Source organism: Cephus cinctus, unplaced genomic scaffold (genome assembly GCF_000341935.2).
Source record: "Cephus cinctus unplaced genomic scaffold, Ccin1 Ccin1_scaffold0191, whole genome shotgun sequence".
Classification (NCBI taxonomy): Eukaryota; Metazoa; Arthropoda; class Insecta; order Hymenoptera; family Cephidae; genus Cephus; species Cephus cinctus.
In genome coordinates this window covers 650273-711382 of record NW_014332912.1, presented here as the reverse complement: position 1 = coordinate 711382, position 61110 = coordinate 650273, and the positions used below count along the sequence as shown (strand labels likewise).

Below are 61110 nucleotides of genomic sequence, written 5' to 3'. Positions count from 1 at the left end.
GACTTGCCGCTACGATTTAGCGGCATGATTTTGGTACCGCCGAAAACCGGAGCGTTGTACATCTCCCTGCTCATCTCTGTTAGTCGTGCCCACTACACGGGATATATGTTGGAATTAGCATTGAAATTCTGGAAGCTATTCAAATTCCATATATTTCTCTTGAGACACGGAACAATTCCACGAAGACTAACCATCTATACCAACATCGCCTGGATGTCGATAAAAGAAAAATATGTATCACAATGTGAAAACGTTGCAGTCGAATACGATTTAATTAAACGATATTATTTGGATGGAGGTAAGTATTTATTATAAAAAGTTTGTTTTATCTAGATAATGTCTAATTTAAAAATTTTTACCTAATAATAGACTGTTTATTGGTAAGAATGATCCCGAGTCAAGTATATTGATATATTATTGTATTTGGCAGTGTTGTGTATTATTTGAAACAAATTCATATCACAATTATTCTCGCCGATATACTTTTAAATATTTATAAAAATGCAATTTAATAACTAAGGATGTATTAGCATCCAAGTGTAATATAGCCGGATAAAAAAGTAGCTCTTTCGTACGAATCTATACTTGTCCTATTTATTATATTACAATGAAATTTATAGCGTGATATCCCATAAATATTTTAAAATAGATTTATTAAATTTGTATATAGCCCTAATGGGCCACTTTTTTTCGTTGTCATTTTTGTCGGCAGGAAACCTGTTAACGCGTAAGTACAATACACATATAAGCACTCTTAAGTACAAAAGTGAATATTGATTTCCAAAAAAAAAGTCTAAACCTGCCATTCACGAAAAATGACAGTCTTTAAAGTTTAGTCATTAATTGTAATGTTAGCTACATAGTACCTATATAGGATACTTTAATTACGATCTCACAAACGAATAATTATCAAATGATTTAAATCGACAGAATCAAACATATTTGTTCTGAGATATCAAACGCAAGCATAGATAGCGTCAACATTATGGAGTCATTTGAAGAGCCTATAGCTAACACCAGACAATAGACATAGCTTAATACCAAGTACCATAATATTGAACGCTTGATTCGTAAAAAAAATTAATTTCTTTATAGCTTCAGCTAAAAAGGACGAACAGCCATACTCTATGAGCATTAGTGATAGTTGTTTAGAAGGCGAAGAATCTTTCTAACGATATGTCAATGTTCGTATAAAATTACGCAAAAATACATAGTGTATTTATATAAATCTTAATAAAGATTGAGCAAATATATATATATAATTATAAAAGTTCACAATGATTTATATAGAAATTTAATGCCATGGCATTAGACAATTATTGTACACCGTACAATCGATTGGATCCGCTGCGGTTTAATGACTAGATTTTGATTTTAGTCATTCCTCGAATGACGTTGAAATCATTCTGGCATACTGTTCTGTTAAGTACGCTCTTTGATATACTTAATCCGCGTCTTTCATTTTACTAATTTCCATAATTAAAGTAATTATTTATTTTCATGTATTCTCTTCTCACATTACCAGCGTCTCTTCATCCTAATGCTCAATGTAATAAATGCAATGAGACTGAGTACAAAGTAAAGACCTATAAGAATAGAAACGCTAAACCAATAATTGACGTCTTGCATGTCGACGGTATCTAAAAATTTCGTTGGCAGTGAAAAATGGCAGTAGTCAATCGAGCAAGCCATCCTCTTCCTATCGTACCTATTAATAAAAGCATAATCTTAAGTTCTCTGATGTTAGGATTACGGTATTTTTAAAATTGCAATATTTTTTTCAAATTACCAACCCGTAAATTGCTACCAAGACACCTTCAAATCCATATTTGAGGAAAGATGTGTGAAACAACCATTGAAATAGAGGATGTGCGTCGCTGCGATGGACAAAAAATCCACTGAACATCATAAACGGTAAAATAATAAACGGTCCAAAGATGACCCCATTCTAAATAAAAAGAGAAAGAAAATATTACGATTACAATTATTTCATTATACAAAGAAAGAACAATGCTAGCAATTATTTGTATTAAATTACTTGTAGGCTCATGGCAGTTCCTAGAATAAGGCCGATTGTTTGAGCGACTAAGCTAACCACAATACACACAAACATATACAGACAGAGTCTCCTTCCTTCCGGAAGTTGTCCAGTCATGTGATAAACTATCAGTACAAATGTAGAAACCGCAGCAATCTGCACTGGCAAGTCGGCTAATTTATTAGCCAAATAGAATGATCGAAGCTTGTACCAACGATTGAAATGCTCGCGAGTGACAATTGGTAACTCGGTAGGATCTGAAATAAAAGAAAAGGCTGTATAAGATTGAAAAATTAATTAGAATGAAAAAAGAAAAAAGTGATTCACTCACAAGTAATAATAGTGGCGTTAAAAGCGCTGAACATGAGGAACATGACGCTAAAGTACAATAGATTGAAGTTGTCAAAGACGTAAGCGGCGTCCTGACCAATTTGAAAGTAGAGAATTCCAACGACAAAAGCGATGACAATGTGCGTAAGGAGCCTCATAACCATGAGTACCTAATTTGAAATATGAAAATATATATGACCAGTTCGAATAGGAATAAAAAGGAATTATCTGCTACATGAAACAAATGGTCCTGACATACCTTATCTCTGGACAGTTTGATGGCATTGCTCTTCAATAAAACAAACAATTGCTTCCAAAAACCCGTGACATAGTCTCTAGAATTAAATCCTTCCTTCTCCAATCCTGGTGGTTCCCCATGACTCAATGGACGTTTAGATGCCTTAGCCGGATTAGTTAGATCAGCTGCTATTATTTCCTCCATCTTGGTAACTCGACCAACAGCTGACACGCGCCACTCGTTGCTCTTGCCATTTTGAATAGACGCTATGAGCGTGGACAAATGATTTCCATGATCGCCATGGCATATCTCCAATACTAAGATAAAACAATGAAGACAAGGCTTCTTTGTACAACAACCTTTTTTAAATTATCTATGGCAATGGTGACGCATTCCAAGGTAACTGAACCACCATTGGTTGAACATCCAAGGCATTTCTGGTAGACTTACGGAAGTCCGCAGGACTGTGGTATAACGGGCATTGAAGACCAAGGCTAGCTAAGTATGGCACCAGGTTACTCGTGCCACCTGTGTATACGCAATTCCCACCAGCAATCACATAAAGATGATCGATCATGTCGAATAACGTTCCGCTAGGTTGATGAATAGTGCAGATGACAGTACGACCTTCTCGTGCTAGGGCTTTCAGAAGACCCAGACACTGTTTCGCAGATACGCTATCGAGTCCACTGTAAATTTTGTTTGGTAACAATATTATGACACTGAATGGAACAAAAATTTAATTTGAACCGATTAAAATAATTTTACAACATAGCCTTCCTCCTTCACACACCTTGTTGGCTCGTCGAAGAACATCACCGGTGGATTGTTCACGAGTTCCAGAGCAATGGCTAATCTTTTCTTCTGACCCCCGCTCAGAGCGCTCGTGCGAATATCACGGCAAACCTCAAGATCTAACGCTACGAGAATTTCGTCGATCTGCAACAATAAAAATTGGTGTCATTGACATTTAGAAGAAAAAAAAAAGAACATATCACCGTTCGACTACCTTCGACAACAACAAAGCTTACCTTTTCCAGTTTTTCACGGGGCAACAGGTTCAATTTCAAATCAGCTGCAACCTGCATCGTCTCTTGAACCGTAAGAAGAGATTGCAGTTTACTGTCCTGCATAATGTAGGCGGATGACCTTCTGAACGTCGGGAGATCTCGTTCCTTGCTGTTCACCAGGACGTTTCCCGCGACCGAGGAAATCCTAAGGTGAAAAAAAAAATAATTTTCAATTAAAAAAAAATAAAACTACAAAAAGTAGTCGTAATGACAATGCACGGATGACATATTTTTTTATACTATAACGCGTCGTGCAAGGCTCTTACTTTCCTTTGCTCTCAGACAATTCTACAGCGGAGCATTCTAAGAACGATTAAAAGATAATTGACAAAGAGTAATTGAGTCTGATTGCGAAAGTGCACAATGATTCCTACAAATTCAACGTTACCATTTATAGCCGCACTGTCGATTTTTATACCGTTCAACGGTAATATCCATCGATGGTCTGCGGACGCAGTAATTACAAAGATATCGCGAAAAATAATTCGTATCCCTTATTAAATTTTCAAAATCTCCGGGGTAAAGAAAAATATTTTTCCTTAATACATGCCAAGCACACGCGCCACAAAACGCCATAACGCGTATCGTAGTTATATTAAATTAGAAGCCTCGTCGATAAGATAACCAGGCAAAAGTAGCGTGAGGCACGGTCATTGCTCGTGCGGAATATGAATGCGAGTTCTAGGAGGATAACGAGCGCGCGCGAAAGTCATTGTGCGTCTTTGCCTGAAATCAACTGAAGAATATATTTCGTCATTATTGCATCGAACACCGTGAATCGTTATCGGACCGATCGCCTTATCACGGCAGTCGTCAAAAGGACCATTATTGTCTGTAATAATCACGGCTGATATGAATATTGCAACTTTGTATGATCGTGAAAAAAAAATATTCTAATCAGTATACACGTTCAAGCGATGACTAAGATTATTACTGTAATCAGTATGAGTTTCGGTTTTGCGTCATATAATTAGAATGTTATTCCAGTGCAGAAAGTCTCGTACGAAAAGTCCATTTAAGTCCCAGTAAACAAGACTCGTTTTCATCAACGCGATTCAATGCATAAACTCCGTTTGCTTAAAAATACAATACCGATTGGCTGACAGCACAGTTAAGCCGAGTTTATGCAGCGAAGCGCGTCTCGAAGAAAACGGCTGTAAGTCAATGGAAAACGGACGAGTGAGACAGAGAGAGTAAAAAGGACAAAAAAAAAATATAAAAAAGTTGTAACGGACAAGCGGTTACGGAGTCGTGGTAATTAATTGATGTCTATCCTGGAAGTCAAAAAATTAACACAGGCATGGTCGCGCGATTTCGTTCTCCATTTAAAAAGCATTGACCTGGGACAGCCGGCACTCACTCCCGGGTTAAAGACACGGAAAAAACAGATTTCGATTGGCATTTACGTCCTTGCAGCAGACTTTATCATATTCACTTTTTCCATTTTCAACGATACGCTATGACGATCGGCTCTGCATCGAATATTTGTATTATATTATCGCGACTGATAACGCTGTACGTTCAACCGGGCCTAAGGTCAAAATCATCGATTAGATGAGCAGTATCGAATTTAATAGAAGGAAAATTAATCTTGTCTCTTATGGCCGAGTCCTGTATGCATTGTACCTCGGGCGTGCAAGACGTAAAGTTCTTTTTGTTGAGTTTACTTTCGCGAGTGCTGCTACATTGGTATCCCCATTGGTGCAGCTGTACTCAAATGCAAGGTGTTGCGCGACGGAGGTGGTATGCACTTATCCTGTAGCAGTACGGACCTTGAAAGCCTCTGCTCGGTGCTGTTGTACCAGAACTGACTCTGAGTGCAACGGCACCACAACGGCCCTTCGTGTTGCTGCTCGGTGCAGGCGCACTCAGCGCGAACGGTTGAGCGTCACCCTGTTACAGCTTATTTCGACGATCCGACGGACAGCGAAATTATACTTTATTTTCTTTTTATTCGTCTATATTCACTTACGCTGCGAATAACAGTACTAGGTACGTGTTATAGATATTGTACGTGTAGCCAGATACGCATAGTTCGGATATACTAGTAGCACTTTATTATTTAATTAAATGATACTCGCGTTAACTGGCGCTCTTATTGGACAAGTCAAATGTTTTGATGAGACCTGATGAAAATAAACTAAAATACTCACGTGAAACCAGCCAGGATGTCCATTAAAGTAGATTTGCCAGCCCCGGAGAGTCCCATAATGGCGGTCAGTTCGCTGGCTCTGAAATCTCCGGATATGTTGTGCAGTAATTTTCGTTTTCCTGGTATGATAAAAAAAAGAAAATGGTTGACTAAGGAAATACGCCAGTCAGTCTCACGATCGAAGACGAGGGCATTATTTTATGGTTGGAAAAGAAAGATGTAGGAAAAAAAAGATGGAGAAATGTTACTGCTGGTAATTTATTGAGAAAAAAAAATAATAAAAAATACAAAGAGAACAGGGAGTCGTGTATCCATTTGCTTTGACAAAGTTGTATAAACAATATTGAAACGGGATTCGCGCGTGGATAAAGCAACATCGCAACTATCATCTTAATTGGGATATTTATTATTTGCCTATAAGTGTTTTTTTCTTCGCGCTTCGAACAATCTGTACCGATCTCATAGGTTACCGCGGCAGCCAATTTCGCAATGAGGCTAGATACGTTCTATCTATCGATTATGATAATAATCGTAGACACCCATGAAAGCCCAAAGTGACAGATAACGTGACTACCGTCAACTTGGCTCTTTATTTAGGCAAATCTAGTATCATATGTCTATATACTATTATAAAAATCAATTCTACTCTCCTCCGCGAGGTTTACAGTGTACACGAAAATTGGACTGTACACTGAGTGAAAAATTATTAGACTCGTGATATTTCATTGAAAAAATTTTTTTTTTCAATTCTCTATCAACCATTCACGAAATTATTTTTAGATCCTTGCTTTGACGTTCTCTCTCACTAGAAACCCACATATTTCTGACTGAATACCATGTAAACTAAGCACGGACCAACAAGATATCTTTCCAGGAATAATAATCTCTACCATGGCGCAGATAACGTAATTTCGCAATTTGTATATCATCGAAAGACAAAGGTGCAGCTAAAAATCCGAAGGTACATAGCCATTTAATTTTTATGAAACGATTTATGGTTGTCGCGGCAAAAATTAATTCAACGTTGACAGTGGCGATATTATCCACGTGTTAAATTAACCAATTGAGAATTTCTTATAGGTTTACACTTTCGTTTTGAATATCTGCTAATAAAATTTATGCCGGATATCGTGAACCATAAGTCATTCTTTGTTACACGAATAGACTTTTTATCTACTGCCATATGTTACCACTTCCATCAGTGCGTCTCGTATCTTGAATACATACCGAGTGAACAAAAAAGCACATGTGTCAATCTCTGGGGGGCAAACTGAAGTGAGGGGCAATGAGAAACTCGTAAAGAAAATTTCATAGATACAATTGTAGTAATAATTCGGCTGTTGCAGTACACTCTGCGTACCTTCGTCGTAGAGTCTTGTACGGATGCGTGTTATAGAAAAATGTGAAATCGGCGACAATGAGACGTGACTACAGTTACTTCCATAAAAGGGATCATTGGTTGATAAGTAATTTGTATAAATTCACCAACTACAAATGTACAATACGAGACATGAGACTTTTCAGAAACAAAAATTGATAGCGGTTTTGGACAGAACCAATAATGTTTCATATTAAATTACAGAGGTTCAATGAATATTCAATCGAAAATTGAATTAAGGTATTTCGAGCTCGAAGGTGGATTTTTAGTGGGTCCCTTAGCGGGGTCCTTAATATTCGCGAGCACACAAAGCTGTACTGCCGTGAATTTTTTATCAAACTCCGTGATACATAAAATATATTGAATTTGGAATTTTTATATAAATTTCCAATTTTTCAATTTTCCCACAAAAACCAAGTCGCCGATCACGATAACAACGCAGCTGCTAGTTGTATGTACAGCGTTGCCAGAATACCTTAATCAGTCCATTCAGTTGAGAAGCAGAACCAATTTTTGAGGTTATGTATCGTGCAACAAATATTATTTTTTCTTCTTTTAGAAATTACATCTACTCGTAGAATATATATATATATATATACACGAGAGCCATGTGGCAGACTGGGTAATACAAATATTATTTCTTCTAATATGCGACTGTACTCTATTCCTTCAATGTTTACGAGGAAATTGGACATAAATTATTAATCTAGCTGAAAACAATCGACTAATTAATAAAAAATTGAAATAAACTCTTACCAACGCGGAGAATGAAAATAATGCGACTGGCATGGAAATGCTTTCATTTTCTACGCGCGCCATGTTCAATAGCGAGATCGATTTATCGGCACAGTGTGACAGACTTCTAATTTATATATCAGTATAATGTGAACGCTCTGTAAAACACGATTGCGAAAAGTGGAGCGAATCGGTGCAAGTTACAAAATGTGTCTGATAAATCAACGTCAATAATCTGCAAACAATATTTCCCCATATTAAATATAATTAGCAATTAGCTACGTCAATCAGCTGACATACGAGTAGTTCGCTAATCACGTTAAAAAAAAGTACGGTATGAAGTTAGTCAAATCATGTACTAACTCGAACATAAAACCAGTTTCAGGGAAGGTTCGAAGAACCTCATAAGAATTAAATTAGTCACATCTGGAAGGGCAGGATTCACAATTTTTCTTAAGTTAGTCATCCTGACACACACAACGTATACCAGCTGACATACCGTATGATATCCACGTCTCAGTTCTAAAACGTTTTTCCCCCTCGAGTCCAAGGAAAATAATAGACACGAACTTTGCCACGAAGATAGTAAAATATCGATCTCTGTGTAAACGCGTAAACAAGGCGTTATCCGAAAGACAAAATTCCTATCGACAATCTGCATTCGATTACGCGCGCGAGGCAATGACAGTTTAATAAGGTAAACAATGAAAATCAAACACGTCAAGATCCCAGAATACATATAAATTTTTCATAATGCAAGGTAGACAAGTGTAAACTCAATATGGACAAAATGACGCTACTGATAACGTCAGTGATTTTACATGGAAGTACAACGGCTGTATTATCGTATACTTACTGTACGGTGGGGATCCCCAAATAATTTTTATATTATTTTAATACCAAGCAGCCTCTCACAGTGGCTGCAAGGTACGGTAACACTAAGGACTACGTCGAAGCAAGTTTTCTTTCCTATTAGAATGAGCTCGTTATATATGAAACCGGTTTCAAATCATTCCTTTACGCAGGTCATTTATATTTTATTCTCGCTAGGCGCAACATTCCCTCGCACGATACCACCGGATTCCGTCACTTTACACGCAACGCTGCAATTGTACCTATCATCGTAGGAGTGTTTGTTTTTTTTTCTACGCGTGTCTACCATACTCACAGATATATTAATGGATACGCGTGTAAAGCTGCACGTGAGTAAATGTAAATTCTGTAGAAGTTCGTAGGCGCCGCTGTGAAACTTTAATACGGTCAATGTCGTGAGAGGTTATTGGGACTAATGCTACGTTGTTTCGTATAACAAAAAATTCACTTCGGCGCTAGACTGTCATAGAAAGCATAATTCGCGTTGCACTGAACGCGTTGAACAAGAAATATTTACTGGCTGTAGTATCAAGTCAAAGATCTGCGGTATTTTTCCGTGGCTTAGCAGAAACAATGCGCTAGAACTGACTTCCGTAATACTTTCCTTCGGCGGCCTTATTTGTCTGGATACATATTTAACTATATGGGTAGATAAATAAGAAGTCTTGGATGTCGCTTTGTTAAGACTGACCGTTAAATTTAAATTAGACCCCAAATTTTAACGAGGATCACATCGATCAACGTATTATGTATACACGAAAAATTTTTACTCTTATCATATAAAACGACAAAGCAGCTACAGCCGTATTCCTATTATCAGAGAGCGTCGGACTCTTATCAAAATCTTCGTACCACGAGCATAGAAAAAGTTAGCGCAGCTGTACGGCTCACTCGACTATTTGATATTGACATCTAAAATTCTAAATGATGAGACATTCCTACGAATTTGAATTCGACTAATTTGACTTGTCACGTTGGGCCCATAGTTTCGAAGATTCGCCACGAGATGTCAGTATAAAATTTTATTCGTCTATCGCTTGGTTACATAAAATAATTGAAAAAAAATAAGTCCTCGCGTTACAGATAGTCGTATACGTGTATTTGATTAGAATATAGAGTTACCAAATTACAGAGATAATTATATCACGAAAAATCATACGTATCTAAAGTCACTGGCAGATCTCAATTGCCTAGTTTTATCGGATCGGTCAATGTCTCGTAGGGTTTATGGCTGTTGTCAGAATAAGACAAGACCACTTGTATTCATTATTACGTCTGGATGCCACGTGTGTCTTCTCCGTATCTGTCTGTATCCAACACAAAGAGAAGACAGTCTGCGTACGCATCGAGAGTGACGCTTTCACGTTACTAAGGATTAAGTACTTATCTGCTTTCGTTCTCTTTCTTGCGCTAGACTTTGTTTCTCATGCGAGCCTAAGTTATTAAAACAAAATAGTGTCGACACAGCATCGAGCTTGCTCGTTTCATATACACACTTAATAAAATGTTTATTCCTATAATTACAATGGATGTCACTTCGATTGGAAGAATATAAGTTTAAATTTACCTTGTCTGAAGAGTCCAGTCCGCACGTTGTAGGAAATACTATTAAAGACAAGATTGACAGATTTGTAGACATGTCGTGATGTCGGTGCACTGATAAAGTACTTGTTGCTCTTTCCACTTATATTCGGTGTTAAGACTGATTTACGAAATCCCGGCGGATCTGGTAAACTCAAGGATAACTTTTCTGTCATGACGATTTTATGCGATCGAACGAACGAACTTCACGACTCTCTCCTCCCTCTCGCATAAGGATAATTTCCCAAGGCAAATAATTCCTGTTTACGAGTATATAATACGTATATATTGTATCACTTTACTGGACGTTCTTATGCGATCCTTCTTTTCTACTCTCGTATTCTAACACAGAAGGCCACAACGATATAGGTATTACTGCAGGTCGTATGTCAACGCGCGAACCTTAACTTTGCTTTTAAGATTGTTAACGATCCTGCTTTCTTATATGGTATTTGTATATAAATATATACGTATAAATGATCTGTATTTACGATTCACGAGCACGTACGATTTAATAAATGGACCAGAGATTGGCTTATAACCTCGTAAGTAAGCAGCACCGTACCCGAGAACGAATAACACATCCGCTCACGATCGAGGGCGCTGCCATACTGACGGCTATCTATAGGCACTGTAAATAACTTTGCTATGTCTTCTTGAAACTCCGAAGTGCTCCTTGTATACTTTACTTCGTTTGTTTTATTCTATGAAATTCTTTTTATCACAAAAGCACATCGTTTATGAAATTTTGTATCGCATTTGTATCAAATTTGTATATTTGTATATTTTTACTGGCGTCAGGGCCACTTTTCTCAGTATCAACACTGCTCCTCTCCACAGCTGACTTTCTAAGCCTCCTCAAGCTTATGATGGATGGGAAGAAGGTGGGCGGCGATTAGGTAGAGCTCTGCAGTAGCCGAATAGGTTCCAAAATCGTAAGATACCGGTTACGGTACAGTCGCAGTTAAGAAGATACATATAGTATACTGTTTCCTATATATAGTAGTTTTATTCCTTGGGCAAATGAACGGTATTATACAAATTATTAGCTACATATCATCATTGAACCAAGCCGAAGATCAGAAACAAATAAATTTTATAATTTTCATACTCCATATTGTTCAAATATAATTGTAAAAAGTTGAAAAAAAAAACATTTAAACGATCTTCATTTAAAAAATGTGGTATCTTTAATGTCAAATACAGTATATACTCCATCAGTGTCAAATCAATTCTGACGTTACAGAGCTGAGCAATATAGTTATGAATAAAATTATTTTTACATGCAAAAGTGCTGTATAAAAGATAAGTCATTTTTTGTTACTTTTCTGATTGACAGTTTATTCTCGTATTACGTAAAACGTAAGTTATTCGTGATCCGAGTAGGATTTCTGTAAAATCATTATCTACTGCTGTGAAATTACTGTAATAATAATAATTTTTCAATTGATATATATAAAACGTGAAAATATATTGATAACAGATATTTCCATTTGCATAATGATAGTAAACCATAAACAGTGTTAGTGTCATATATGACAATGTACAGAGAGCAGATTGCTTATAGTGCTTTGGTATGTGACATATGGCTGATCATCATGGTCGTACCATTGCACCGTGTCATTGAAAGGAACTACTAGGACACGCGACGCTAACACAATGGCTATAATAATTCTGAAAAGCGCGTGAATAGAATTTAAAACGTTTCGAGCTGTTACTTCCATTGATCCTGTTGACGTTTGATCATACGACGATGTCACGATGCGAAATCCTCAAGAAAACAAAAGATACTGCACTGAAGTATCTGAAATAAATGTAAAGTATCGATAAAAAGTATTGGGACAGTGCAATACTTTTGAACAGCACTGTGTATGCTTTGTTAATTGAAAAATGTATATATATGAGTTTACTGATTGATGAATTCCACTTGTTAATTTTTAATTTTCACTGATAAACCTTTTACAGGGATATAAAATTATCGGTTCGACAGTCGCGCAGTATTGTATGTCCATTGAGACGTCACTAGTCTCAAAATGATAAGGATACGTACTGTTGCCAATGAAATCATTCTCTTTGTGCATAGATTTGCTTGTGGTCTGAAACAAATGTTCGATAAGCAGCGTGTTATGGATTTGTCATACAAGTACAGTGCAGTAGTATTAAAGAGTTCAAGTACAAAAGATGCATATACAATTCAAAAATCTAGATAAAACCAACTCGAGGCACAGATAAGAAAATTGAATTCTCCTAGTAACAATACTTTCAGGTTAGGTACTTTGACATTTCTTTCCCGCGTGAGTACACGAATAACTGAGAAACAAGCAATTCAAAACTTTGTTGGTAGATGTCACTGAAAAACTTACGTGGCGATAAATAAGTTTTTCATTTACTTTGATAACACTGTTTAAGCTTTACTTCCTTTAGCGTTAATACATATACAAGAGCGTTATCATCGGTCGTATAAGAGGATTGTTAATACCTGCACCGCACGTCATCCAGAAGAACTTTGGAACGATGTATCGCATCGAGGAGGTACGTGTGTATTAGTGAAGATGGCCACGGCCTTATGGGACTTTGTGTCCGACGGCTAGTGGGCACGGGAAATATGCTGGAACCAACAAAGAAGTTGTAAAGGGGATTGAAATACTATACGGGTCGTTTAAGGCACAAAATATACGGGGAAGCTGTCCCTCTTTTCAAACATCTCTTCCATGTATTTTTATATTCTCAGACCAACAGTTTGCTGTTTGTAGTGGAAGATTAAAAAAAAAATGGATAAAATTAAGGATCGTAGAAAATCTTATATTTTTCTTAGATATATTTTAGATGTGTAAAATACATGAGCTACTTTGTTCTTTGTGACACAAAGAAATCTTTCTTATCCCCGCACCGAGATAATAGGAATGTAAGTCATCTGACTAGCTCCAGTTTTGTGGGAGTAAACATGCATGTTTTTATGCGCGATATACATATTTTACAGTGCTATTTGGCATTTTAATTAATACGTTTACGGGACGCGGATCCACCATTTAAATATCCGTAAATGAAGTAATAATTAAATGTTAAATTACGCTTTACTACAAACTGTCATACCTATACTTATTGCATTTCATAGAGAAGTTTCCTATTGTATAACGTCGCATCGATATTTCATTTTTTAACTTCAATTTTCACATTTTTCAAATTACTTAGATTAGTCTTCGTCACGCCTTATGCCGGTAGAGAAGATACGTGTTGGTGGTAATTATTACAATAAAGATACAGACATTGTACCCCTTAAAGAGAAGATTGAACCAATGAGAAGTTTTCAAACAATTATAGTTGTCAATTAATGCAACGTATGCTTATAACAGGAAACTAGTGAGACAAATAAAATAAATAATAAATAATTATAAAAAGAAATCGTCATTAACATGGTTATACTTTTGCATTGAGTTTCAAACACAAAACTACCCAGTTATCTGGCTGCATTCATCGTAGAACACAAAAATTTTACAATCGAGACATAATAAAACAGACTTTCACATATCTAAACTACCTGCAAATTTATAAATCATAAGGCACTTGCTCGTACAGTTCCAAGATCATGCAATAGACGATCGCATCGTTTTCACATTACATAATTAGAGTATTTCAAAAAAGATGCGCAACAAATTTTGAACGTAATAACGATGCATACATCTGCATAATAACTTTGTACACAGATTGCGAATCGTAATACAAAAATACAAATATCTCTTTTAAGCTACGACTGTCATTAATATCGCGAGTGCACCCTGTGTCAAGTGACAAAATTCACGTAAGCACGTTAAGCATCAAGATGGAAGCAAATATTACCAGACGAATTCACATGGCTGAGAATTCGGAAAATTCTAGGGCAAGCATCATAAACGATACCAGAATAGAGTATGTATGTAGTGATGCTTTTTTTTTTAAAGCATTCACATAGATTACGATGACGGTAATGACTGTTCTTGCAGAATCCATCCCCATGACCATTGTCAAAATTCTGGAACATTGTATTACTATGACAATTAAATATTATGCGGTTATTGAATAGCAATCATAACAAAAATTTGATTATTCCGAAGTTAAAATTCTGATTGAGCGTTTGACAGTGGACACGGGGCTTGACATATTACTCTCAGGCTTTAACATAATGATCTGCAGATAGATCAATTATAGAATTGAATTGATCATTACCATGAGATGCTTCAAATACATAAATTAAAAAATAATCATAAATCGTTCCACAATGTGAAACTAATAACGTACTACTTAAAATTCTGCGAGACGCTAACTATGAAATGAACAACAGCCAGCAATAATTAAGGCATGTAATAATAACGGTAATAACGCCCATCTATAGCTGTCCTTCTATGTGGCTTGTGTAACAATACGTCACAAAGATGGGTGACCACTTGTGAAATAATATTAAAAATATCGCAGCATTGGCTGCTATGTGTTTCACATTTACACTCACGCGATGATCCTTGAAATTCAGATTTTTATCCGAATCTTTTGAATCCGCATACACTCATCCATCCATAGATTTAATATACAAGTAATATACAAAAATTTCGTCATCACATCCTTATTGTTATTAGAATTATTATTTTTTTTTTGTTAAGTCAACAAGCTTCTTGCGGTCTATCTTCTATTTAGTTTACACCAGAGTGCACTTGCCGTAAGTAAATGCATAAGAACACCGATACCAACTATGAGCACCAGGTTGTTGACAACGTTAGTATCACTGATTTCCATTTCCGTAAGAAATTTCGTGGGCTTCTTGTAATGACAATAAAAATCGTCGCACTTCAGATCCTTCCTATCAAATCCATACATCGTATACAGCAGGCTATGGAAGCCAGCCCTAAAGTACGATATATGGAATATCCAACGGAACCCGGCTGGCGTATCCATGTAACGAATGCAAAAGCCAAACACGGAGAACAGTACAGCTATTATAGGACCGGCGAATACTGCAATCTGTAAAGAAATATTATACATTAAATAAGCATCGTTTATGCTTCTCCGATACCGCTAATGTGTTAAGATTATTTGTGAAATTAATTAAGATTATTTTTTCTTTACCTTGACAGGAGTCGTCGCACCGATGAAGAATCCCCATGCCTGTGCGGTCAAACTGGCAGCTATACTAACAACCATGAAAGAGATGAAACGGTGAGTTTCTATAGGCTGTCCAGTTAGCCAATAACTGACAGCAAGGTAAGTAGCAGCGCACGCTGCTTGGAATGGAATTTCGATGAGCAGCATACTGATATAATACGGTGCTAGGCGATACCACCGATTGAAATGTTCCCGCGTTAACATCTGCATTTCTATTGGAACTGTAGGACAGATGAAGAAAACGATATAGCGAAATCGAGTCTATTGCCGCTTACTTCGTCGGTAAGAAGGAAACCTGTTAAATCAATTCCGTGAATATACTTACAGGCAAGAGTCACAGCCATCTTTCCGGTATAGACAATCAGTAATAGAGATCCGTACAAGTATGCATAATTGGCTAGAACACCGTTGGCTCTATAACCACTTCCCATGTACAAGTAGCCGAAAATCACGCCGATCATCAAGTGACACATCAGTCGAACCACCAAGAGTGTGTAATCTCTCTTCAGGCACATAAGTTGTCTCTTGTACAGAAGATAACACTGTGCAACGAAGCCTGCTGGTGGTGGAGGTTCCTTGGTATTGGCTGAAAACCGTCGGTAAGTTATCGATATAGCAGTTGAATGAGTCATCAAAGTATTACTGATCAATGATAAATAAGAACACGTGAATATCGAATGATGATTCTATGATGGTTACCTAATTTTATACGCAGATTTCTTATAGATTCTATACTCACATTGAAGCTGAGACTTTGGAGCGGGCATGATAGTTTTTTGATCTTCCCACATTTTTTCAGCAGCAGTTGCTAGTTTGTCCACTGATACTTCATATTCACCGATTGCTACTTCCAGTACTGCAAATGAAACATTTTAGTTGTAGATGATGCACAAGGAGACATTATATATTATGAAGTTTCAAGTATATATATATATAATTCCTATGCTCGACGGCAATATGTAATTGTAAGGGACAATAATCATTTCCTTATCATTATTGTATCGTATTGATCGTATGAAAGTAGTGAGCACGCAAATAACTGTTCGTTTAGTACAAAATTTAAATTACGTACTGTCAATAAGGATTTCACCATTTAAATTAATTACTGCCATTTGATATCACTTAATGTCATCGATATGTCTATCGACAAATTACAACCAAAGTATATATTATCAAATCATTCTTAGGAAAATGAAAATAACATTATCAGCAATAATACCTGCTTGCACGCTACATTACTCTCAAGGGCAAGTGTCGTATATCATTGAACTTTTAATTTAAACCTACAGTAACTAATGCGGATTCGAAAGGAGTCATTGCATCATTAATGATCATATTAATATGCTGATTATCAGCAGTTTAGAATAGTTATTAACGCACGCGGTCACGACTATTGTACATTTAACAAACTGCGAGCTCTGCAAGAAATAGAAAAGGAATCGAATTTCACTAAAACACAGGAAAAGAAAGTAAGTTTCTTTACTGAGTGAAACGTATTAATCTGACAAGTCTCTTGGCAGTTGACACTGTAAATAACTAGAGCATGTCCAAGGCAGAGAAGCCTTTAAGAACTTAGTCCCGTAACCAGATAAAAATGATGGTATATTTATCCATAACAATGTTAACGAACTCTACCCCGGCAAAATGACTAAGAGACGTTTCGCTGCATGAAGAAATCAGTGCTGGAAAAAAGAAAAGGAAAATCTATAACTAAATGATTAAAAACAAAATTGCATAAACTCACGAAAATCAGCAGGATTGTGATAAGGTGGGCATCGTACTCCTACAGATGCTAAATGTGGCAGAAGGTTCTGTACAGGACCTCTATATATACAGTGACCAGAGGCAACTGCATAAAGAGAATCGAACATCTCAAACAGCAATGCACTGGGTTGATGTATCGTGCACACTACAGTACGTCTTTCAACTTTGGCCAATCGTTGAAGTAAAAGAATACACTGACTGCACGAGGCCGAATCGAGACCTGTAACACGCATATTAAATCTTTTAGAAAATATTGTCTCATTACCAAACAAACAAAAAATGCACTTTTTTCATATTCTTATATATTACCAGTGGTTGGCTCATCGAGGAACAATACCGAAGGATTGCTCAGTAACTCAAGAGCCACGTCGAGCCTTTTCTTCTGCCCACCGGATAGCTGACCGCACAATGTGTCGTAGCAGTGACTTAATCCAAGCATCTCCAGGAGGTCCAGAACCTGCAGGTAAACGGTAACGGTGAGTACAAGTTAAGCAAACTCGATCAAGGACGACCGGCACACGACTGTGCTTATGAACTATAATCATATCTTTTTAGGCGAAGGTTGGCTTATCGAACGACGTGATAAGGGCCAGTGCACCGAGTGCATATAGTAATGCTAAATAACTTTTTTTAAATTCTCCCTGCACGCAATAAGGTATCAGCCGATAATTGCAATAACAGATAAGAAAATAACAGGAGACAACAAATAATAAATTATTTCATATACAGCCGACTATACTTTCATAGTGAAAGTCTCATACACAGCTAACCCAATCATAAATAATATTTAGAAAGGCTGAACAATGCAATTGGTGGATTCAGTTTTAACTTCTCAGTATGAAAACACGACTAGGTAGTATATGGTCCATGCTGTACGATGATTGACTAATAATGATATTCTGTTGGCCGTCTAAAATCCTGTCGTGCCATTTTGCATTCCGACGGCTTTCAATGGTTACATAAAGATATACTGACAACTCCGAATGCAACCCAAGGATATAACTGTTGCTCGGATCCATTGAGCATTGATATTTTTAAGATTGATTCAGCCATGGGAGATCAAAGACCCTGAATCCACGTTGCATAATCATTTATATTTAAAAATGTCAAACCTGAGTGTGTTTGAATGCCGAGCTAATGGTATAGCCTAGTTTAAGATGCGCAGCGATACTCATGGCTTCCCCTACAGTTAGTCGAGCTCTCAAACACGAATCTTGTTGAATGTAGCACGAAGTTCGCCTCCATCTTTCGCTATGCGGTACACGAGTCTTGCCATTCACCATGATTTCTCCAGTAACACCTTGAACGCTAATAAACAAAAAAAAAGTCACAATTAGTTTCTCATTAATCTTGACAATGATTAAAAAAAAAATTTATGCTAAAAGAATTTTTTTTAAGTACTAATCCTGGACGGCTAATGACTATTTCATGCAGTGACCAACGATTACGTTCTGCACGCTGTAATTTCTGCGATTGACAACAAGATTGATTTGACTTTTAATACGTTGGAGATCACGTGGCGTCTGTCACGGTTAATCACTATCAATCTTCTCCATGACAATGGTTGGCATTATTCTTCGGTTTCCAGGACAATTTATTGCTTAGTTACAGACAAGTAAGACTGTATTTTTTTTATCGGAGTCAGTCAAGGACGTTTTTAAATGATACCTGGTATCTGTGCATGTAATGATAAGACATTACTTTCTCGGGACATGGACATTTTTAAGATTACTATTCAAGAAATAACATCGAAATGAAGTTACACGTTTTGAATTTTATATTATGTGTGACGATCACTCTAGTTACGAAATTTGCCACCAGGCGGTGCCCCGTCGTTACGTCGAGTCGCTGCTCGTCGTTTCGTTATAGTCTGTGGGATTTCCGTCCTTAGTGCGTTTAATTATCAGGATTACTGGCACATCTCCTCATTGGAGGAGTCAGCCATAAGGAAAGGAAGGAATTATCAGGATTACGTGTTCTTTCTGTTGCGTCTAATAAACACTTTCAACTGGATCGTAACCACAGAGTGATTACTGTCGTGACTGGCCAGTGCATTCAGCCATTGTCATGATAATGAATACTTTTTTCTTACATGCGATTCGGATCGCCGAGTTAATACATTCATAACAGTTGATCATTCGGGTTTTCCAGTGTTTGCTCGAAGGAAAAAAAAAAGAAGACATTTTCGCATAATCCCCGTGACAAATCGTTATGGCTATTCGATAAGTCATGTATGCTTTTCATTCCGAACTCGTACCACCGAGAATAACCCAGTGTTGACTAATTTACGAATAATAAATAAAAACGCAACTTTATAAGTATTCCAAATGATACAAGAAAAAAAAAAAGGTAATACCGTAATAACGAAACTTCATTTGACACCGAAGGTCCATTGACGCTTGTAAATTTAAGATTTATCAGGCAGTCGAAAAAAAAAAAAAAGATTTCATTGATCTTGCGCACGTCGTGAAATCGGGTCGCGCAGTAATACGAGATGAGTATAAAGATTGTATATAAATTTAAGATATCCTTGGCCCGATCCGCTTTTTCTCGAGTTCACAAAATTGCTTGCATAAAAGAAATTTTACACGAGTGCACGAGAGTCTCGCGTAATAACGAAAGGTTTATAAATTTCTCAACGTGCCTGTAAGTCTCTTGCTAGTTGTCAATGAAAGAAGAAAAAAAAAACTTGCATCTAAGAGTAAGAAAAACTTACGTGTAACCAGCAAGAACGTTGAGCAGCGTCGATTTTCCAGCACCGGAAGGTCCCATGATGGCTGCCAACTCTCCAGCCCTGAATTCCCCGCTCACGCCGTGCAGAATCTCGCTGGTTTCTACACAACAGACGCATACGACAAATTACAGGTTAGCGTTCGTAGCAAATATTGCCCGCGTCATTCGCCGGGCACGTGGATAGGCGAATAGGTAAACTTGCAGGCTTTCTACCCTTGCGAAATTTCAAGATGAAAGGGAGCATAGTTTATAGTCTGCACAGTGTATTTCGTTCTTTGGATATTTATCCTTAAGGTCAATAATAATTCTGTAGTCACAATAACCATCTGGAATATCGTGTATCTCTGGACTGCGTAAATGTTGACGCATGAAAATGCACTTTGGTGACCCGATAGTCGCGTTCAATGTCGCTGAGAATTTTCGCGAACTCGTAGCGTCTTACGATTACGCAATCGCAGCATGCATCGCTGTTACGCAACACGGAAAAGTCAAGGGGGCAGCAGTGTAGGCCGCTGGTGCATCTTAAACGGCTTTTTGAGATACCGACGGAAAACGCTCGCGGAAGCAAGTGCATCGCTAGTTTCCAGTTATAAATCTTCTCCAGGGTCTACGTGCTCTCGTAGAAATTCCCGCCACGAATATCGGAATCGTTAGAATACGTTACTTGTTTGCCCGTAGTGCAAAGCTATACGGTTTTGGTATGAAATAAAAAAGTAAGCCATCCTGCAGACGATTCGTACCACTTTATATATGTATATAATATAGTATATGTCATGATTGTATCATTTTTATGGATCGTTACGAATGTGGCCAAGTGACATGTTGCGACAGTGGCGATAAGAAAAATATTTCTTTGCTAAGAAACAAGGTGTATCGTAGGTCAACGAAAACTTCAAAAAAATTATTTCCGTCTTTTAATCATGCAAACTACTCTCGAATGTTATCTATTTAGTTATTTTTTTTTTGTGACAACGCGAAATAACATTTTTGGATGATCTCACGGCTTATTACATTAATTTTAAAAATAGCACTACCAGACGAACAACACGAACGACTGTTTATGAAATTCGTGCTTGTCGGTGTAGACTTGAAAAATATTGTAAAAAAAAAAAGTTAAAAAACCGAATCAATCTATCGCGTACAAGTGATCGGGCGATAAAAGCAAAATCTTTGATAAGGAAGTAAAACGTAGGAAATTCGCGAGATATTCGTATCGCCCGAAAATTTCACGTAATCGCGAATTTCGCTTATTGGTATTTTTTCGTACCGAAAGAAGAAGAAGAAATAAAACGAAACACGTATTATCAATCTGCTTCAATTCGATTACTGCAATCGTATTGAATATTTAAAAATAATGATGTTTAGCGTGAAACTGCCTAGTTGCATAAAATCAATGACGAGACGAAGATGCATCATCGGGTGTCCTTGTAAATTTTTTTTTATCGGTTATCAAATAATGATTAGGCACACTGAGAACTTTCTGGACGCACTTTAGCACATATAAAATATATACATTTCATGACCAGACGAATTATCGCTATCGCGATTAAGAAAAATTTTCATCCCGTCTCGTGGAATGTTCTCGAGCGTCATTTATTTTCACTTGCGCTTCCGCGTTAATCGCGATAAGAGCAATCGGCTAGCCGAAAAAAAAATTCAACAGCGTCATCGATGATGTAAAAGCCGTCTCGTCGCTGAATCGAACAGCGAGAATCCACCGTCGCACAAGGCAGACCAAGCTGGAAGCTTTTCCAGTTGCGAATATATCACTGTTTTTTTTTTCTATAGACAAAGAATATACACACACGTATACAACGAGCAGACTGTACACCCATTACTCATCATTTGACTCACTTTCATGTGACCAATTATTAAAAAAAAAAAAAAAAAAAAAAAAAAAACTGAGCCACGTAGACTTTAGCACAGTCCTCAAGAATTAATGATTAAGATAGTTCCATGTACAAAAAATACGTCTAAGTAATACAAATAAATCTGATCTATACACTATACGTGTCTTGCTTGAGGTAGCCAACGTTACAAAAAAAAAAAAAAAAAAAAAAAAAAAAAAAAAAAAAAAAAAAGACTGAGCCACGTAGACTTTAGCACAGTCCTCAAGAATTAATGATTAAGATAGTTCCATGTACAAAAAATACGTCTAAGTAATACAAATAAATCTGATCTATACACTATACGTGTCTTGCTTGAGGTAGCCAACGTTACCCAATGGAATAAAAGGCAGTATCCACATTAAATGCAAACGCGAGCGATAATCTTTCGTATCCTTCCTTTTACGTCCATTTAAATTTCCATGTTATCGTACGGACATCCAGAGCAACGATACGTGCCGCAAGAGAATTTGAATTTTTTCAGATGGACCCATAACCCGGAGAGAGCAGTACGTGATGGAAAAAGACGAAAAGAAAAGCGGCGGACGTGCATCGTGACACAGTTTTACAAACGTACGCGGCGATTTGCGTATGAACTCAAAAGCAAGAGGTAAAAGGCCATCCTGAGACACGATGCGTCGATTGTCAAAGAGAAGATATATTGCATTAGTGATATGGCAGAAAATAAATGAATTTATCCAATAGCACGACGAACAGTCGATCGTTAACCCCACAGAGTTATATTTCGACAGTGAAAAAGTCAGCGATCCAAGAGTTGGATAAGATTACAATTTTTAGCTAGACGTCAATAACAGGCTCAGACACGCCTGGACACCGTCGCTTGGCGCGGGATTCAAATATGTCAGCGGCCATTGGAAATAACATTTCTCACGCAATGTCACGAGGGTACGATATTCTCGTGTTGTACCGTTTCCTCTGTCGCTCTATGAATAATACAAAGATGGCCGAACGGATGCGACGGCGAAATGTAAATGCAGGCGTACTCTTAGAATCGTTCGTCGTCAGTGCGTCCGATTCGACCAAATCGCTCTGAATAATTATTGGAAGTCTCATGCGAGTTACGTCATGCCACCTTATCGCCATGCGAAGTTACGCGTATACTCGGTACTACGTGAAACTACATTTGATATACATTGGCCATTGAATTAGATTTTACGTGCTATCGGACGGTGTGGGCTTGGATCAACGGATATTACGTAATTTGACATTGATCTAAATAACATTGATTAAGTCAATAACAGAGGAAGAAAGAAAACGAAAATTTTACGGCACTATTCCTGTACTTGACTGACGACGCTTTGTACGAGTCAAAAAAAAAGTGAATACTTTTAACTTGTATTTTTTCTGTACGTTTCCTTAACGTCTAGCCAGACGGCGGAGCTAGGGGTCTGTTCGTAAATATGCAAAAATCGAATCGACCGCCCAACTGCGTTGATGCGAGCAGACAGATTATTCTACAATTGATATTCGTAGGAAGCCATAATTAATGGTTTGGTTGTTCGTCAACAAAGAAGCCTCGTGTGACATGGAACGAGTGTTACATTTTTGTTTACTATCACATCTTCTCTAAATCAGTTCTAAAACTGCATGTCCGTGGGTTGGAGAATCGAGCGGTGTTCTTAACCTGACGCGTGCGAGATGCAGAAATTTGACGCGGAGCTTAAGACAGAATTTGGGTGTCAAACTTAATCTCACTCACGCCATGTTAATTCGAGAGTAACGATACATTATTAAATCATGAAAAATTGGTCACAGACACACCGAGATACATTCGTTTGCAATGCTAGTATCAGGGTAAGCGCGAAGCGTAATTCTTATTCCGTTGTACGAGCAGCGCGCATGCGCATGCGCGAGGCCACAATGGCGGCACTTGCCAATCGGGTAGGGTACGTATGTACGTCAACAGCGTCTACAGAGCTATATAAGATTACTCGACGTTACCGATAAGAGGCCAAACGTCACGTAAAGGCTCATCGTGACTAATACGGAAGATATTACAGGTATTCTTTTCACACAAATTTCCAAGTCCGCAGACAATACATTAGGGAACAATGTTATTCCGTAAGGAAGCATACGTCGACCGCGTAAACATATTTAGGATAAATATTTTTGTGTAACAGAGCTACCAAAGATTCGTTTAATAGAAGAAACGAGTTGAATAACAAATTTTGCTGGAGTATAATTGAATAAATTTTCCAACGCCACTGATTAACGATTGCATCGCTGATTGCCAGCTTGCTTCTTGGGATCGAGCGACGAACGTACGTCACGAGTAATGAAACTCAGTCGGTAATGTTATCCTGTCAGAATTTCTTGAGTTCCCGACGATTATCCATGCCGATGCGAATGATCAAGAATCGCATATTGAAATTAAGCTGTCGCTCATGAAAATTATGTAAATTATTAACTCCGACGACCGATCCCTTTTAATGATCGTTAATGACCAACCGATTATACGATCTTCTATACACGAACGTCTATAACCGATTAATCTTTAAAGACGATTATCGTATTATTTTCACGTAAATTTTCAATCAATTACTCCAAGCTTATGTAATATATTAATAATTATCCATTGTTCCGAGTAAAAGCGTCTACGCTGTATGCAAAGCTCGTATCTAAACGAAGTGAACGTACAATTTTGTAAATAGTCATATACTTACCAGGAACCAGTTTACGAATATTCCATCTGCGAACGCGATACCGAACATGGTGAAAGCTCAGATCGACTTCAGGTCTTTTTGGAAAGGAGTGCTTCTCCTGCAGGAGGTAATTGTTCTTCCTGGGCACGCACATATCCTCGTGCACGTCGTCGTTACTGGTGTTGTCGACCTGGCAACAACTCAGAGACGCACGGGACGGCGAGCACTGCGCCGCACTTCCGCCGTTTGTCATTTTTCCGAATTCCTCGCGACCCCCCGTCGTCAACTTTAATTGTCACTTCCAAAAATATTCGTCCTCCTTATCAATCCTTTATCGGCCAGAACACATGACCGAGATACGTTTGTCGGGTGTTGCCTGTAACAAAGAGAAATTTTTTTAAAAAATATATTACAATTGTCATAGCACAATACACAATGACGGGCTCTTACAATTTCCATCCAGCAAGACTATAAGCTAAACGTTCATATGTATATACAGATATAGGTATGCAGCATTAAAAACAATTTTTACGAATTTTATATAACCCATCTGTCAGAAGCACATGACGCGTTATCGTTAACAATAACCTTCAGTAATTTGCCAATTATTACATCCAGCATGAATTATTTCTCCAATCAGCCAATGAATATCAACTTTTTTGTTGTGTCAATTATTTTTTTCTCATAGTAACAAACGACTGCGCACGTTCAAATTGCAAAAACCTTCGGCATTTAGAATCGTCAGTTTTTTTATTCCCCTCTGTGTTTATCAGTTCGATCATAACGTAACGTACCAAGCAAATGCAATGCATGCACTCCACAATGGATATTGGAGGTACCAATGTAATTTTCGTGTACACGTTCCACGCAGTAAACGACGCGGCGAGGGCATGCGCCTAGATTTACGGCTATTTCGGTTTCCGTGAATAGTATAGAAAAATAAAAAGCAACAAAACTCACGTGCCTCGTCCGTCTACCAACTAGTCGCTCTGTAAGTTTACCGTGAAGGATCGAACTTTCCACACAGTCCGCTCGTTACCGAAGACAGTTAAATAAATTGTTCCCGGTGAATTTCCAAATTTACGTCCTAGTCGTCGAAGACAATACGATAGAAATTTGAATGGCAAGATACCAACCTCTAACCTTAAAAAAAAAAACATGGCTAGACTGTATCTCCCAATGAAAAAAAAAAAAATAATTTTCAGTCACACCACACAACTTAAATAGCCATAAGGAAACTGGAGTATATCGTCTACGGTGTTAATATCCACAACGTCACGACTCTCTTATCACAAGGCCTCATCACGGTTTGTGGCAGTCCGAGGGTATGGGGTTCGATTCCCGATTGGAGCTGCCGAATTTTTTTTTTTTAATTTCTAGCGCCCTCTGGCGGTCTCGGAAAAATGAATTCCAGCGAGTGCGACCGAGTCACCCGTTATATACGTATATAGATGCAACATGTCGCGCAAATGATATATGCTATAGGGAATATATGTTTTTCACGATTTTGAAAAAAAACGGGCCGAATAAATCAAAAGCTTAACTTATCGGGAATAACAAGTACCAACTATTCAGCCGCGCGAGTTCAATCAACGAAAACTAATAAATAAACTCTGCGCGACGATAGTAACGCGTTTCTCCATAATTATGTCAAAGTTCAAGTTCATCGTATTATCTTAATCTTGCAAGATAACTTCGTAACCGCATCATCAAGAGTATTGAAGTTCCCTGCTACTCTTTACCAGCAGCAATGCACAAGACGCGCAATGACTTTAGTTGGGTCGTGATCGATGAGACAAAAAAAAACGTCGAGAGACGCATAAGGCAATCCTGGACTTGACATCATATATTTTTCTTATCGAATAAGGTTATGGATATACTGGAAAGCGACCTGCCTTAAATTCACATTGTCTCGAATAAATTTTTCCTATTCTCATTATTAAACAATTACTTTCGATAACCAAGCGTACGTTAATCGTACATTGCTTATGTAGATTCTTTTGGGAAATTTTTAACACCTGATTGGATAATGAAAGTTTTTTCTTCAAGTGACTGATATATATATATATATATATATATATATATATATATATGTATACACAAGTATATATATAAAAAAATCGTGGCTAAAAGACCTGAAACCAGATGATTTTCGACGTTTCTTATGAGCAACTGTTGTTATCATTTGCAATTAAATGACATGCATCGAACTTATCGAGTAAAACTTTTACGATAAGCAGGTTCCGCAAACTCGTGCGATAAACTTAATCAAATATATCAAATCGTACAATCCGTACAGGTAGACCGGGTCCTTATCGTCTTCGAAATAATAATATTCGAGATCGTATTTTCGAGTAATTATATTCCCGAGTCTTTTTCGGAAAAGTTTACACGAGAAAAGGAAAGGGCGCTAATTTCAGAATTTTATTTATACTTAACCTTGAAGTGATCACGTTGTTAATTTTGTACATATAAGGGATAAACGCGTCTGGGGTATCACCGGACCCCACGTCAGTACTTCAAGGGTAATAAGTAACGAGTTGGTTCTAAAGCCCATTTCAAATTTACCGCGCAAAGCCTTTTATAACGAAGTCGTTGAGATGTGTAGGAATTTTTATAGGACTCATCAGTACTTCCGGTAGGTGGCTACGAGCTAGATTTAGACTCGGTAATTGACTTCCTTTGTCACTAGCGAACGCCCTGTAGACGCTAGCTAATAATAGAAGACGCACTAGTGGTACGTTTGAAATTATGTTAGATTTTCTCATGTGGTACTACGGCCCGATGGTTGTTTTCTGTATGAATCAGGAGACTTGCTGATCTACTAATAGCGTATTACCCTTGAGGAATATACATCGTGTACGTTTAATTTAGTTGGCTATTACACCATCGCACGTGTTACAGAATTGAAAAGCACCTTGAAGATTAGACGTATGACCCAGAGAGACTACTAACATTCTGAGCAAGCTGATAGAACATATGTAATTTTGATTTCAATTTTTCGAATTACAACACGTATTATACCTGCCTATATAACTACGAAAATATTTAGTAATTAGAAAGTTTCTCTCATATTAATGCATGTCATTATATTTTTCGTAAAATTTTTACTGATAAAAATTTTCGTTTTCGCAATCCCTGCTGTGAAATTAGAGCTGGGATAAATTAAGGTTACAAATTCATATATATATTATATATATATATATCATATTAATGCGATTAATTAATTGATATATTAATAAAGTATGGAGCTTTATGAATTTTTTTGTTACCGAATCACATAAGCGTATGCAGCATGCGATATCGTAATTTTATGCTAAAGTGATATGAGGAATCATACAAAGAGGTTATTGTAGAAGCAAAAAAGTTTCTATGTCTTGTATAAAATATTATTATTATTATTGGTTCAATAACGATACGAATATATCGCAAGCACAATAGTAGTGGTGGAATCGCGGACAAAGGAATTGTTAATTAATTTCCATTTTGTCGTTGGTGATAAAAATTTGTCTAATTGAAGAAAAATATGCCAACGTTCGAAGGAGAACAATGAAATGATGTATAGTAAATCATTTACATAAACATTATAAAACGATTGATAAATGATATATGTTGATACGAGATACTTTTGTTACAGATTCGCAAGAACGTTCGCATAATTATCTCGATTAATCGATTTCAATTTTAGGCAAGGTTAAAAGAACAAAAAGTTTTACTCGATTGGGTCGACGACCTAACTTTTTCTGTGGTGAAAGTTAATGGTCGTAATAACAAATCGATTGACAACTACGTAGAGCTGTAGAAAGTTCCGAAATAAAATTAATCCATTATAGTTCGTTTTTATTACTATCTGTACTCAATAGGAATATGAAAGTAGATACATAGGTTATGAAATAAGAATATCTTGCGGAGTCCCAACGCGTAAGTATCAATTAGGAAGAAAGTGTACAAAACTGTCACTGGATCAAGAAAGAAACATTACAGTAGAAATCAATAAATAATTCAACAAAAACAAATGTCCGTATTACATTGAATTAATGAGAAAAAGGAAAGACTGCGAGAGACTTTGATCCCAAGAAAAGTTCTCAAATAAAATACCATCATGAAAACACGTCGTTAGTATCCATGGTGTTTTATTTTAAAGTGGAAAAATTGTCAACCTTGGCAATGCAGGTATGTAAATATAATTTCAATCAAGTATACTTATTTCAGTAAAATTAGTTCGGCGACCTAGTTATACATTTAAAAAAAATAAAAGACTTACTGTGAAGGTTTCAAAAGAGTTCAGACGTAGACGAAACTATGCAAAATTCGAGATGCCCGTGATACTTTTTCACAAGCATATGTACAAGGAACGAGAAAAACTAATTCTCAATAGACACTCAACTGACTCAATTTGTGATCTTAAACCGTAGCATCCAAGAGGAGCACCGTTATGACCGAAGTCCCGAACAAGACTGAACTGACTGACGGAATCAAGAACGTTTTACGCCAGGGTCGAGACCGTCGGTCGGCGCATGTTCCCCTCGTTTCGTTCCGTTTCGTTTGGTTCGGTTAGTTGGGCGTTTCGACGCTGCGTCACGTACGTCGCACTGCGCTTATATTCACATGTGTTTTGTTCTAATGTATACAGACAGGAGACACGTACTCTCCCACTTGATCCATCACGTAATGTCAAATGAGTTGTGTGGAGCGTAAAAGGATCTAATTATCTAAACATCTAAGTATCTAGATAGTATCTTGAAGGTTATGGCCCTACGCGTTGTGCAGCTAGGACCTGGTAAGAACGTAAAGTTCCTAGAGTGTATCTAGAACTTTTTTTCTTCAAGGGCAACATGCTTGGTTTTCGAAGACGCTTGAATCTTAGGATTATTATCTGTTTACATTGACTTGGAATATTTTTTGAAACGATTGAAATGTACTGCGGATTGTTGTGAATAAGATTTATATTTAACTGAGGGCCGGTATTACCAGGCAATTGTTTGACTTTGATCTTGCGTTACTCAGATTCCCTCTTTTACAATTATATAAATATACTAATTATTAGATAACGCAGAATCGTTTGAAATTTATCTTCATTAATTCTTTCGATATGTCAGTCTACGTGTTGTGCGTAATACCCACGTGTTTGAATACATCTTTACGGAAAGGTAGAGAATCGATATTAATTCAGGCTTGTCTACCAGGAATTGCAATCACTGAAAGTCACGGGCTGTCAGATAATTTTTTTGTTTTGATATTTTCATTTTAAAACTGACGTCATGGACTGGGGCATTCTTTTTTTTCTATTTTTATAATTACCCGCAAGGCGCCAACAGCACCTCTTTTGTACTTCCGTAATGAGAAAATTAAATGCTATTAAAAGTAACTGATAAAGCTTGACATCCATGCCTTAGGTAAAAAAGACCAAAGGAGAGAAGCCGCGCGCGTACGACAACATCGCTGGAAAAATTTCGTATAAAATATTAATAAACCGATATGAATGAACCTGAATGTGTTAAATATATCGTATTGTTATGATAACAGGAATTATTTGCCAAGAGGTTTCCCCTTAGAGGATATCGCGTAGAAGTTAATTTATAAGGCAACAAAGATACGTGAACCTAAACAACGATAAAAATTAAAGTTTCCATTAATAAATTTTATGACATTTGCATACGAAACCCACCGGATTTCGGGTTGCGTTAAATATATATACATAATAAATTAAGTATCTATAGTACAACTTTGATTCAAGAAATTTTTCCAAGATTAATCTCTAAGAATATTTTGAAAAAAGAATAAGAATTTTAATTAACGCGAAATTGACTTCGTACATATCGTCGGACAATGTTTTAGCTAATCAATTGTCAGTTATGTAAAATTAAATAAACGCATTTCGCCTAATGGAATTTCTGCAAGGACCAATTAACCTCAATAATTAAAATACAAATGGTACAACATAAATTTGCGATTATTCGAATATTTTGATAATTGCACGAATCATTGAAAATAATTTCATAACATTATAAAATTAGTGTATATATAAATTAGTGTGTATAGTGTATATGTAAAATATATATATATACACACACACACACATGACGGTAATTTTGTGAAAAAAATTCCTGCAATACCGACAGCAATATTTCAGACAGATGACCGATTAAAGTCACCCACGTTTCACATTACGACAGGTCAAAGTTTCCTTTCACCGAAATGACATTTGCAAGTCGGTTGCAGTTTCGAGGAAGTCAAAATAAAAAAACAAACAAAAGGAACCACAAAATATATTTTGAAATTCAATTCACGTGCAGCACGTAGTCCCAGTGCCGATACCAAGCCGCCTGTTTCAGATTCACACACATGTTATTGCTATAACAAAAAATCGAAGAATCCTCTGAGCCCTGAATCTCCGACATTTCAATTCTTATCAAATCTATATAACAACAATAACAATTACGCGTGAGATATCGATTGACATTTTTCTCAATATCACAATGACAGTACAAACAATCGATCAACGATTATTTCACGATGCAATGAATTCAAAATGTTTGAATTTTTTTATCCTCTTATCAAATCAGGGTCAAACACGTGATCTTTGGACTTCCGAATCAATCGCATCTGAACCATCATTCTCGATCGGTCGATGAGTCGATTTTTATTGTTTCACCACTAATGGATATTGGAACGCGTTTAAAATTTTTCTAAACTTTTTTTTTTTTATGTATACTTCAACCACTTATAAATCTTATCTTTACTTCCTCCTTTTTTAATTCTATCCTCTTTTCACTCTTTTCTCAATGAAAGTCATTCGACGCAATGCTTAAAGTCACACAAAATCCTGTTCACGTGTCTTACGTCTATTATACCGCCAGTCACGATCGAAAAGAAAATCGACCACCACGCCCTGTGGACGATTAACATAAAAAGAACCGACCGAATATGAGATTCTTTGAATATTTATATAGTTTCATTACAGCAGAGTCACGGCCACTAGAGTAAAACGAGTTTTTTCGGTAAATCATAGAAATGCATGTACCGGACTTAAAAACGTGTCTCACGGTATGTATTTTCTCTACCGTGAATATATATGTATTGGCTACTGCAACGTAAATAGTAAAAAAAAAACCATATAATTAGAATTCAAAACCATATATCCACATCAATAAATAACACATTTGATTAATTCATATAATTTTTTTTTTTTTTTTTTCATTACTCATACATCAAGATCCCTGCCAATAAAAGTCTCTTCAATTGTTATTAATGAGACTACACAATATCTATACCCAAAAAGTCATCAGTCACACACGCGCATCACCTCCTGTTTCAAAAATGACATGTTCCTGCATATCGCGCATATATTCGTATAAATTTTTTAAAAATTTATCCCTCTATCATTTTATCAGATAATAACTGACTGTTACCTATATTTCGCTGTTAATAGAATCACGAAAAAATTAATAGACGAAATTTAAGATACAGTCAGCATAACCTGTTTGCTGTATTAAATTAAATTGGTATCACCGGATGCGTTGATTGTGAGTGATTGACGTTTATATATATATATATATAAGTCAAATTCTCTTACACGTATAACGTGACGCATTTTAGTCCATGGATATGGATCGCAACGTGCTAAAAATCCCCTACGTCACAGTCGGGTACCGCTGGCATTACAAATTGATCATTATCGAAGTAACTTTTGCAACGGTAGATACGCCATTCGCGTTACTGCTAACCGGGATTTCGATATGGGACGAGATATCGGCAGAAGTATAAATCCGATATTGTTCCTTCCTAGGGTTATTTATAAACTGCATATTTATTACGCACCGACACTGTTAGTCATTCGCGTTGCATCAAAACCGATCGAATGCATCAGCTAGCATTAGACCGTATGATTTATTCGCGGAACATTCCCCCGACGTCCATTGTTCGACGCCTTTGCGAATACTCGCGCGTAATCCCACGTAATATTTCAAGGACCCTTAGCAACAGTATACGGAATAGCTTTTCTAGGTTAGAAGCAGCCTTGCAATCAATATTATATCGAACGACCATCAGCCACAAAATCGATACAATTTGCAGGAAAATTATTTTCACCTACTGACACCGTTATATACGTTCGATATACCGTTGGTGTATTGTACAGGGTGGTTCAAAAGTTTTATATCTTAATTTGCCATTGATAGACTGTATCAGGGGGGGGGGATTTAATTAGCCAATTACGTGATTGATTTTAATAAGTCCATTTAGAAATATTTGTATTTTTTATTAATTATGCACTTTTCTATATAGCGTGTATATAGGTATATGTCACTTTTGACGTATATATATATATATATATATATATTGTGACGTTACATTTTTCATGTTCCGCCACTATGGGCAGGATACCGTTTTGTTGTTACGAGATGAATTTACGTCCCGTACCCCGAGGCACTCGTACGGACAATCGACACTCCAGGGTCACTAATGATTACGAAAAATAGATTAATTAATTATATTTTGTTTGTATCTTTGGTAAACTCGGCACGGCGGACAAGCGGAATTCAACGACTTTCCCGGATTATGGGAGCTCCAGCAGACAAGCCGAAGGAAGGTGGAGATATCGAGGACGTTACCAGATGGAGGGGCCCCATGGGCCCCATGGTCGCCAGGAGGGCGAGGGTCACAGGAGGAGAATATCGAGGTTTCGGGTGAACCGGCAGGGAAGCCGGTGTTAAGGATCCAGCAAATCGAAGGAAGCTGCCGAGGAGGGAGAGACGACGAATACGGATCAGTATTATCGTGCCGATCCCGACTGATCATAGGCGTCGCCAAGGACGACGGCACCATCCACCTACGTCCCGTCAACGACGGAATGAAATTCGTCCGCTTACCGTTCGTGCGAGTGCCGGTTTTTCTATTTTTGTCTCGACACTAGCTTTAGTAAAGTAATTTGATAATTGTTCGTAATTGTAACCTGCTCCCGGATCATTGTGAGGGGAGCCCTTGCGTTACCAGTTAACATCCGTTTGATTAACGAGCCAGCATATTATAGTAGAGTCAGTAGAGTGCTGCCCGGAATCGGCAACGATTCCGGTGACCTGCATTGAACATTCCCGTCCGGTGTTTGCTTTCCCGTTTGACGAGTATTCTATGCTGGGATATCGTTCTATGATTTGTATCTAAATACCTTGTATCATATTGTAAGAAATTATCTATTTCGTTTGTATTTGAGTGACCAAGTGCCCTGGAGTGTCCTCTGCGGATGAATCCGTTGTCTACCGCTTCCCGGTGGACTTCGTAATGTATATTTATTTGATGTTGCTTTTCTTCGCGTACATTATTTCGCATTACGACGGTTTTGCGTATTTTGTATTTTCTTTAGGCTCAAGAGAGCTAAGTGTTAATATATTTTCTACTTCTTTTGTTATTGTTACTGAATATCGAGCCTCTTTAGTTTTCGTGTACGAATCCTTCCCGTGTGTGTGTATTCACAGGACCAGCCCCTCTACCATTCTCGTGGGCTGAGTAGCCAGGGTATCGCGGAGGATTATAAGGCGGTGCTGCGACATCTTCGTGCCGTGCCTAATTGTCAAGGAAATGTGTATTTATCGACTTTCATACAGAGCACCGTCCTGGACCCCTCGGACTATTGTGACAGAGTTAATACTATCGGCATGATTTCTCGAAATTATCGTTAAATAATTACCGGTCACAATCTATATATATATATAATGTCCCCAGGCTTCTAAACTCGTTTTAGGTCAACGAACAGAAAAGAACAAGGAACGAATTCCTTTACGGCTATTCGTCTTTTTCTTACTTTCTCCTGTTCCTGATGAATCGAAAGAAGCAAAGATCTCGATTAACATTTCTGCCAGGACGATACAGAAGAAATTCTACACCTCGATACTTGAAACGCATATGGTGATTACATTTTGCGATTTTTTATTTTCGCATTACCAATGCTCGATAGAATTCCTTCGAAATGCTTCTTTATGCATGCAGTCCGGTGGCTCGGATGAAAAAAAATTAAATTGCATTTTTTTTTCAATTTCAAGAAAACCATCTCGACACGACCGGTCGACGGCGATACAGGTGATATCTTTTTGCGTTAATTTAAATAAAACAAATGGAATTTGACATTGAACATTTAGGCTATACACGTTCGATGTGCGCACGAGGAACGAGACTAGCATATCTTAAGTCTCATGTTAATTGAGGAGGTTAACGTACGTAGGCGATTCACGGCATAAAGAACAGTCGAACTCAGGCTTAAGCTAATTCGTACACTGTTTCAGATGAATTTGTAAAATTATATCCAAAGCAAAATTGAGGTTGAAAAATAATTATTTTCAGCGCTACTGTGTACGTTCTCGTTGGGCTGTTAGAAGACGATTTTTTATTTTCTTTATATATGAGTATTACAAATAATAATGTAACACGTGCTTGGATAACGTCTTTATGATACGTTGACACGTGCATGTATTACGTACCTGTTCACCGGTTGTATTAGACTATAACGTGTAATCGCGGCGAAACCGGTTTGCGAATATGTGGTACAAGTGTCACATGTGGTTTATAATGTATGCGGACGATGGGAAAATACCTACTGCATTAAGTTGAACGATGTTGATGAACCGTAAATATTTTCCAAAAAAAATGATTGACACTGACTAATATATGGAAATAAATTGATCGTGCGAAAATTATGTATCCCTTTTTCAATTATCGGTTCGCCGCGCCTGTGCGATACTCGAACTCGTTTTGATATACCGGATAGATTGATCAGTGACTTTTTGTGTTACTTATTCTTGTTGCTTATTCATGTTTCTTTGGATATTGACGAATACTGATTCACTTGTAGGCGGCAGGGATTCACGAGCAAATCGACAGTCAGCGTTACTCATAAAATCCCACAACGGTCATCTCGTATTAATCCACTCGATGTGGTGCTAATCGATTAAAATTTCCATAATACGATATTCAATTGACATTGGAAATACACGGGTATAACGAATGTTAGATACCTTAGGTCAGTGAAATTCCACACGCAACTCCGAACGTGATATCGACGTTGTCGAAAATTCGAGGAATTTGGAAAATTATTTAAAAAAATGAGGCCTTCGAATTTCACGTTTTTCGATTATGACGTCATACGTCAGATACTTACCTTGCTGAAGTCGAATTAGCAGATTTGTTCCAGACAAGTTAATGGCGCGAGAGGGTTAAAGAAAAATTTTTACGCGTTACGATGAAGAAAGTTCAAATTTTCAAAAATTTCCCCAAAACTTTTGAGACTTTGAAGAATATTTGAAAAATTTATTGTAATGTCATACAAACGCGAAACTCGTGATTCGGGAAAAACGTAATGGCGAACGCCGCACGTCAATCTCGAGCTAATCGATAACCGAGGAGGCACTTTGGCAACTAAGGTCTTACTGAAGGAACGGAGACTCCCGAACGTAAAGGTAAGTACGCATGTGCAGGGAGCACGTGTAGGCGCATTTATCGCGCAATGGCAAAGATACGCCTGTCGATAATAAAGAAAATTCAATTTAATGCGTATCACGTTTGCACGTAACGTATAAAAAAAAAGTCGATATAAAAATTTCAGGACAATTTTTATTTTTAGTAACAAAAGAAAATGCTCGATTCAAAAAATTATACGAAAACAAAAAATATGCATTTTCGAATCGTACGCGTGATTTAGGTTTATCGCGCGGAGTCCGAAGAATCATCGAGCGTTTCACACTGCCCTGGACGCAACCTTGAAGTGGTAATGGATCGAAAGGAAAAAAAAAGTCGAGAAATTTAAATTGTTCGAGAGCAAAAAAGATAGGCTGTCAGCCTTTTTAAAGTTCAATTCCTCATATGAAATTCTCTTTTTTCTCTCTTTGTTCGTTCAACTTTTATCGCACACGTTTTGCAGATACTGACCTATTGTGCTGCAGAAAGAGATTGTATTAATTTAACCACGCAAAAGTATGTATGTTATTTGCGAGAGTCAATTTCGTAAGTGAATAATATTTTACTGCCATATATATATGTATATATATTCAGCACATATATATTCGTGTTAAGAGTAGTAGAGATTTACGAAATTCATGCTAGATAATCCTAACCAATTGTTTTTAATATTTTTTTTATGCCAAAAATACTTTCGTCTAGATATATCATTCTTGTATATATATACTAATATGAAAGGCTGTTTCGACCGGTCCGTGAAAAGCAATACGGAGAAATTCGTATAATATTTTAACTATTGATATCTCTCTCGCTCTTGTTATGAGCCAAACATTGCGAAAATATACGCGAAGCAGTGTTTTATATAATCATTCAATTTCCATCTCCGCGTTCGAATTTTTAGATGAAGCCGAAGCGATTAGTTTGCAGAAATCAGTCTGGAGGCGCTATTACAAAAGTCTCTATTTAAGTATTGCGCAACGGCACGCTTTTAGTCCTGCTTTCGCTTCCTATGTGGAAACATCCACAATGAGAGGATTGAAGGTGCTAGTACATTTTTTGTCCTGTAAAAAATAAATTTCAACACCCATCAACGGTATTTAAAAAGATAGAGAATGGATGGACTCAACTGTTACCGTATGATATACATATGTATACGTATGCTGTTGGTCAACACTTTTCTGGTGAGATTGTACCTTTTTATTCTTATAAAAAAAAAAACTGTACAGTGTATTCATTCTTTTAGTAATATACGTGCTGGTAAGAAATCTTAAGATTACGTCATGAGAAAAACAGTGAATCTTAATTTTTTTTTAATATTACAGCAGTAATCAGTGTGCAAAGTTCAAAGAATAATTGATTCGATTGAATTTAACCATATGAGTTAAGGCCCGTTTTTACTTATCAACTTTTAAAAAAAAAACAGATTTTATTTTCTTGAATTCTTGATAATACATACTTTTAAGGACTCACGTGTAAAATTTTATCGAGCAATTCAACTAATACTGTACGAGGATAATGTAGGACTACTTACGCAGATTCGTAATAATGTGATATTAAAAAAAAAAAATTTAATTGGTAATAAATGAAATAGTCGATAACGAAGTCTTTTGTATCCTCGAGATCTCTGCCATGCTTGACAAATGCGAATAATTATTTCCAACTATTTCATAGAGTAGCATTAAGTGTATGAATTGCGATAAAAATAAAAAGAACGAACTTTCGCCATATGAATATACGAAGTTAACCCTTAACTAGGTAGGTGCAGTCTCAAAGACCTCACCAATTTTTTATTTAGGCCTCCTGCCGAATTTGTCTCTACGTAAAATTTGTACAAATCAAAAAAAACCTACTAGATAATTATTACTTGATACTTGGTCGTTAAGTTTGTTTGAATTGCGATAAGAGCGACGTAAAATTTTAGTTTTGAACTATTCTATTTGTTACTACTTTTAGCCCTACGATCGAACTCCATAGAATGAGGTTCCACAGATCTCACATTGTGAAGTGTGTTCCTAGAGTTGGACTTGTGTAGTTAAGTATTAAATGATACATTGTTAATGATAAATATTTGTATTATTTTCATGGTCACTTTACCTATATCCGTCTTCCTGTGTCTTCTTGTCGAGACTCGATGCACTTGGTACTGGACTGACTTCTTTTAGAAAGTTCCAAGAGGAAACTGTCACTTCCGTGGCTTTACAATGCTCTACGAACGTTTTTACAAGGCACTGTTATTAGTAATCTATCTGAAATATTTGTCAATAGAGCTTAAAATTTTATTTTACGATATGTCAAACTATATAAAGATTAATTATACGTTGAATGTAATTGGGTACGACCGATCACTTTTACAGGGTAAAAATTATTGAGGCACCGCGAAACTGTCACGATTCACTATAATTATTTGCTGATGTCACGCAGGATTAATCCAAAACTTGATATTAACGATCAAATTGGATTATAGACATTAATATGATCAACGCTCAGAACGGATGATTCGATTCCTGTCATGTTCGAAAGCAGACTGGAGTGAATTGAGCTGCGGTTACTTAGAGAGTTAATCGTTTATAGGTCAGGAGCACCGTTGGGCCTGACTGAAAACTTTTAGTGAAACTACAACTGCCTTCTGAGAGTTTTGGAGAATTTGTAGTTTTGTACTTTAAAAAGTAATAACTCACTTACGTTAGACAAATGTTTAACGATTATTCAGTGACGATTTTGGGGTATAATTATCGTTTCGTTCACGTTCTTCATAACAGGTATTGTTTTTTTACAGTCATATGAATACTTTTTCAAGATTATGGATATACTGTAAACGAATATTATATTGCTAATCTTTTCCGAGGTGATGTACAGAAAATTGATTGAAATGTACGCCACTGTGGATGCAAACGACAGTAACAAATTCTCAATTCCATTGTTTAACCGAGAGATTTTAAATGGACACTTTCACAATCGTATGTCATTTTTTTGAAAGGGAACAAGTTCTTTGCTGATGTAGGTACATAATTTTACGACAAACGCACTTTTTTTTCACAAGACGCAAATTTCACTGAGAGACTTACGCCGTTTATGACAGAAAATCGTAAACCAGCTGGAATGTAGATACGAGACACTGGTGCGACGTGTATTTGTTTGTGTTCATCATCAGGGATTTAAAAACTGACTTTTACCAAGTCTTATCTCTTACTGATAAGTAATCTTCAAAATTGATCCGTTCCGATTTTTATTACCATTATTTACTATTCAATAATGTTTTAAAAGTGTCGATTTATTACTGTTTCAAAACATTTTACAACTTCCTTTCCTAGTTAAGCCAGTGTTCCACTTTCGAACAGTTACATACCTTTATAACCGAATAGCATCCGCGGAAGATTATTAGTCATTCATACAGCACAAAACATTCAGATAGAGATCAAAAGAGACTAAGACCCGTATTCAAAGTCAGTTATTCGTTTTAAGCACGATCATGAGACACCTCTACCATGTGTTATTATTACATCTATGGTCTTAAGACTGTGCTTCGTCTCAAGCACTAACTGTGAATACAGATCTAAATTTTACATTGAGTTGTCTGCAGTGCCTACAGTAGATATTTTCTGTAAGGTATGTACTTACCAAGAGACTTGGTCGAATTTTGCACCAATAATAATGCACTTGAATGAAGATAAGTAGACATTGTCGTGTTTGGCTGTGTTTGGTACTACGTGAGTCTGACATGCTGAAGCGTCGTCGAGAATGCTGCCACCTGTGAGTTGAAGTCGCTACTACTTCAACGCCAGGACAAACTGTCGTTTCCTACAGTCTAAGCGATTGTACCGACGTATACCAACCAACGGATAGTTCCCGGTAATCAATAATTCTCATCGATACAAGATATCAACTGTACGTTAAGTTGCATATATTCAATCTAGTAAAAATTGTAATTTACATAAATTAATCATTCCCACATTCACGAAATAAAACAACTGTAATTGATCCAATAGTCTGTTAACTAACAATCCCCATAGCATAATTATCAACAAAATAACCCTGTAAGACGAATTGTACCTCGTACGAATATGTATCGACAGATGGCGCAGTCGTAGCTGTCTATAAAATAAGATTCTCATAGTAAGACTTTATTAACAATTATGTCAGCAAGCAGAATTACAAGCAATACAGTTACAAGACAATATTAGCAAGCAGAGTATACAGTTACGCGACATTTGATTCTAGTTTCGAATCTTCCCGCCAAAAGAATTATTACCACTGATAAGACCAAAGAGTGATGCGGGTGCCAAATGGTTTCCAGGTTTCCACGTGTTCAGGCGTGTACGCGTTTACGAAATCAGGGTGGTTAAGTGGGATGATGGTAAAGGACCCTGGAGCTTCGGTAACGTTCGCAGCTGCACCGGGAAGTATTTTAACATTCAACGCGAGCTGCACAGAGGGAACGAGTGAAGTTGTATCGTTCGCGAGCCAGATCGGTATTTACAATTCAGAAGAAATTCTGCTCTGGCCAAGAATTCGTTTGTATCTTCCTCCGTTTATATTCGTCAGTTCATCGTTCCCTGATTCATTCTTGTCAAGTACTCGACTATGCTTTCGTTTTGAGGTTAAGTACTAGCACCCTTCGCGTTCCAGTCTCCAGCAGGTATATACAAGTGTTTCACAGTATCTGTCAATGATTTTGATAACTCTGAATCTTATTAATTCATCCTCTTAAACTTCTTTTTCTCTTTATCCGTTATCTTTTTACATCTTTGGTGGAAGCAATAAGCTGGTAAGCATCGACGTAACTTAAACTTACGAAATTTGGCCCACCTACGTAAACAGCCGCTTAAAATTACATCGAATTCACGTTGGATTAAATATTCGGATTTCTGCGAGGGTTTCCTCATTTGAAAGCAACGCGCGTGGATCTTTACCGTGATGTGTCGCAAGACGCGATTTGACGAATGTGTAACGCGACGCGCCTCGGGGCGACTCTGCTACGTGCGCAGGTTCTTATTCTGGCAATTTGAACACTTTCGTTGCCAAGTAATGGATGATGCTTTATTTTATACTAGGATATTATAATATACGACATTTGAACGATACGCTAACGCGATTCTTTTAAAACAATGATATGATGAATTGTCGTGAAATTTTTCTTTTTCAGAAGACGCCATACAGTTGTTGAAACTAGATTAATATTCTCATAACGTCCTCGGATCTCCTCATCATCCTGTTTACATCCTCTCTTGGCCTTATTGGTGAAATATTTATGCGAAAAGGTGGCACATTATGGTTCGTCCCGACTCTCTCTCTATGGACAGTTATGACCTGTTTATTGTCTCTCGCTGCGTTTATTGGCTATTATCGGCAAATCCACACTCCTTATTCAAGAGGATATCAGGACGTCACGTCCGTATTGCCCGAGTGGTTTAATATCATGATCATCGCCAAAGCGGCTCATCTTTGAACACGCAACCATATTCGGTAGTGCCACCCACGGGCGATGCCACTGGCATTCGTAAGAGCATCCATCTACCTGATCAGGGATCAAATTAATTTCATTCAAGATATCGACTAAGGTCTTGAACACCGAGAGAAAATATCACTTGGACCACATTCAAACGTGCCTGCCATAAAATTGTGAGTCCTTTAAATTATTTACCACAGCATCCACGGACGAAGATGCAGTTAACACGTACGTAAAAAATTGTATAGATCCTCAACGTCTGTCTAATTCAATTGTATAATTTATAGGTATCGTATGGATCGATTACCCAAAGATTTTCGGGAAAGTTTCTCTTCATTGGCAACGAGTCGTGATCGGTATCCGATACGCCTATAACCTACAAGCTGGAGGCGAACCATGCCGAGTGGTCAGACGGGGTCCGAGTCCCAAGAACAGAAGATGTTACGTGCTTACGCGTGCCTCGTGATTCGAATGCATAGCTGTTCGAAGGTGCGTCCTCCGTCACAAGAAGTCCCCCAATGACCAAGTAAAAGGTACGTAGACGGAGGCCTTCCTCGGCCAATAGTACCTCCATGCGGAAGCCGAGTCTCACTTGATCATCCATCCCTCCGTCGCCTCTCACTCGCAAGACACGTATCCAGCGTGTCCCCGTACACGTAGCGAGCCCCGTATACACCTTCCTACCTTCTGCCTTCTGCTCCCTAGGTGTACCTACATCCTCTCGAAGCCTAAGGAGGAACCCCACGTGCAAGAAAGGCGTCGATGAGACACGTTGCTGATATCCTGATGATAACAAACTCCAGATCACGAAGCCAGCGATTTCTCTCATCGACCCGGAGACCAATGACAATGACTTTATCGCAAGTATATCAGGAGATCAGGATGAAGTTTTACAATAGGCTGCGATGACGACGGTAATGGTAACGACCGGAATGTATGATTAGCGTATGTGGGACAGCTCCATAGTTGTCCCGTGAAACGTCGTGGCCCGTTGCTCGACTCAAAGGATATAGCGGATCGCCGTTCAGAAATCGGAAGCAGTCTAGAAACCAAGCCAGCCCTAGATGACGCCTGACTCTTATGTGATACGAGTTAACTTCTATAGGTATCCCATGCGCGTATATATATACTATATGCATAAGTACATCCTATATTCCATATCCTATCCCCCGTTATATAAAAAATGCACGTCGTGTCCCGTACGTAACTGTACGACCGCGACTACATCGACGCGGAGTTAATACGGGTCTAGGGTATGCACACGAACCGGCAAAATATTATATAGGAAAGGATAGCGTTGATTCCCTTGATCTATGCAATTGTCAAATTCCTTTGGAACTTAGCGTTATTAAGTAATATATATACGTGATATACGATAAACCGTAAAAACTTATATATACAAAATATATTTCGTCTGTACATTGAATATATAATTTTTTCGCAAGGCTATCATTAATGGCCTAATCTATTATCATTCTAATACAGAATAAGATCAATTTCTATAGAATACAGAAACTTTTTTGATCCTGTATTATATCAAAGTTTTCATTCTGAATAATTATTTTGTTCAATGTACATACATATATATATACATATATAATTATTATTATATAAATTTGACATGGTTCCATTGTACTGCATCTATCGTGCCACTTTCTTCCAATCTGATTCAGGTGCCCATTAACGTTATTGGTGCGAGCACATACGCTGGTCCATCCTTGCAGGAGGATGAGGTGCACATCCAGGAGAGCAGCTGGACCGTGACTTTTTTTTAATCCGTAACAGCCTGCGTGAATACAGCCATGTGTATATGTGTCTATCTTTTTTCATCTGTGTAAGAGGAGGCGCGTGCTGCCTTCGGGAGGATCATTAGATCGTACGGTGGTGGCGAGACAGCATCTTGCCGGCCACGAGCCAGCTGTTCCATAAAACGAGATCGTCCAGCTCCACACCTATGTATTTTCAATAACCGCAGATTGAATGTTACCTAAGTATTTCATGTATGTGTCTATATGGTATATATAGATATATAGATATATGCTGCCAGAGGATAATACGTAACGGATGGCTTGTGGAAAGGAGATTTTTTTATGGGCTACGTGGTATCCCTCGATAGCTTGATCAATTTATTAGTGGCAATCGTTCGATGGATTTTATTGGTATTTCATTTTGCTTGTTCGATGTGTCAGTGGGTTAAATAATTAATTGGTGGGGTCATTGGGTGGATTGTATGCGGAAATGTTATTTTCCTTGATGTGTACCAGGTGTCTTTTTGGATGAGACGCTCTCGAAGCCTCTTTTCCTGTCATCTGGAACCGATCCAAAGAGACATTTTGAAACCACCTCGCGAAAGTAGGTGCTGCTGGCGGCTTCGGATAAATATTCTCTCGATCAGAGATTCGAGCGCGTGACTTTAACGACCGAAAAAAACACGTCTGTGGGTTAGGTGTGGAATATTGATTTGTCTGTTTTGGGCAAAATTCACGACTAACGGGTAATTTGGAAAAGGGCCGAGGGGTTGTCTGAAAAGAAATTCATTCAAACGTTATATACTTGGGGGTGTCTGAGATGTGCAACGTCGGAAGATGAGTCTGTACTGGACCAAAAAAAAAATAATTAATAAACATGAAAACATACCAGGTTCTCTGCTTAGCGTTATCTACTGATTTTTATAAATATTTAATTAATCTTTATAATCAATTTATTGGACCTTTTTTTAGATCTGGTGGACCATCTTTAAGGATCCTATCAGTTCTATTTGATCCATCCCGGATGCTGTGCAGATGATAAGGACGAAAAAAATAATTAAAACTTGGTATGTTATCGGGCAAGCGTATTTATTCTTGTTAATGAGATTTGTTTAAAAGAATAAATTATTTGTTCTTATACGAATTTTTATTCAAAGGGATGCAGGTGCATGCACGCGAAGGTTTCACCATACTCCGGACAATTCCTGAAAGATATTTTGGTCCTAAGATGCATCGCTGGTACCTGTAGAGAAATGCATATCGGATATTCCATCCATGATGACAATTCGATGTCCGAGTGTCAGCGATATCATGGTGTAAGACTTTGAGTCTTGATTCACGGTGGGCAATTGTCAGTCGCGTCAGGCGCACGCTGAATTCTTATGCTAATGCGAGAAAGGAGCCGAGAAGACAATACAGCCACATCCACGTTCAACCACAACATACGCAGGTCGTACCGTATTCTGTATTCTGTATTCCGTCTAGTGAATTAATACAGCTACGGGGACCGCCGAGTGATTTTAGATGTGGAGAGATCGTGATCCGCTCGCTTGGATCGTTGACCAGCTGAACCTGGCACGATCGCCCGATCAGGAGGAACGTCCGGGTTTTGAATCTCGAGACTTGGATACATGAGAAATTTTCACAATTTTCAATTCCATACGAGAGAGGAAGAGGATAGGAGATAAATTTGAAATTTCCACGAGAAACAATGACAAATCTAAAGAAAAAGCAGAGCCACAATATTGAGATGATGACGAATTTTCATAGGAACTGTGACTAATGACTCTCAGAAGCGTCACGAAGAGAGAAACGATAAAAGTGATTCTCTGGAGTGGAAAGGAAATGGCATGTTGTATCTACGCAAGAAAATGACACAGTGCCCGGCTAAAATTTGCACAATAGTTTTGGTTTACCGTGTTACGTACGAGAAAGCAAGGATTCCTCTTTCCGTTTCTTCCTCGAGTGACTCTGTTATGTGGAGGTTACTGGTGGATGCTACTTCCGTTTGGCTGGCACAAGAACGTTACGGTATCGGCACCACTTCCGGTCAACATAGACGCTTCCGGACTACAGTCGAATTATCCCATGAGCTTGGTCGATTCCCACGCGGTACACCCCTTTGCGAAAAATTTTCAACAATGAAACCAACAGTCGTTGCTCGAAACAGTCAGCTGTGGTGGAACTGTTAGATAAATAAATATGTAACAGAAATATGAAGACTCAAAGGATAAAAAAAGTAAGGATTAAATCTTTATACTCCATAATGAAAGTTTATTTGGCCATTCTCATCCACTCGTTTCACTGCTACAGGTGTTCGTGACTATTCGCAAAATGAATCATCTATTCAGTGCATGCAAAGATGTCGATAGCCCTCCTGTATAAATATATATATATATATATATGCAGGTATGAAGTACAATCACGAAGTTTAAAAATGGCTGCACAAAGCCATCACACACAAACGCACATACCCGTCCTTATGGCTCAGAAGAAGCTTTGGTCGCTGATCGCTGAACAACGTGCGCGGCCATTACTCATCGATTAGGATTCATCAGGACTCTCCGTTACTTTTTAGGCACGAGCTCAAGCAAGTTGTTATGGCGCAGGTTGCTACCTTCATGGCGTATCAGAACCCATGACTATGTATGACTCTTGCAAAGATCTTCCATGCTGTTTTTACAATCTCTCAATATTCTATTTGAAGCTGTCCTTACGGTGCAGCCATTTATTTTGGTAATAGTACAAATGACCACCTGTCACTTGGACTGGTCTTGAGAAAAGCTCAGCAGAATACCAGAAAACAATCTCTCCTTGGCTACCATGTACTTAATTTCTTTTCACTTCTTTACAGTTAAACAGAGCGATAAATTATTGCTCCTCGAATCCAGCAATTGCGAAGATCTCATAAGTAATAATGCAGGCGTATAAGGGCATGGCGATGGTTAAAGACAGTGACTGATGCCGGTGCGACGAGGAATCATCTACAGGGAAATCAGATCACGATTAATGTGGGAAATCATGAAGCCCAGGAATATCGGTAGTCAAGAGGGAGGATAACACTGAGAAGTCCAGCAGGTAACGGTCGTTCTGCCTGGCCAGGACAGATGAGTGTAGCATTTCCCATATTGTCTCCGCAACTGACGACTATCCTGCAAACAGGCAACCACTAATCCAGTGGTGCTCAGGATGCTTGTGTATCTGACACCCTTGCAAGGGATGAACTCGAGGTGAGTTTCGAGCTGTTCAGTGAGTAGAGAATAAAAATGTTGTTAATCCTATATATGATTGACTTTTAGGTTACCTTAATCCCATTACCATTTCAGGGTAATTTCTAACCTACAAATTGGGAATGAGACAAGATAATAATTAACCAGGAATACAGTCCTGTGGGCACGATATCGTCTTTTAGGTTAGTAATCAAAGTTCCATTTTCAACCTGACTCTCATGTAAGAGTGACGTACAAGTAGCACGGCTCTTCTTGATCCTGTGTGCATTTGGTAAATTGCAGATGAAATTGAGCGTCACTGAACTGACCAGTACGACATCCAGGCAACGAGGCAACGGCACGAAGACGGCAACGTATGAGCGAGCAGGCAGTAGGTAGGCGTGGCTCCCACCCAACTATACAAAATTACATATTCCTCATCGAGGCTCGAATACGGGAAAAATTATGAATTGCGCTTACTGGTAGGACGTAGTGGAGCGTGGCTCAAGTAACTTTTAAACTATACTATGAACCATTGCTTTATAATGGCCATTCACAATTTTGCAGGAGGATCCTACTGTGGCAGTGAAGACATTCTTTTCAAATATGATCCAATCGATGGACCCTTGCTTCAGTTGACACATATACAACAAATTTGGAAATCTCACAATACGTTCTTCTGAAGATGTTCCTGTCAAACGTCATTGTTACCTGATGACCAAATATGTAAACTCCTGGCAGTACGGAAGATCCGTTGAAACGAAAAAGCGTGTCGAAGTGTGAAGTGACCTTCACAAACGAACCCGTAACCTCGAGCACAAGGGAAGAGGGTCCCTGTACGAGCAAGTATAGTATAACCAAGCTAGTATTATAATACAACTACTGGGTGACCAACGGCACGCGACTAAAAACCGACAGACTCCTCCTGTTTGACTTAGAGTATAGTCCTTGCGGTTGGACTACCAGAACAAGTGTCAAAGTCATAACTTTTTTTTTTTAATTTCAATAGGTACGTCTTACCGTCCTGCACTGAAGGTTTCCCTTTCGTTCAAAAATATCGGCCGACAATTGTATCCACTGGACAATATCATTAGGGCCATGTTGAGCGTACAACTACCAGCTGGATCTCACAGCTAATGAAATTCCACTAAAGCGATGCTAACGGCAGCTTCACTCTGCCACTCTCACTATGCCAATTACGCGTAATTAGCTGGCTTTCAAACATAACGAAGATCCCATACGCTGTGTGTCTAGTATGTATGTCGTCAACTCGTCTCGGGTAGACAGCACAGTTTACCAGAGACTTTATTTTACCATGTACGACTATTATTATACATACATATGTATGTACACGGGGAGAGGCAAGTAAGAGACGTCAGTTCGGATGAAGAGAGTAAAGGATGCTCAGGTAAATATCTTTGAAGAATTTATGAATAAACGCCATCGCTCTTTGTAACTTAATTGTCAATCGGCAGATACGTGGATGGTTTAATAAGCAACTGAATCTAGGCTACGGGGACCTTCGGCTGATTAATATATACGCCCTCTGCAAGGTAGTCGCAACGAGTGTCGATTTACTGGACGCAGTCGCGGGTCAAATTCACTCAATCACTTATTGGAACTGGAAGTTGCATCGGTATCAGGACAGACCACACTGACCACCACACAGACTTTACTAGGAAGCTCAGAATGTCATTGGACATGAGTCTTCGATCCAGGACGGTTGGACGATACGGTAAAAGAGGATTACACAAGTCTAATTCATCACTTGAGGATTTTATAGTGGTTACTTGTCCTCCATAATAATTTCTGCACGTAGAGATCATATGAATTTCTATAATACAGTGGTCATCATTAAATGCGATATTACTAAAATATAACTATAGCAATGCATGATCATCTGTCAAGTGATGGCTATGAGTCCCGCATCTGATCTAGATTTCCTCTTTGCAGATTTCTGAAAGGCAGAGATCTCATCCGTGGAAACTCCCACTTCACTACTTCATTAGATTGGCTAAAATTCTCACGACTCTCCCAGCAATCCGCGCTGCGTCCTTCTGTCCATATAGGATTACGTTAAGCCCGCGAGAGACCAACTTCCGAGAGGAGAGGACGAGCGAGCGACAGGAACGTCGGGGCCGAGGAGGTCAGGAGAGGAACGACGGGAGGAGGAACATGGAGGGGAAGTTATATGCTAGCGAGGAGTGGAGACAGAAGAGAGAGAGAGAGAGAGAAAGAGAGAGAGAGAGAGATGAGAGATGCCAGAGAGGTAATGGTAATTCCTGGCTGGGACTTGGGAGTCTCCGAGAGGTTTCCCACCTTTTACGGTTTCCCTCCTCCAACGAGTCGACCGACCGAGCCCAACGTCCGCTCGTTCGCTCCTCCGTCACTCGCAGGGGATGATGCGTCCGTCCGGTATACTATACCCATAAGTATATATATATTTTGATATACCACAGGGAAGTATCTTCTGACCTTGCTGGCTAAAACCTTCTGAATTATTAGCACGCAAGTCGCTCTGCCGATTATTACATTATTAAATGGAATAAGGATGGTTGGTTACTTGGAAAGCTTGGTCGCAATCAATACTGACTCCTGGAATGTTCTAGAAGGACTGGAAGAATAATAGAAACGAGATGCGAATAAGATTTCGTAAACTGATCGTGAGTCTGAGTAATTTTCATAGAATGATAAATTGTTATTTACTTGACACGTATAACAGCACGGTGACAAGTTAATCTGTTAAGGATTACGTGTTGGTTATAGTCATGAAAGTTTTTATAGCCGGTCGTTACACACTTTCTTAGTGTAATGACTGAAAATGAAAGTCTTCGTCGAAAATATGTTCCCGTTCTTCGTATTTGTGGACATCACCAGCCTCGTGTGTTTTCGTATAGCGTCAAGGTACGCGTCACGAACACTCTTACGAGGTCAATGTCAGCAAATTCTTACGTGGCGCGTAACCGCCGTACCGTTTACGCGGAGTCTCTAACCTCAAGACTAAGAATCCTTCGATCCTCCGCGAGGTCAAGGTCGGGTTCTACTATCCGCCTAACCTCACACGTAGAACAATCTTAACCGTGGCATCGCATCAGACTAAAATCTACCAATGATCAAACCAAGCAACCAACTACGCACATATGACTTCGACTGATCCTGAAGTCAAGATCCAGAGGAAGAAGACCACTGACCGAACGCCAATTAAAGGAGGAATATCAAGACTGTCAGAAATAACGAAGACAGCCGGTACCCTCGTTAGTACGTTATATGCGATAAAAAAGAAACGAATGCAAACTGAAGCCATGGATATTATTAAAAAGTGACGCGGATGATATGCCTAATGGGAAATTAGAGGTACCAAGACTCAGGAGGAGGATGCACAGTCTGCCGATCTCTTCATCCGATTAACTCCCACCTACGACTGACTGCCCCGTATTCTCTCTCTCCAACCCAGTCTCACTCTCCTCCCCTGGCCAACGTGCTCTCGCCTTTGTCTCACTCCTCCTTCACTTCCCTCTCTATCCTCCCATCCTTCTTTGCACCTTACCCCACCAACCCATCTCCCACTAGCAGTCCACCGAGAAGCTTGGCCGTCTGTAATTCCGTGGCTGACGCCACATCGTCCTGACCTCACTTCGGTATTCAGAACAGCCCTAATTAGTCGTCAGCGACGACTGCGTGTACTCTGTCTACCCTCCTGGAAACGAATATGGGTCCCACAGCCAGAAGAGAACATGCAGCAAGCTGAACCCAATAGTATGTCGGCCCAGAATACCCAGCTACTCAATTAGTAATTAAGATACCAACAAAACGACAGAGGGTGACAATTTACATCAAGGTAATACCACCCCTTTGTTCTCTATAAATTATCCAACCACGATCGATAATTCTTCAACTCTTAGTTACAGGATGAAAAAAAATGGAAGAGCAAGAAAAAATTTCCTCAAACTCATACCTCAAGTATTATGCAAACGCGCCGTCGTGATCAGCGTGCAGATATGAAATTCCACGAAGCAAGCAGAACAGCCATACGTATTCCATGCCAAGAAATCAACACAGAAAAGCCGTAACACAAATAACAAACACAAATGGCGATTACCCATAAATCCCATGCGGAAGATCATTTGGACAACGTAGCAGGGGAATCCCCTCAAGCTCTTCTTCAGATAGATTCGTGCATCCCCGTCAAGGTCACGTACAGCCTCGTACTACCGTATATCGATCTTGTTTCATTATATCAGAATTCTACCAAGAGATCAATGATCTACGGATAACGAAGATATTCATCGTAGATCGTGCCGATCGAGGATCCAATGGCTTTTCCATCCAGCGTTAGACGTAACGAGCGTTTCCCGTGGTTGGCCGTCCGTTTGGCGGGTATCCGTGGCAGGTGGTGTACCATACGTAGGTACATATCGTAGTGCGGACGATGCAGGTGATACAGATAGAAAGAACCCAGGAGGGTGCTCCGAGGTGCGTTGCGCCGCGTTTCTCTTGCGTTACGTTACGTTAGCCTGTGCGTGCGTACGCTCGGACGTTTGGATCTACGGACGGAGGGATGCGTGGACTTGTATAGTGTGTATGTATATTATATAGTACGTTCATGCATAAGGATACACGTGGTTGTACCATACGCACAGAGGGATAGACACTGTACCTTCGATACCCATGTGTATGGATGTAGGTGCATCCATAGGGCCCCGTACGCACGAGGGGACAGACCGACAGAGATAGAGGGCCACTTCCGGACAAAAGGGGAGACCGTGGTTCGCGTATCTGTTGCCGCTGGCAAGGAGAACTAGGAGAACCCGCGGGAGAGTCACACTCGAGTGCCCACGCTTCCTCTTTTACCTTCCTCTCGCTCTTCCACCTTGAAACTACTCCTTTACTCCCTCTTCTTCTTGTTCTTATGCGCTGGTACCCTTTTAGGTACTCCTCTTGTGACTTTAAGCCTGATCCATTCGTTACCGGTTTTTAGTATTTAGTCTTTGGGTATTATATTTTATTTTCAATTACTGCTAAAACTTACTGTTTTTTGATTTTTTGGCAGACTGTGCTAGGGAGTAGTTGGGGGATTTATTTTTATTTGTAAGTGGAGTTCACGGTGGATGTAATTTTTGGATATTGGATTTTGGACTTTTTCAGGGATTCATGGGGCACGTGTTATGTGAGATTGGAGGACGAGTGAATTTTTAGGATAATTTTTAAGGGTTAGATAGCTGCGTTAGTTTAAGATTTGATTAGGATTGTAATGGAATGTATGCGTGTAAGATACTGTACTTGTGACTATGGTGGAGCTAAAAGTCTCACGAGCTGCTGAGGAAATGTTGGGGTTGTGTAACGTTAAGAGAATCGTGTCTCACAGTGGTCTTATGCACTCTTGAAAATGCATTTTAGTGTCTCGAGGGAAGTCTGGTTCAATGGAGTCAATAGCGAATAGGGCAGTGATCGATTGAATTTAATTTGCATATATCAGAATTATTTGTTTGATTAATTTGACCAAAACTATGTTTTAGAGGAAGTCGCGTATTTCGAATGATTAAGAATTTAGTAAGAATCACTGTAAATTGGGATTAAAATAACGTAGAATAAGATTTTATACAGACAACTTCCATGTACGATTGAGTAAACTAACTTTAAGTTGACTTTATAAAATCGTTTTCTCGGTATGGGAATATCAAACGATACTTCCTCCTTCCTTTAATCGCGTACCAGTGCATCCCCAATTTTTAACCGGATGGCAGCTGCTCTCCTTCCCGATGATTCCCTTAGCCCAAGACCAGGGTCACTTCGCAATATTCAAGGGTAAGAAAATAATTAAATGTTAATTCAATATTAATTTAATTCTTGTGATATGCGTCTGCAGTGCCATCTACGTAACATGGACTTTCTAGTCAACTTCTACCAGTAGGTATACAGTAGATACCCACAAGTTACGTTCTTATCCCAAGTCGATCGGCTTATCTTAGGGTCCTCTCTTGGTCCCCTTACAGAACGTAAGGCTTCGTCCGCACCGAATTTCACGTGAACCAAGACCCGGTGGTTTCGCCAAGCTGTTTTACAGGTGATTTTGTAAGTCGTCCTAAGTTATTCTTTTTTTTTTCAGTCCTAACCATGTGAAAACGGCCTAACGCTCCATAACTCCTACCAGACGACATCCTGGTTCTTCACCGAAGCTCAAGCATCCTCGCTCGTAGATATTCTCAGATAGTCGTAATGGTCGTAATAGTCACGGGGCACGGGGCACTTGGTCTACGACGGCCACAGGAAACCTCCGGTGCTCCGCCATAAACCGCCGATACACGATAACGATGATAAAAAGAAAAACGAGCGCACGTACGGGTTCCGAAGCTCTCGTTTGTCGAGAAAGTGAACATCGAGGTTACTGACCTCGATAAGACGAACTTCCTTCGAGGCTTTTTTTCGGACTTTTTTCTTCCGCTACTCTCGTTCGATCACCGGAAGTCGAGCTTCCAGCGGGCATTTCGGGGCTTGACCAGAGTTCCGGTACGTACTCGAGAGCCGAGGGTCTCGGTCGATCGACATAGATTTTCATGGATTTCACAAATATTCCTTGATTTCACCTTTTTTTCACGATATTTCATATCTTTTTCAGTTTTTCCGAAGTAGCTATCGTTACTTTCAACGAAACTTTCCTTGAGGTAATTTTTCGGATTTTTTTTTGATAGACCGGATGTTCTCTAAGTGGTCACTTAAAACAGTCGCTGGACAGTCCTATGGAGATTCTTATGTGTAGTTCGTAGACACTATTTTGGGTACCTATTTAACATCCGGTTTAAGAGCGATCAGAAAATTGCCCGAACAAGGAAAACAAACCTGTTGCCTCTATAAAAGAAAACGAAACCGTTGAAATAATTTATTAAACTTTTTTTTTACGTTCCTTACGCGATACCAAATAATGTAATTCGATTAGCATACACGGTAGTTATTAGTTTACTCGCGTTATCCTTTATATATTCAAGACAGAGAAAGTAAAGTATCGTTATCTCACTGAACGTCCTCGTAACTCGGAGAGAGTGTTACTTTTAAAACGCGCTGTAGATCGTTACAAGAAGACACGGTATCTGAACACAGCATGCGCACCTGGCCGAAGAAGTTCTTTGACTCTGAAACGGAACTCTCACTTTTTTTTTACGAAAGTCCTCAAAGACACAGAGAATTTGCAAGAATAAATAGGAAAAGAAAAAAAGTCCCTAAAAAAATAATAACTTCCACCTAACCTAACCTGTCCTTAAATTATACCATCAAAACATCAAAATTCATTAATTTCGTAAATATCAAAATATCTTTCTGCATCCTACTACCCTTTCCCATCCTATAAGTGTATATAAATTTAAAAAAAAAACCGGTTCAAAAATTGACTCCAGTCAATGAGACAAAGGACTCTGGCAAGCATCCTGGCGTAGGTACCGTCTATACCAGAGAGAGGAAATCCGAAGATTAGATCCTGCAGGCCGATCCTGGGGAGGTGTAATTCTCCTTAATCGAGGGAGGATGTGGAGTCGGTTAGAGCGAAGTCAGTCAGTCAGTTTCATTGGAACGTCAGCTGCCCGGATGTCTCCCCCATCTTTGGGACTCGTGTTGCAGGGAACAGAGGCACCCATGTGAGACACCTTCTCCTCCGTGCTCACTCACTCGTCTGCTCGCTCAGGTGGACCCACATGCACGTACACATTAACGCGATACGAGCAGACGCCCTCGCAAATGCATCTGCACATGCAACGCTTACTCGTTAGTCAAGCTTACTGGACAATCGTTAAAGACACTGAGAGGTAGTACCGGTTCGGTCCGTATCAGGACGTGTGTTTTTAAAACTGAAAAATATCATTCGATTTCGTAAAAACGATCTTTCCGTGTCTTACGTGCAGGAAAAACGTGATGTAGATTGTAAGAAAAATTATATATACTCACTCGCGATTTCGATATAGCATATAACTCCTCTCGCACTAGAAATTCTCATTAATAAAAGAGAAATTAGCGATGAGTATTACGGTACTGTTGTACGGTTACCCGAGCCCTGGCAGAAATTGTTCTGTCGATTACGCAAAGCGCGAAGGATTATAACACGGTCCTCCATCTTGGAAATGGTCTAGAAACTAAAGTGAATTTATAGATTTAAAAAAGAGTCAGATCTGTCGAAATCGTTCGAGTTCGTCGCATCAGCGTTTTCGCGTGTAGAGTAACACAGGAAAGAACAGAGCCGACAGGACGTGTATATTCGCGTGCGTAAGCATCGAAGAGACGCGGGCAATATGAGCGACGCCGTAATGAAAAAGGAGGCAAGGGGAGTGTAGAGAAAAAAGATTAAATGAATAATAGAAGGATCGAAGACGAGTCGAGTTAGAGGCCCGAGTGTCTCTGGTGCTCCAAGGCGCAAATGACACATCGTATTTCAAAAGGGGTCGAAGCTTTTTATCTGGTTTCTTGGAAATCCTCTCATATAACGGCGACAGCCAGGGATTGGTACCATCGTACAGCCTAGCAAACGTGGATCGAGTATCTGAGTGGACGATTATTTAGTAAAGGTAAGCGTATATGTAGGTTGGCATGAGCCGAGATGAAGAAATGTGCGTGCGACGTTGTGAACGCGTTGTAGCTTACGTGAGGAGTTGATACGATACGTGGATATATATACAAATCAAATTTCGAACATAGTACAGCATACTACAAAAATGGCAATACAGCAATGCACTGAAACTAGTCATAGATATACAAATAAATCATAGAGGTTCAAGCGTTGACTAGACTGGTTGCTCGTGGCGCCCTCTGTCGAACTTACTTTTGTACTTGAAGTTAACCGTCTTGTCAGCATTTCGAGTTCAATGATCTTCGAGGACACTAGTAGCTGTCGTGAAAATGGGAGCATACTCGATGCGAAGAAGGAAAATAAAAGATATAGAGTGAGTAAAAATTTTCATTGGATGAGAATCGATTCGACGTCAGCGGATCTAATGTACAATAGTTTCGCTATGTACCGTTCCGTTCCATAACATTCCCTTATGACTACGGAACGTGGAATTCGTGGTATGCGTGTACGTACACTATACGAGATTATTTTAGGCTATGTACTTGGTCGGTGTATGCTGACGTTTGGTTAATGACACTTTAGTCTGTACTGAGACCTCTGTATGTGTTTGTTAGGGAATTTTGTATTGATACGATCGCTTGAAGGAGATGTTTTGTGATGCTGCCTGGAAAGTTTTCAATCTTCGCAGTCTGTTACCGAAACGCTTAGAGGTGTTCTTGGAAGTCATTAAAGAGGGTTCGTGCCTAAGGTATTGTGACTATGGGAAGATGAGAAAAATATTGAAAAGTTACGATATATATTTATATGTAGATTCGTATCGCTATTTATCGATTTGCCAAATGGTATTGTCGTCTCTGTGTTTAACGATTCTGGGGAATCAGATAAGTCATTGGCACGGTGAAATTATTTGCATGACAAAAGAGAACAAAGCCGCGTGTATACCTCGCTCGCAAGCTAAGTGGCCGTCATTTGGCTCTAAGCGCTGGCTTAGTTTTCCAGATTGTTGCCTAATTGAAAGGCACCGCTAGAAATGAGATTTGAGATTCTTGGTAAATACGGGTAATGATGTTTTTGGTGAGTAAAGATACTTTTGATTTGGAAAAAAATTTTTCAATTACTGTCGTAAGAACCAGTAAGGTCATCATAGATATTATTGAAATTCAAAGTTTTTTATTTGAAAAAAAAATTGCATCAATTTTGCATTTAAATAGAATGTATTTTTTAATTTATGGAATAACCCAAGGCATTTTTTTTCTATTATCGTTGCTATCTTCCGTACGAGCAGCGGGACGGAGAATTTTGAAAAATATCTTTCCAAGTAAAATTCCCTACCCTGTCGTGGAACTCAACGACTATGAAGAAAAAGTGTCATGGCGTCTTGGTTATGTAGAGGTACAAGGAGCGCAATAATATCTTGACAACAGTTACGCCAACAGAGCAGATAACGATCGGCTCGTTAGAAGTAATAACTGAGGCTTCGAAAACCAAAATATATCGGCCAAATCGGTCACAAAGATTTCCAATGATCGGAGAGAAAGGCAATTTCCATTTCCATTTCCAAAGAGGTAATTAGCTGGAAGCTCTCTTCGGTCACGATTTTCAGAGAACGATTTCCTGCAATCTGTCCGTTCCCGATCTCGCTAGAAAACACCGTCCACGAGTAATAATTTTCAAAATTCCCCAAAATCGCCCATTCTCATTATTCGTCCCAGAAGAAAATACTTAAAATTTTGTTTTTTCAAAAATCAATAAATCAAAGATCGAGATGAAAATTATTACGTGCAAAAAGCACGTACCGATTTGGCTTGGAAATTTGGATGAATCAGTTGTCCGCCCTGTAGACATCAGCATTAACGATTATGGTATTCCGCGCGAGTAGCAACACGCGACTATCGAATATTTTTGCCAAGTCCGTATGCATCATCGAATAACTTTCGATGCCGAGAAATGATTTAGAAATTCTTGGAAAAAATCAATTTTTAACGGCACAGATAATCTTGGGATTTTCTGTTACAAAAAGCATATATGCTGATTCCCACGAATTGGCAATGAAAAAAAAAAAAAAAAAAATATATTATTCCTGTGAAATTATGTCTCATGGGAATCAGTGCTATGAAAATTATTCTACAGACAAGGATCAGAAGACCTATGCTGCTAGTTGTCATTACGCGAAGACCTCATCGTTCCTGAATTCTGGCTCAAGGTCGACCTCCACCTTGCAAACCATTACGAGAACGATCGAACGAGCTTCTCCACTTCGCCACAGTATCCATAGTCACTCCGAGGGAAGAAGGGAAAAAAAGTGAGCCATTACCTGAGCTCACGAACAACCCTTAAATACCTAACGAATACCCAACTATGCCGCAATGTTTCTCACCTACTCGCCCTACGAATAGAAAAATGCCAAGACGGGGTTTCACCCTTGAGGAAAATCGCGGAGGTTCGCGTGTCCCTGTCGGCGTAAAGAATCAAAAAATCCTAGCCGAACGTACAAGAGAGTCAGTGGAGTTCAGTGAGTCAGCAATAAATTCTATACGTAAACTACTAAAGAGTTCCGTCGACGTGAATTACAATGAAAAGAAATAATCGATAAAATTAATAAAAAAAGTGACAGTCGATAAAAAAAATGTCCTGAAAAAATTGGTCCTAAAATCGTAAAAGAACGCAACTTCCGCTCGTCACGTGCTATACCGACAATACATAATTCTCCAGCCTACGAAGCTCCTCCACCTCCGTATCCCTCTTCCGGATGACCCTCCTTCGAAAGGGCTGCTGACATAACCTAACCCGGGGTAAAACCCACGTCCCATGGGCTTCCCTCGGGTTCCGCAAGTGCGGTTCCAGGAAGCAGGCAGGTCGTGCAGCAGCCTGGACTGACTGGGCTCATTGGAGGAGAGGGCGAGCTGCTGCGAAATGGTAGGGGGGTGGCTGGCTGGGGGCGAAGTTACCAGGTAAGAGCGACTGCTGTAGAGCCAGTGGTGGAGGTGGTTTTTGTAGGTGGTAGTAGAGTGAGGAGGTGGAGAGTTACTCTGGTGACGTTTTAGCTCATGCAGAGGTGAACCAGTACCAGCCAGCCAGCCAGGTATTGACCCGTTGCCTCCCTAGCTGTTTCCTAGCAACCGTTTGTAGCCAACACACCTATGAAACCTTGGAGATCTGACTTTACCTCCGACCCGCGCCCCCTTGGATCAAATCCCCGCTTCGGGGAAAGCCGAGCGATCATTAAGGCTTCCTTACAAATTCTCGCGTTCGCCCACCAGCCTCGTCCCTTACGCGGATGGCGCCGACTATGGATTCCAAGAATCGGTTACGAAGGACATTTGACTTCTTCGCGGAAAGTATTTTGGTTATCCACCCCCTTTCAGGGCAACCCCCCCGCCCCCCATGTTCACCTCGTTCTCCATTGAATTGCCGAAGGTGAACACTTTTCATGAATAAATAAGACCTAGCACCGTTATACCGTCGGGGGCCTGATGCCACGAAAAACGAATTTCGTTGGAAACGGAGAGAAAAAGGCTATAGTGGTACTGCAGGCAGGTCTGTCTAAATAAATAGTGAGCTCGAGTAGCAGCGTATAGTAACCAGTCTGAGGTAATAGCTTACCGGGAAAAGGAGGTCACCCATCTTGGCCGAGAGCTCTCGTGGCGAATACATTCCCTCGGAATGTAATATTATGACGAGCCAGTGTATTCGGAAGGGGCTGAAACTCGTCGGGCTAATGGTCAGAGGCTCCTGTGATATTGCTCACAATTATTATATGAATAATATATTGTTCGTAGGGAGGGTGTGGTTGTAGCTGGAATCGGTCCGGGTTGCCTAGCAACGGAAACCACCCACGCACCAATACCACCCGCGTTATTTAGAATAACCCAGGAACCTCCTATTCGGGTAACGTATGTATCGGATAGGGGAGAATATTTTTTCACCAGATATCATTTTCCAAACAATGCACATGCAACTGCAACCTCGTCTGCATACCTGAATTGCAATTCATACTTCTCCTTGAACGTACAACTTTTTTTTTCCATAGTCTGACCGATACATGAATACATCCCCTATGAGCAGTTGTACGCTATTCTGACCAGTGGAAACAGACAGCATAGCCGGCCGAGCAAAATTATATAACGTGTATCACGTTTATGTATACTAGAGGATTCATCCTGTATATATATATGTATATACAAGGTAGAAAATAGCCAACTATATATATATACCTGAAGCTATCGCGTATCCACATGACTACATCCACACCATGGTCCTCCTCTCTGCCGGGAGTAGAAAAGCCAGTAAGTCAGCCAGCCAGCCAGGCTCGATCAATACCCAGGGTGCTGGAGTCACCCGTTCCACCGACTCGACTAAGAGCTCATTCACTCGGCCGGGCCTTCGTCGAGGTATCTCTCGCGAAATCCGGCTTTCTTGGAAATTGCTACGATGCCATGCGAGGAAATCGGCACGAAGGAGGCCGTCCTGGAGGCAGGACGCCATTACTGGATAATCTCCCGGTGGGGATGATACGAAGTTAGGGGGTCGTTCACAGGCACCAAGGAGGGTTAGTACTTTTAGATGGACTGCTATATCCCTGCGGAGTACGGTAAAGGGATACCGGAAGTGGTGCAATGGCGGATGCTTGAATTTTGCTTGTAATGTAATTGTATATGTATTTGTTAATATTTATGATTTTTTTTTCAAGTTTTAAAATTTTTATTTTTTTTTTTTCAAACGGATGGTATGCAGACTCTCTGAGAGAGACAACGACGGTTCCTGATCATCTCGGAGTCAGCCATGCGAAACTTCCAGCAACAGACCTTCGCATTGTTCTACCTTTAAACTATACACTAATTCTGCTAACCCACGCTCCCTGAAGATACTACGCTAGTTCCCACGATCTGCGTGCACGTCAATTCAATGTACCGGTTTTGCGATTGCAAGTCCAGTTGGTATATGTCTGTTTCGTGTAATCGAAATATGGATAAGATTCTGTGCCGTGGTGTTTACCTTGTTAAGTTACTTACAGTTCGGTCTAGTGTCATTTGTCTTTTACCAAGCGGGATCTGGACGTCGAATCGATTATGAAAATTTGTAAAATTTTTATAAGAATTTTCGATACATTTTAAAACTGACATTTTCAATGTTTCTAATATATTTTTTTAAATGTTTTTTCATTTTTCCAGGTAGCTGTTTCTCGGTGAAAATTTTCAAAAAAATTGGAAAAAGGACGAATCGGCTCAACGCAAAGCTCGCGCTCTCCGCGTTACGGGCGCTACGACTCATTAGCGACATTCCACGTCGTCGGCTGAGTCATCAGTCATACTTTAGCCTCCACGACTCCGCATAACTCCGAGCATAAGCTTATATTGTGGTTTCGATCTCGAGACAGAAGCATCGGCAACCGGCACCGATTTACGTACTGCCAATGTGTACAGATAAGTACAGTCATTCGATTGCCGCAGAAATAATAGAAAGACGTCTTACTTCAACCGTAAGACGTCCAATGAGAAAAATTAATTTGCGGATCTCAGTGTACACAGTAAAAAAAATGAGAGATCGGTATCGTTGAGTATAAAAAAATTTTTCGATAAAAAAATTTTTGATAAAATCCTTGGTTAAAGAAAAAGTGATGCTGGGATTTTTATGAAAAAATTATATGCAACAGATAATAATTATCCTACCGATAATTCGAACGCGTACGATTAACGATTCTCTGACGAGTCAATGATCATCCGGTTGGTATCGACGATATTCTCAAAATCAATGAAGAAACACGAGACGAAGCGATTGTTGATTTCGCGAATCGCGATTCACCGATGTTATGATTTTTCGCGATGTTATTCTGCAGTAGGGCGAATAACAGGATATATGGTGTCCAATAAACATCCTACTGGCTGCGGGATCTCTGCCAGTTATCGACCACACATGGCCGCGCACGCACGCACCAGGTACACACGCATGGATACGCAGAGATACGCGTGACACTTACGCGCCTCGAGGCTATCCCACAACTGGCTACTTCCTATCGGCGCTAACGTGTATGAGAACGAGAAATAAAAAAGAAAAAAAAAAAATTTATTTTACCTGAAAATCAAAATTTTCATACACCCCAAATCAAGAGTCTCTGGTAATTCGAAGAAAAGATCCGCTAAATG

At 39.0% G+C, this 61110-nt stretch overlaps 1 protein-coding gene and 2 long non-coding RNA genes across 5 annotated transcripts; 2 read left to right on the top strand and 1 right to left on the bottom strand.

Moving 5' to 3' along the window:
* Positions 1–402: 402 nt before the first annotated feature.
* On the bottom strand, positions 403–29099 carry LOC107264794 (ATP-binding cassette sub-family G member 1). The gene is made up of 20 exons (XM_015733444.2): positions 28836–29099; positions 24593–24947; positions 20006–20123; positions 18402–18597; positions 17599–17746; positions 17270–17509; positions 16265–16381; positions 15851–16111; positions 15490–15746; positions 15047–15384; positions 10382–10599; positions 5830–5947; positions 3638–3821; positions 3400–3545; positions 3057–3295; positions 2628–2923; positions 2370–2538; positions 2039–2295; positions 1794–1948; positions 403–1708 (listed from the first exon to the last, which is right to left on the bottom strand). The coding sequence occupies exons 2-20, from the start codon at positions 24822–24824 to the stop codon at positions 1519–1521; spliced, it is 3879 nt and encodes a 1292-aa protein (XP_015588930.2). The 5' UTR covers positions 24825–24947; positions 28836–29099; the 3' UTR covers positions 403–1518.
* Positions 29100–44175: 15076 nt separating this feature from the next.
* Positions 44176–47122, top strand: LOC107264731. 2 transcript variants are annotated; one of them, XR_003058887.1, is made up of 4 exons: positions 44176–44277; positions 44368–46622; positions 46723–46814; positions 46987–47122. It is a non-coding gene; the product is annotated as an uncharacterized LOC107264731 (long non-coding RNA). The 2 variants fall into 2 exon arrangements; XR_003058886.1 differs by having other exon boundaries at positions 46723–46901; positions 46987–47085.
* A 312-nt stretch (positions 47123–47434) lies between these two features.
* On the top strand, positions 47435–52053 carry LOC112493915. Of its 2 annotated transcripts, XR_003058889.1 has the most exons (4): positions 47435–47827; positions 47895–48154; positions 48373–50257; positions 50322–52053. It is a non-coding gene; the product is annotated as an uncharacterized LOC112493915 (long non-coding RNA). The 2 variants fall into 2 exon arrangements; XR_003058888.1 differs by having other exon boundaries at positions 47435–48154.
* The last annotated feature ends 9057 nt before the right edge of the window (positions 52054–61110 follow it).

What these genes read in the sequence shown, in the direction of transcription:
- LOC107264794 (XM_015733444.2), bottom strand. Translation starts at nt 24,824, where the DNA reads ATGACAAACGGCGGAAGTGCGGCGCAGTGCTCGCCGTCCCGTGCGTCT. An exon ending in GTGCGACGACTCCTGTCAAG is followed by an intron (nt 15,385 to 15,489) that starts GTAAAGAAAAAA and finishes ATTTCTTTACAG; the next exon opens with ATTGCAGTATTCGCCGGTCC. An exon ending in TGTAAACTAAATAGAAGATA is followed by an intron (nt 10,600 to 15,046) that starts GACCGCAAGAAG and finishes AGAGTCGTGAAG; the next exon opens with TTCGTTCGTTCGATCGCATA.